The 72,089-nt window shown below is 43.8% G+C and overlaps 3 protein-coding genes across 3 annotated transcripts in view; 2 read left to right on the top strand and 1 right to left on the bottom strand.

The window, feature by feature from the left end:
* The first annotated feature begins 14,074 nt into the window (after window positions 1–14,074).
* Window positions 14,075–24,453, top strand: eif3jb (eukaryotic translation initiation factor 3, subunit Jb). The gene is made up of 8 exons (XM_084338064.1): window positions 14,075–14,161; window positions 14,337–14,428; window positions 16,307–16,355; window positions 16,463–16,548; window positions 16,952–17,048; window positions 17,487–17,675; window positions 17,805–17,878; window positions 23,260–24,453. Exons 1-8 carry the CDS (start codon window positions 14,149–14,151, stop codon window positions 23,380–23,382), a joined length of 723 nt encoding a protein of 240 aa, XP_084194190.1. The 5' UTR covers window positions 14,075–14,148; the 3' UTR covers window positions 23,383–24,453.
* Window positions 24,454–25,500: 1,047 nt separating this feature from the next.
* cilp (cartilage intermediate layer protein, nucleotide pyrophosphohydrolase) lies at window positions 25,501–44,933 on the bottom strand. Its single transcript, XM_084308756.1, has 9 exons — window positions 44,788–44,933; window positions 42,243–42,397; window positions 38,476–38,541; window positions 38,063–38,332; window positions 35,095–35,274; window positions 32,227–32,592; window positions 30,305–30,413; window positions 29,792–29,940; window positions 25,501–28,233 (listed from the first exon to the last, which is right to left on the bottom strand). The coding sequence occupies exons 2-9, from the start codon at window positions 42,298–42,300 to the stop codon at window positions 25,853–25,855; spliced, it is 3,579 nt and encodes a 1,192-aa protein (XP_084164882.1). The 5' UTR covers window positions 42,301–42,397; window positions 44,788–44,933; the 3' UTR covers window positions 25,501–25,852.
* Window positions 44,934–71,836: 26,903 nt separating this feature from the next.
* Window positions 71,837–72,089, top strand: part of LOC311222845 (ceramide synthase 1-like) — a gene marked incomplete at both ends in the record, with an annotated part of 1,056 nt that continues 803 nt past the window's right edge. The window contains one exon of the mRNA XM_084307480.1: window positions 71,837–72,089. This exon is cut by the window's right edge and continues 803 nt beyond it. Within this exon, the coding sequence (XP_084163606.1) occupies window positions 71,837–72,089 (253 nt within the window).

Genomic DNA, 72,089 nt, shown 5'->3' on the forward strand with positions numbered 1-72,089 from the left:
AAATTTGCCGATAGTCGACTGGTACTAGCCCCCCCCTGAATGCAAAAAATATATATAAATTTTATTTTGTATTTAAAAGATTTTTGGGGGGATCATTCCATTTGGGCTGTGGGGGGTGCTTAATGTCTGCAGAAGTCGACTGAAGGCTTCTTGTCCTCTGCAAAAGCATGCAATTGGTCCACTGATGGATACATCTTGATATATGTCTAGTGTGTGAAATCCTCTTTCAGTGCCTCTGTGCCTGTTTTCTTAGGCAGTTAGCCTCGCTGGTATGTGCGCCATTAGCGTTAGCCACGCTTCGAGGTTTTTATTATAATTATATATATTTATTTTTTGCATACGACTAAGAGGTTGGCAGTCGACTACGGCTCCTTTCGATCGATTAGTTGACTATTCGACTAGTCGAGGTCAGCCCTACTCCATAGCGACCAGCACCAGAACAGTACTTAGACCGGGGAGGTATGGGACTCATGCGTGTTAATATACAGGGCGCGCTGCCAGAGGGATACATACTGAGACACTTAGGGCCCCGGCTCCACCGATCCACCACTGTTCATGAGAGGAAACGGAGGGAAGGCACCGCTGTTCTTTAAGTTTTATTTTACCTAACCGTACGTACGTACGTTTGCAGAAACGGCTTTACTAAGGGATGGTGACATATCCATCGGTTCTAAGTTCATCCTCTCCCAACTTTTCTGTCAGTCAAAACTTGACACACTGACACAAAATTATTAAGAAACAGAAGTAGACAGACAGACGCAATGGATTGATTGATTGATTGAAAACTTTATTAACAGATTGCAGAATGGGTCAAATACAGTACGGCTCAATACACACAATTGTTAAGGGGATGCAGACCAGAGAAATACTTTCGTCTTGTTTACATCAGGGTCCCCCATTTTCAATTCATAATGACATTTATGACATACACAACATACAGATATACAGATATATCATGACATTTATGACATACAGATATACAGTACTGTTACATTTGTGACATACACGATATGCAAATATACAGTACTGTTAAACAGAGATCCTAACAGAAAATATATACAAACGAGGGGGAGGAGACTGTACATTGAGAGGGGGTGGGAGGGGGGAGGGGGGCTGCAAGGTGCAAGCATAGGGAGGGGGGGATCAATGTAGCTGTTCCCTGAGATATAATATAGATCATAAGATCACAATATAGAGTGACGATGCAATGAAATACTGCACATCTAACACAACCGAGTTGGAATAGCTTATGTTGTGGAATATTTTAAATGAGCCAAACAGTGAAACTGTAGAAATTCAGATGAGTCAAATTGTATCAAAAATAGAATTTCTGTTTCTGTGGCCACAGAAAGAGTATCCTCAGTTTACAATCAGAGAGCCAAATGTGTACGCAGAAGCGTCTGACCAGAAAGTGAGAAAGAGCTCTGGTCAGACTTACTATTAAGTACAAAGTTGACATGACGTCAAAAGATGACAAATTAATAACGGATATGACAAGAAAGGTAAACAAAGATGAACAAAGAGGAGAAAATGAAAACAAAAGATGGGTTTTTAGGGGTTTTGTCGTGTCTTCACACAAGACTGGAGACGAGGCCAAATGTCATATCTAAGTCAAGCTGTCTTGGGCCTTGGCCGTTGTTTTAAGAACATACGCCAGACTGTCGCCTAGTGACTTGACTAGTTAAACCAGTTAAAGCTTTGTACAGAGAAATGTGTATTTATAACAGAGCTATGAAACATGTCCAATAAGCTGTACAAATGATGTAACAAATTACCATTACACAAGGCTGTACAGAGAATATGTATTTAAACAGTGCTTTGGACATGATCATATTTTCCAAGACACTTATTTTTTATGTTCAAAACAATGCATGATCCTGCTTTGCTGTGCCCCATCGCCCCGCTGCCCCATCTAATCGAATGTCTCTCTCTCAGTGTTTATGCACTGACTGGAGGTGGCAAGAAAACTGAGACCAGAGCAGAGGGGGACACTTCTGTGGCACAGAGCTGCTAGAGTCCACACATACACAATACTCTCTCTCTCTCTCTATCTCTCTCTCTCTCTCTCTCTCTCTCTCTCTCTCTCTCTCTCTCTCTCTCTCTCTCTCTCTCTCTCTCTCTCTCTCTCTCTCTCTCTCTCTCTCTCTCTCTCTCTCTCTCTCTCTCTCTCTCTCTCTCTCATTCCCTCTTCATTCAGCTGGCTGTGCTATTTTCCTCCGTGTTGAACTCCACCAGACGGGTCCCCAGTGACCTGGACTCCAGCACCCTGGTGGCCATGGGGTACATCATATGTGGGCGAAGGCCACAGAGATGCGCACCTTTAACGCCGTGGAGTTCAGGTGAGCTAAAGAAAATAATAATAAAAAAAGAGATATATAGATAACGTTCCAAGTGACACCACAGTGTCGTCAAACAAAGTTAAAGAAAGTCCATCTCATTCCTCTCCCCTGTCCACTCTGTCCCCCTGCTTCCTGTACCGTCTCTTTGATCTGCCCCCTGGTGGCCACAGCAAGCGGTGTTGTGGCTGGGTCGGCTGAGGTTGTCCTGTTCAGAAGACCAGCTAGAGACCCTGGTAGGGCTCTTGGCCCACAGCCTGGCCTTTGGACACGCTAGCTCCTGGGGGACTGATGTTTTCATTGAGATTGGAGCTCTGGCAGGTACGTGGTGCGTTCTCTGCACTCTGATGTTCATGTGATGTTCATGAGACTTTCATGTGATGTTCATGTGATGTTCATGAGACTTTCATGTGATGTTCATGTGATGTTCATGAGACGTTCATGTGATGTTCATGTGATGTTCATGAGACGTTCATGTGATGTTCATGTGATGTTCATGTGATGTTCATGTGACGTTCATGTGATGTTCATGTGATGTTCATGAGACGTTCATGTGACGTTCATGTGACGTTCATGTGATGTTCATGTGACGTTCATGTGATGTTCATGTGATGTTCATGTGACGTTCATGTGATGTTCATGTGACGTTCATGTGATGTTCATGTGACGTTCATGTGACGTTCATGTGATGTTCATGTGATGTTCATGTGACGTTCATGTGATGTTCATGTGACGTTCATGTGATGTTCATGTGATGTTCATGTGATGTTCACACGCTTCGCAGAGTGTGGTGTTCTTCTAGCTGATCATTGAGATTGTAGATTATACTTCAAAAGGGTTGCATTTTTCAAGCCTGGTTTCAAAATTGGGAAAAGTTGCAGCATCGCCTACGCCTAGTGCCCCCCTCCGTTTGAAAGGTTGTCATTGTGTGCCGTTATTGTCTACACAAATATTTGTGTGTTTCTTTTCATCTTTTATTAACATTTTATCGTATTCCAATACCGGGTGGTTTTAATCAAACAGCGGAGGATTATCATTAAATGCCAACTGTGGCCTAATTCTACGGCAGAACACATCATGAGAACACAACAGTTGGTTCAGATCAAGCAGTCTGATGCTTGCTGAGAGCCATGTGTTATTTGCAATAACATTACAGGCTAGGAGTTGCTTAGCAACGTATATACATAGCAGAAATAACTCTCAATCAAAACTTGATGTCAGTCTTTTATTCACAATAAGAAATCAGATAATGTATAGATTAAGTGTGTCTTGCTCAAGGACACTTCGACACGCTGCCCGAGAGGAGCGGGAAACGAATCAGCCGAACGCACAATGGACCTGTCTCAAACCCTGCCCTCTTTTCTTGATCCTCCAATCACAACTGTCGCTTACCTCGGACAAACCAAGTTTGTCCGAGGTAAGCGACAGTTGTGATTGGAGGATCAAGAAAAGGGGCAGGGTTTGAGACAGGTCCATTGGAGGTGGGCTTCCCACTCTCCAGGACATTTATACCAAGCATACCAAGCATTGCAGAGAATAACCAAAGACTCTAGTCACCCAAACAACTGCCTCTTTGCACTGCTGCGGTCAGGCAAGCGCTACCGGAGTCTCATGGCCAGAGAGACTCTCAGAACGAGCTTCTATCCCCCAGGCCATCAGGATGCTCAATGACTCTATGTAACATCATCACACACACATACACACACACACACACACACACACACACACACACACACACACACACACACACACACACACACACACACACACACACACACACACACACACATCATCACACACATCCACATGCACACACTCACTTTAAACAAACACTCACCTTAACACTCACTTTAGACACTTTAACACTACATTATATTTATCTATTTATTGAAGAGAACATATTGTATATTCATCTGTAATTACTGTTTTACTTACTTTTTACTTACTTTCTTACTTTTTATTTTTTTACTGTATGAAGCACACTCTCAGGGGCTCATACAGAACCAAGCATTTCACCGTAAAGTATGTGTATTTTATTGTGATAACAATCTTGAAATTAATAAACAAACTTGAAGAGATTTGCATTACATTGCAAACATTGCCATAAAAAAATTGTGTACCTCATTGTCTGCATTTTTACTTCATTGTATTTAGATTGTACTTTAGTTTGTATATACAGAACCAAGCATTTCACTGTAAAGTACATGTACCTTATATCTTATATGTGACAAATAAAAACAAACTTGAACTTGAACCTCTGGATTACCAGACGACTGCTCTACCCCCTGAGCCACTGCCTGTGACCACAGCCACTAGGTTCCTATAACACACTCCCTATAATTGTGTAGTTCAGCTGAACCTTGTCGCTTACAATCCTAAACTCAAGGGATTTTCTTTTGAAATCTGATAGCACCTGAACAGCTATTTCCTTTGAACCATCTGCTGAATGTGATTTGTTCCACCATTATGCTCGGGTCCTTGTTGTCGTTGGGTTTGGTTGCTGGCTGCGGCTTAACACGTCTCTTGTCTGAAACATGTCCACTGTGTCCAGCTGGTCTTCCAGACATGTCCATGTCAGCTTTGGTGAAGGAACAGATCGAAGGAATCACACCGCTGGCTGTCTCGCTAATCCCCCCTGGAAGATTTGCTGTGAGTCTCTCAGATTATTATTATTATTATTATTATTATTATTATTATTATTATTATTATTATTATTATTATTATTATTATTATACAGGTGCATCTCATTAAATTAGAATATCGGTTGAAGTATTTCAAGCCTTTTATATCTTAAAATGTTGATGATTATGGCTTACAGCGCTAATGAAAACCCCAAATTCAGTATCTGAGAACATTTGAATATTACACAAGGCCAATAAATAAAATATTACAGACATGTCGGCCTACTGAAAAGTATATGCACTCAATACGGCCGGGGGCCCCTTTTGCATGACTCACTGCATCAATGCGGCATGGCATGGAGGCAACCAATAATATCTTTCCTCAATATTAAAATGTATTGAGATGCACCTGTGTGTAGATATATAAATATATATATTTTTATTAATAATAATAATTCTCCACAGCATTCAGATCACGTTCTCCATTGATTTGGAAGGTTTTCAGCGTGCTAGGAAGTAGGGATGTCCGATATTATCGGCCTACCGATATTGGCATAAAAATGTGATATCAGAAAATATCGGTATTCTGCCAATATCGGCAGAATTCTTTTATTTAATTAAGTTTTTTTACATTTATTTAACCTCTATTTACCCAGGCAAGCAAGTAAGAACAAATTATTATTTTATTTATTGTCAAAGTATGCATAATGTTGTGTTAATTACATGACAAGAGATATGTAATGTTAGTTACCTGAAATTATTCAGTTTTTGGGGGGGGGGGAAACCCTGCATATATCGGTATCGGAAATTAAGAGTTGGACAATATCGGTAAATCGGTATCGGTAAAAAAGCCAATATCGAGCATCCCACATTTTTTATTCAATCTTGTAATCTATGCATGAAAAAAAAAAAATTCTGCAAGTCTCTTAGTTACAAGATTGTGTCATTAACTCAATCTGCGGAAACAGCATTTATATACGTGTTTGCTCGACAACCGTTGAACACCAACCACGTATATATACGTTATTTGGTCCGTTTTCCTTTTTTTCTCTCGATTTTAATATTCTATTCAATGTCACGACCTGTACGTTGCTGTTAACACTATGGCGTCCGTTCACGAGTATATACGTGTTTCGATTCCATGCGTTGTGGTCCAGAGCCACGAGTATACTCGTGATGAGTTGTTATTGTTTTATTCCATATTTATAACGCTTATTAGGTCCCCGATCCACTTGCAGGATTTTTCCACATATTTGATTTTCGAAACATGCATACCGGCCAGATCCGCTTAGGGGCGCCATCGCTCCACTGCAGTATCATTGAGGGGATTTTAAAGAAAATTTCTTTTACAGTCTGTGGGCGGATCATATGAGCCTCGGTTCCAAACGAAGACCCTCCATCTTTGATCAGCTTGCCGAACGTATTTTTCAGTGTGGAATAATGGGATTTATGATTAGCCAATGTACATATCGATCTACCAGAATCCGATGACTGGTGAGGAAATGCTGCCGGCGATCACCGGGGGGGGGGGGGGGGGGGACCCTGCATATATCGGTATCGGTTGATATCGGTATCGGAAATTAAGAGTTGGATAATATCGGTATATCGGTATCGGTAAAAAAGCCAATATCGAGCATCCCTACTAGGAAGTCTTTGTTCTAGAATACAAAATCCTTTGTTCACGGTTGTGTGTTCTTCTTGGCAACGCCTCGCCGACTCTCATGTGTCTGTCCACTGACTACATCACCTGGCTGTCCGTCTGTCCCTCCAGGTGGTGTTTGACCAGAGCAAGATCAGCATGTTCTCCTACGAGCAGGCGGTGTCTGTGACGGCCGAGCAGCGCTCCGCCCTGTCGCTCCTCCAGCAGACGGCCCTGGCCATGGTGCTCACGCCCTGGGAGGACAGGCCCGTGGACTTCAGAGGTAAAAGGCCCAGATTCTCACTCATACAGGGGACCAAGCGGTAGTCCGTTAACCCTTTCACTACCACGCCACCAAAGGGTTAACCCTTTCACTGCGACGATACAGAAGGTTAACCCTTTTACTACTACCACACTACAGACGGTTAACCGTCTGTAGTGTGGTAGTAAAAGGGTTAACCTTCTGTAGTGTGGTAGTGAAAGGGTTAATAATTACAAATTAATAAATGTTCACCTTTTGGAACATTTTGAATCGTACAAAAGAAACGTCCATTATAAAATACTCCTAGTCGAGGACGGTTGAAACCCCAAAGTTAAAGGGACAATCCACCCTGATTCAGTCGCTATTCATGCGTTTGCGGACAGTTCAAGCATGATGATCGACACGGACCACGTCTCCCAAATCTACAGTAGAATCGGCGAATCAGTAGAATCTGTGCAGTCAATAAAGCAATGCCTTGACCTTTCAAAATGCATTATGTTTATTCATTTAATTAACAGTTGTTAGACGGCTGCTTTTAAAATGGCATTCTTAGCCTTCACCGTTGAAACATGCTAATGCTGAGAATTATTCTTTCTTATTTTATCATAAATAAAATGTAATACTTTCTAGGCACTGTGAACTAAACGTAACCCTAGAATATGTTTGTTAGAAAAACTGCGGGCCCTGCCTTTTGTAAACGACAGCAGTGAAAAGGTAACTTTTCAGGAAGCTTTCTAGCTTCAAACATTATTCCAGGGATCCAATTTTCCCCTGAGGACAGTTTGTTTATTCAGTTATGAAAATATACCTTAGAAATTATTCACTTCTCTGACTCTCACAAAACTACATAGTGCACCTTTAACCCTTTCACTACCACACTACCAAAGGGTTAATCCTTTCACTGTGACAATACATAAGGTTAACCCTTTCACTGTCACACGACAAAAGGTTAACCCTTTCACTACCACACTACAGACGGTTAACCGTCTGTAGTGTGGTAGTGAAAGGGTTAACCTTCTGTAGTGTGGTAGTGAAAGGGTTAAGCAATGGTCTCTGAGATGTTGAGAGTGTATGAGAGAGGTTGTAGGTTCATAAAGTGTTTGAGATTTTAACAGGACTTAATCGTTGTAGTTCCAACAGTAGTGCTAAAAGTTTTGAACCAGAACACATCTGGGCCCTGCTGTATACAAAGTCAGTCTTCAATTAAGATAAGATAAGATAAGATATTCCTTTATTGATCCCCTTGGGGAAATTCAGGCATCATAGCAGCATGGGGGAAGGGGGGGGGGGGATACAGGTAGTAAAAACAACACAAGCAGTGTAAACAAATAGGTCAATATAATTTACTATCTAACTAACTGAAAAATATATTCACAGGACAGTATTCACAGTGTCATAAGGTGCAGTATGCATAAGGTAGTGTTATAATTTACTATCTACTGAAATGTACATTATTCACAGTATCACAGTATCCACTGAAATATACATTATTCACAGTATCACAGTATCCACATAAGGTGCAGTATGCCTAAGGTAGTGTTATTGTCCTCCTTGGGTTCCTATTAGTCCTAGGTCAATGTCTGGCAGCAGTCGCTGCCCCCTGTTGTGGAGCCTGGAGGCCGCTAGTCGCTGCCCACTGTTGTGGAGCCTGATGGCCGCTGGTATGAGGGACTGTCCGAGGCGGTTAGTTGAGTGTGGGGGGGTATGAGTCTGTGGCTGAACGAGCTTCTCATCTTGACTAGCTCGTCGTAGAGGGGGTGGTAGGGGTTCTCCATGATGGCAGCCAGCTTCCTTCTCATCCCCCTCTCTGCCATCACCTCTAGTCTAGGTAGCTCGACTCCCACCACGGAGCTAGCCTTCCTCACCAGCTTGTTGAGCTTGTTGGTGTCGCTTGAGTTGATGTAGCCTCCCCAGCATGCCACAGCATAGAAGAGGACACTGGCCACTACAGACTGGTAAAATGACTGCAGCAGTCTATTGCACATGTTGAAGGACCTGAGTCTCCTCAGGAAGAACAGCCTGCTCTGTCCCTTCCTAGAGGGCCTCTGTGTTATCCGACCAGTCCAGTTTATCGTTCAGGTGTACCCCAAGGAACTTATATGAGTCCACCACCTCCACCTCCACCCCTCGGATGGTGATGGGAATCGGGGGGGGCCTCTTCTTGCCCCTCCGGAAGTCCACCACCAGCTCCTTGGTCTTACTGGTGTTGAGTTGGAGGTGGTTTCTGTCGCTCCACCCCACAAAGCTCTCCACCAGGGCTCTGTACTCCTCCTCATCATCGTCTGTGATGTAGCTTAGGTTGGAGGAGTCATCTGAGAACTTCTGCAGGTGGCACCCGCTTGAGTTGCGGCAGAAGTCTGAGGTATAGAGGGTGAAGAGGAAGGGTGACAGCACAGTTCCTTGGGGGGCGCCGGTGTTGCTCACCAGTACGTCAGACTGACTGTCCTTTAGTCTGACGTACTGCGGTCTCTCAGTGAGATAGTCCTTGATCCAGGCCACCAAGCCGTGCTCCAGCTGCATCGCAGAGAGCTTCTCCGCTAGCAGTGACGGCTGGATGGTGTTGAAGGCGCTGGAGAAATCAAAGAACATAATCCTCACTGAGCTGCACGGCTTCTCCAGGTGCGTGTACGCTCTGTGGAGCATGTAGATGATGGCATCCTCCACCCCGATGTTTGCCTGGTATGCAAACTGCAGGGGGTCGAGGGAGTCACACACCAGGGGCTTGAGGTGTTGCAGGACCAGTCTCTCAAACGTCTTCATGACGTGTGACCTCAGAGCGACTGGTCTGTAGTCGTTGAGGGTGCTGGGTCGTCCCTTCTTGGGCACCGGGACAATGCAGGAGGTCTTCCAGAGCTGGGGCACCCTCTCCAGCCTCAGGGAGAGGTTGAAAAATTCACTGTCAATGGTGCAACTCAGGGAAATGTAATGACACCACAGTTATCACACAACGTTCTGCAAAACAGAAAGAAGCATTTCATGCAAAGTAGTCTGTATTTCTGTATGACAACTAATAAAGAAACTTGAACTTGAAACTTGAACTTGTCTTGCTTCAGGCTTTTGGTAAAGAACCTGTTCTGAAAGCAGAATCAGAATCAGAAAGGTCTTTATTGCCAAGTAGTTTTCACATACAAGGAATTAGCTTCAGTCGTTTTCAGCGGACATACATTAACAGACGGATAATACAATAAAGAGGTGGAGTAAAATTAAATTAAATATGAACTAAGTTGAGCACAATAGAATAGAATATAATTATGAAATAAAATATAGGCCAGGGCTGTACAACTGTAAATAAAGAGGTTGAGTAAAATTATATGGGATATAGCACAATAGAGTATAGTACAATTATAAGTAGAAATAAAATAGGAATAGGCCAGGGCTGTACAACTGGGCAATGTGGTCAAATATTGACTAACCTGTCTTAAGATCATGCAAATAGTTTTTTCTTCTGTTTTAGATTGGATAGTTGCTGTAATACGTCTGTCTGGTAGAGATGTACACACGCTGGTAACATCCCAATACACATAATAAATTATCCATCTTCTCTGTTTTCTCTCCTTCACCTGCACAGATCTACATAGAATGAGAAGGTGTATAGTTGCTGACTGCTAGACTATCGTGACACCTCTGCGGTTATTGGTTTCACTACAGTATATTTGTGTGTGTGTGTGCGTGCGTGTGTGTGTGTGTGTGTGTATGTACATGTGACCCTAGGGAGGTCATCAGGGCTGGCACTGAGCCCTAGTCCTCTGTGTCACCTGCTGGTACTGCTGACGCTGCTGGACGTCCTGCCCTGCCGCGCTGTGCCCTGATCTGCCCTGGCAGATGACCTCTCTCACCCCTGCTGGACCAGGAGCACCCACTTCCACCACTTCATTCAAATCATCTGGGCTATCTGTGCAATACTGTATATCTTTCTCTTGAACTGAGCAGCACTTCAGGGTTGTATTTGTTTATGGGCTTTGAATTGATTTTGTGTATCAGCAATGAGTTGGAATTTAATGGCGTATCAATAATCATCCTCCTTTTATTTATTTATTTTGCATAATAAGTATTCAGCACTGAAATAACCAAATAAATGTAGTGAGGGTCAAATGGAAAATACATTCTCTATTCCAGCACCTGTATGTAATGCATTTGACATACACCTGTCTAACTTTTGCCTGTCATGAACACAGGCTACATAACAGATAGCACAGGCGACATAACAGATAGCACAGGCGACATAACAGATGTAGCACAGGCTACATAACAGATAGCACAGGCGACATAACAGATGTAGCACAGGCAACATAATAGATGTAGCACAGGCTACATAACAGATAGATAGCACAGGCTACATAACAGATGTAGCACAGGCTACATAACACATCGCATAGGTGACATAACAGATGTAGCCTACTCAGGGATGTTCTGGGATGCCATACCCAGGACTTGTAACAGAGATGAGAAAGTTCAAGCCTCATGAAGTATGTTGCTGCATGTACTCCCAAGTTATTTATTTATTTGCAAAAACGTTTTGTTTTGGACATATCACAATTCTCAGTTTATCTTGTTCTGTACTCAAAAACAACAAGCTTACTGCAGATATATTTCCTTCAGTCTACTGTTGTAGTGAGTTTTGTATTGTTGTGCAAATATTCTGATAAATAATAAAAATGTACTTGAACTTGAATATTGTTTCCCACATCTTTACTCTCGAGGGTTATTATACGCTTATAAATTATTAAGATGGTGTTGATGTTATTACCTTCATTTCACTATATGTCCACGCCTTCATTTCACTATATGTCTAGTATGTGACGAATAAACCGCTTGAATCATTGAGACGAGAAACGGTTATATTATCAACAGCTGTTTTGCATGTAATTGCATCCCCAAGTCATCAATCAATACATGTGATGTCACAGTATGATGTCATAATAGAACATTCTAGAACATTTGTGATGTCACAGTATGATGTCATAATAGAACATTCTAGAACATTTGTGATGTCACAGTATGTCATAATAGAACATTTGTGTATCTATTATTATATTCAACAATTATCTCAGAAGAGCTCATTGTGCATCTTGTAACAGGACTGAACAGGACTGAACAGGTAGACTAAAGTTAAACAACATAGATTGAAGCCTGCATTCCATCACCCCAGTCATCACACACATAATAAACCTCTCCATAAAACAGGGACACGTCCCCAAGGACTTCAAAATTGCGAGAGTAACACCCCTGCACAAAAAGGGCAGCAAATTAGACCCGGGTAACTACCGCCCTGTTTCTATCCTTACATCCATCTCGAAAGTCATGGAAAAAATAGTATACGAACAGATCGAAAAGTACCTCGCGGAAAAAAATCTAATCTACGAATTCCAATCTGGCTTCAGAACATCCCACTCCACTGACACATGCCTTCTCTACTTGAACGACCACATCAAACAAGAGGTGGACGCGGGTAAATACTGCGGCATGGTCATGCTGGACCTACAAAAGGCCTTCGACACTGTCAATCACACCATTCTGATTGACAAGCTAAAAGCAATTGGTTTTGATAGTTTATCAGTGAGCTGGATACAATCCTACCTGGAGGGGAGGGAACAGATGGTGGAAGTAAACGGTACCCTACCCCCCCCCCCTCACAGTGAGCTGTGGTGTTCCACAAGGAAGCATACTAGGACCACTACTATTCCTAATTTATGCAAATGACATGTCGTCAGCTTGTGACTGCAACTTGTTCCTGTTTGCGGACGACTCAGCCCTGCTGGTCTCTGACAAGAACAAGTTACAGGTTGAAAAAGCCCTCAGCTCGGAACTAGGCAAAATCTGCATATGGCTCGCCGACAACAAACTATCATTACACATGGGCAAAACAGAGTCCATTCTCTTCGGTTCAAATAACAAACTCAGCAAGACCGACGGCTTCTCGGTTACAGTGGGTGACAATATTATCACAAGGAAAGATGAAATTACCTACCTGGGTTCCATCCTAGAGGCTAATCTTTCCTGTGACAAAATGGCATCCAATGTAATAAAAAAAGTCAACCAACGAACGCGATTCTTGTACCGGATCTCCTCTCTGGTAAACAAGAATACCCTGAAGACTCTAGCAGGAGCACTCATTCAAGGGTACTACGACTATGCTTGCACCTCATGGTACCAAAGCACCTCAAAGGCACTAAAAAACAAATTACAAACATCTCAAAACAAGCTAGTCAGACTACTACTTGACCTGACTCCTAGAACCCACCTCACCCCTGCCCACTTTGACAACCTAGGATGGCTTAGAGTAGACGACAGAGTACAGCAACTTGCAATGGGCCTGGTCTACAAGATACACTACGCGACCAAGGTACCCATGTACATGTCAAAACTTCCCAAAGGTCAGTGAATACCACGATCACAACACCAGAGGGAGCTCCACAAATCATGTAAAACCCAGATTCGGCTCAAACAAGGGACTAAACACGTTTCGCAATTATGCCACATCAATGTGGAACGCCCTACCTAAAGCTGTAAAGGAATGTGAATCACTACCCACTTTCAAAAACACTCTCAAAAAACACCTACGTGAGACTGCAATTCGAAACTGGCCCCTACAAATGTCCTAACCTAGTTGTACAGTAAATGACTAAGTAAGGCTTTGTCAATATTCCAATGCACAGTGTAAAATGTGTGTGTGTCCCCTACCCAACCCCCCCCCCCCCCCCCACCTCCAATGTACAGCCCTCACCCAACCCACCCAACCAACCTCCTCCAATGTACAGTTTCTACGACAAATGTATATACACTCCTTTTCTGGACACTTTTGTATCACAAACAGTACTGTATTTGCAAATCTGATATGTCATAAATGTATAGATGTAGCAGTACCGTCTATCTGTATGTCATGTATGTCATATATGTTATGATGAATTGAAAATGGGGGACCCTGATGTAAACAAGACGAAAGTCTTTCTCTGGTCTGCATCCCCTTAACAATTGTATGTATTGAGCTGTACTGTACTGTACCCATTCTGCAATCTGTTAATAAACTTTTCAATCAATCAATCAATCAGACCCGGGTCGGGTGCCTTATATGATCTCGGTTTTGGCATTAAAATAGGGCCTGAAGAGTTTATTTTTAAGTTACAGTTAGTTACTCTCTGGGTGTGTCCTGTCATCGCGCTTGTAACCCATCCAGAAAGAGTCAGACCACGCAGGGTTAAGAGGTGGGAATCCTTCATGAACGTGGTTGAAGCTCGAGCTCCGCTGACTCATACAAGCCGCTGTCAGAGCGCTCCGACACACACAGCCAACATGGCGGACTGGGGTGAGCAACAAAGTTGGAGAGAGCTCTATTAGATTAGTTATATTTGAGCTACTTTTATTAGGACCCAACTTTAATGACATTACAGTATTGAAATTGTTATCCGGTGTTATAGATGGTTTCTTGGCTCAACGTTACGGGTTTTCTTTATTATTATTTCTGTGCTTTTGTGTTGTAGACGAAGAGAACTTCGAGCCGGAGGTGACTGCCGTGGAAAAGGCGGCGGTGCAAGATAAATGGGAAGGCGAGGACGAAGAGGACGAGATAAAGGTAACCAACGACGGTCTCTACCGACATGAGATGGCACGAAGAGCGAACACTATTTTTTTGTCAGCAAACGTTGACTTATATGGCTCATTTGGTTAGCTAGGTGCTAGTAGCCCGTTGACTAAACCGCAAGCTAGCTTCCAAGCTGTGTTGCCTCGGATTGCAGACATGCTAACTGGCTACTAGCTAACTCATGTGGCTAGTAGCTAGACGTGCTAACTGGCTAGTAGCTAGCCATGCTAACTGGCTAGTAGCTAGACGTGCTAACTGGCTAGTAGCTAGACGTGCTAACTGGCTAGTAGCTAGACATGCTAACTGGCTACTAGCTAACTCATGTGGGAGATTTGACAGGCCGTAGCTAAATGTCAACATGTGTTGACTGAACAACGCGTTAACGTATTATTTCTGACCACTATGTGTCGATTCTTTCTGCGATTTGTTCCGATTGGTTTTCATTCGCTAGTAAATGTTTTCCCGGTTGATTTGAGCTAAGGTTTAGCCACTCGGTTAGCTCGCTAGCTTTGCTGCAAGTATAGCTAACGTCAAGGCTACTGTTGTGCCGCGAACGATGGCTCTTCTTATTTGATCCAATAATTGTAATGAACGTTAGCTAGCTAATTCATTGAGCCATGTATCATGTCACCACCTTGATTACAATTCGACGAGAGTTAACTGTGGTCAGGATTGCTCTGATGACAACGTGATGCAACGTTACGGTTAGCTTCGCTAACGAATTTTTAACCACAATCAAGATGAAATCGTGATCTTAGGATGACTCGACTGAACTTGGCCTAGAACTTTCCAACTTAGTTTGTCAGGCCAGGGCCTGTCGGAGGAAACTGTTCGATGGCAACACCCATAGACTTAATAAGTCCCTGGTTATTATCAGGCTCTGTCTAGAAACCTCAGGTAATTCACCTATAGATGGAAAGGGCTGGTGAGGCCTCCCGTTCACCGGTTTCTGTGGCATATGGTGTCCCAGCTGAAGCTACTGTTGTATTCCATACAAAACACGTTGGCATAATTTCTTTGCTGAGTGAAATTGTTAGATTGTTATTGTTTAGCTGTATACCTATTGTATTGTTATGACAGTCATCTAATTTAGTAGATGTGGTGGTGGTGTTTTTTTCTTCACCTAGGCTCATCTACTATATACATTTAATTTCTCCCATTACACTTTTATCCATGTCACAGAAGATGAACCCAGTAGTAGCCATATATTGTGGTTATTACATTTCATTATTTCGTTTTGCTGTCTCACAAAGGTTCCACCTTATGTTTCTTGTAATGAGTGAAGGTTGTTCTTGCAGTATTGCTTTATAACTTTACCATGTAGTAGATTGAAATCTAACAATTTCATGTTCAACCCAGATTCGGCTCAAACAAGGGACTAAACACATTTTGCAATTATGCAACAATAATGTGGAACGCCCTACCCAAAACGTGAAGGAATGTGAATCCCTACCCTCCTTCAAAACCTCTCAAAGAGCACTTATGGGTGGCTGCAATTAGAAACTGGCCCCTGTAAATGTCCAAATCCCCCCCCCACACCAATGTACAGTTTCTTCCCCTTTGGATGTATATATTTTCTATGATCTCTTTTTACTACACAGTTCTGTATATTGTCGTGTATGTCATAAATGTCATGATGAATTGAAAATGGGGACCCCGATGTAAACAGACGAAAGTCTTTTTCTGGTCTGCATCCTCTTAGCAGTTGTTTTGTATTGAGCCGTACTGTATTGTACCCATTCTGCAATCTGTTAATAAATTTTTCAATCAATGTTTCTTGTAATGAGTGAAGGTTGTTCTTGTAGTATTGCTTTATAACCTACTTTACCATGTAGTAGATTGTTAATTGATTACGCCCACTCCCCACAGGACAACTGGGACGATGAGGAGGTGAAGAAGGTGGAGGTGAAGAAACCAGGTATGCAGAATTTATATTAAAGGACAAAGTTCCAAGGCTAAATGTGTCTCTTACCCATATCACTAATGTACATAATGGCTCATCTGTGTCATTGTTTTCTTATTCAGCATCTGAAAAGAAAAAGCTGAGTGAGAAAATCAAAGAGAAGGAAAACAAATTAAAGAAAAAACAACAGGAACCAATACAGATTAAGGTGAGTGTTTCCTTCTCATCGTCCCTTAATTAATTAGGGTAGGGCTGGGCGACCAAAATATATCACTATTATTTTTTCTCATTTTGTTTCTTGATAAAAAAATTTATGGTCCCATTTAATTCAAAATAGTCTTATTTTCTTTTACTCTTTAAATACCACTCCAAGAAATCCTTTCTTTTTTTGGATTAACTTAAAAATATACAGTTTGTGTATGTGACTGTATATATATATATATATATATATTCTACGTATTTTATTTTTATTTTTTACAATATCTTCATATTCGGTATCTATCCCCAGCCCTAAATTGTGAATTTGACAATTCCCAGACATGAATACTGGACCTCTCACTCTCTTGCCCTGCTGATATATAAAATGTTTGTTTATTTTTTCGTCACTAAAGGAGGAAGATCTTTCGCCTGAAGACCAAGCAACAGAGAAATTAAGAGTGCAGAAGTTGCAGGAGGAAGCAGACTTGGAGCTGGCACAAGAGGCTTTCGGTAGGCCAGCTTCTCAAGTTCAAAACATTTCTTTAGATTTTTTACAAAAAAGGGGGGTAAGGGACCTCACTCAAGGAATATCGTTATTTTATTTTAATACGCACAATTTATTGCTTCCATTTGAGATTATTATTTTTTTGATAAACTTTTTTTTAATTTAACATCTAACGGACACAATACAATAACAATAATGATAACTCAAATAAGACATAACAAATTAAATTTGATAAATTATAGTAAAATACATTAAAAAAACAACGACATTTAATTTTTTTTTTAGATTTTCTGAGTATCTGATTTAGAATTTCTTGTGTATAAAGACAAAATGTAAGAAGTCAAGATGGCGTTCAACCTCATCAGTGGCTGGATTGTTTGTCTGCCTGTATGCATTTAAGGCTATGCTGCTGTTTTATTTAGTACTTTGCTCCTTCTCTTCAGGTATCTCTGCTGCTGCTTCTGATTCTGCCACCACAAATAATGTCACAGGAATCGATGCCATGTGTCCAGCCTCCAAAAAGGACTTCACAGAGTTTGAAAAAATGCTGAAAGACAAGATAGGCCAGTTTGAGAAGTCTGTTTATTATTCAGATTTCTTGGATTCCTTGTTTCGGGACCTCTGTATTTCATGTAAGTACATAAGGATTTCATACTTGACAATACTGGTGATTCCCAGTTTTTTTTCTTTGACTATATTATGACTGAAAAGCTTGCACTTCCATACTGATTCATATCCGAGTTGTCTTTTCACTTTCACAGTGGAAGTGGAGGATTTGAAGAAAGTCAGCACTTCCCTGTCGGTGCTACTTAGTGAAAAACAGAAACAAGAAAAAGTAAGTGCATATTATTTATGTTCTCCCCCTGATCAGCTTATGGGGTGTAACGGTACACATATCCGTACCCAACCGTTTCAGTACTGGACCATCGGTTCAGTACGCGCGGTGTACCGAACGAATGCAACCACTAACGGAACGCACTTGTAGAATTTTTTTTTTTTTGGCATGCAGAATTTAACTCAAAGCTCCAAATTCACCCCTTCCCAAAATATATGTTTGTAACACAGCAAGGTCATTACTGAAAATAATTTTCTTGTTTGCCAAATAACACACACCCAAACCCACACACCAACTTTCTTCTGTGCAAGTTTAACTCACAGCTGATCCGAGAGAGAAACTAAAACGCGTGCCGCACAACATACTTTTGCTTAGCTTCTCTCCAGTCGAGCTGCTGCAGTGTTTAAATCCAAGATATTGATCCGCAGCCATTGTTGTGTAACATGTCATCGCTTCGCTAGAGTCTTCTTTCTCTGCTTCACGTGAAGTTAAATCTACTCTAGAAGTGAAACTGAAACATAAAAAGTATACACCGGTGGGGGCGGGGGCGGTAGTCATTGGCAATTAATTTACTCAGTGGATGCCTGAACACAGAATGACACCGGTATCACTGACTACCGCAGCAAGCCTAGGTGGAACTAAATATAACTTAATAAAAGATACATTTATTTAATAATAATTATAAATATGTTTTTTCTGTTGTATCGAACCGTGACTCCAAAACCGAGGTACTTATCGAACGGTGGCTTCTGTGTACCATTACACCCCTAGTAGCTTATATCTGTAGAGGGTGCCGTCTACCTCATGTATCCTTGAGTTGTGATGTTCCTAGGCCTGCCGCGATAAGCAATAAATCGATTAATTGCTGCGATAATTAAAATGAATGCAATGATTTTGACGGGCGCGATTAATTGCTATTTGCGCGTTTGTTTTAATGAGGCGGAACCAGTGCCGCTTGTCAGTCACTGTCCGTGTTGGGAGGCGGGCCGCTGACGTTACTAGAGTACAGCACGGGAGCTCCGTGGGGCAACGCCACAGCTTAACTACATTTCTCAATAGTGTTGCTCCTTTTAACCAAGTAGCATTATTTGTAGTGTAACGTTAGCTATTTTTAGACCCAAGTAGTTACTCGCTACTGCCCGGAGAAACTGGACTGCTAAATAAAGATGAAAGATAGAGCTTTGATTCTCATTCCATGCTAACAACATTAGCTAACAAACGAAATACAACGTATAGCATAGCTACAAGTACAACACAGAATAACGTTAATACAATTACATGCATCATTGTTTACAATGAACGGGTGGGGCTAGTCAAAGGACTGGACACGGGGACAAGTTAAACATGAATTAATTTATTATAACACTCCGGTAGTTTCGAGTCGTGCTGCAGTGCTTACGCACCACAGCTATTCTATTATATACTGCTTTGACGCTTCCTCCTCATCGTTGATTGCCTGTAGTAGCTGCATCTAACGTTAGTAGCTAACGTTAAAACGAACCTAAAGTTAGTTGTTCACCAACAATCTCAACATTTGTTATTAGCTCAAAAACAACCGGACGAGACAAGTTGTCGGCTCATATGTTCTGCTTAGGATAATCACAACAATACTTCCGGTCCGGTCGGTGGGCTTCAAAATAAAAGTCTAAAACCGGAAAAGACGGAGCGGTGGGCTTCAAAATAAAAGTTTTGGGAAATAATTTTTCTCAAAAAAAATTCTCTAACCGGTCGCAATAATATCGCTTATCGCGATATTTTCGGGGGCAATTAATCGCCCAGCAAAATGTGTTATCGTGGCAGGCCTAGATGTTCCTATTCTTTTAGTTGAGTCATTCTGCAGTTGTGTAATAAGTGGTATGCAGCTCCCCCCTTCTTTTTATTGAATATGTCTCAAAAAGAATATGCTTCAAATAAAACATTGTCTAATGAACGAATAACAATCTATTCTACAATCTGTGCGTTTTTTATTTAGTTTGTATTGTTATTTTTAGGGATGCACCGAATATTCGGCCACTGGAAATTATCGGCCGAAAATGGTTAAAAAGGCCCTTTTCGGCTTTCGCCACCGTTTTAGCACCGAAAATATATCACAGAATGTCAAAGAACAGGGTTACGTAACGTTCGTAACCTAAAGTGTTGTTGTGATGACGTAATCAAAACGTGCAACGTGTAACGTGAGCAGCTTGGCAGCTCTTCCTGCGTTCTGCAGCCTGTGATAACTAGGGCATAAAAAAAAATATTGTTTGTTTCCTGTTGGTTGTCAGTTAAGGTAGGGAATTTTTTTTATAATTTTTTTATTTTATTCTTTCCCACGGCGACTATGGATAGGGAATTTCTTTATTTAATTAAAATGTTCACAACAACATGGATGCATGTACTCTGCCAGCATGTTTAATATCCATAATACTAAAGGTTTGACTAAGATTTCTATGAAACTTTATTCTAATTTTTTTTTATATATATAAAAACTCAAAATATATTGAGTCGCACCTAAATCGGCAGGATCGGTCGGCAACCGGAAACCAACAATATTTTTTGTTATGCCTAAAGGCCTCTACATGCTACAGCAACTTCAAAGCAACTGCAACACAACATCGGCGCGATTTCAGCGCAGTTGTTTTAGAGGGTCTTGTAGACTGTGTTGCTTGGACGTTGCGTACATGTCCCCAGAATCTAATCTGAACAACCGTTGCGTTGATATTGCGTAGCAGTGATTGGTTGGTTAGCGAATGGGGGTGGGGCTGTCGTAGAATAATATTAGTCCCGCAGAGAATAATATCCTCCATTGTTGAAGCCAGCGTTGACGCTAAATAATTAGCGTCACATAGCTCGCCTTTTTCTGAAAACCCAAGCACATATTGTTCCATAGCATACGCCTTCAGTTGATCATGACAAATCCTCTCTTACCTTGACGATTAAAAAGCCTCCATAATTTAGTAAATAAAGCTGTAGCCAGCTAGCATTGGGTCTATTCAAAATGCTATCCACATTAGCTACACAGCTAACCAAGTAAATACAATGGTATCCGTCCTGAGGTAACGTTAAATACAACGTTTGCTAGTCGAAATGACTGGACACACACAGGGACAAGTTAAACATCAATCAAGTAATTTATTCCAATAGGTAGTTTGAGCTGCATGTGAGCCGAGGTCCTCTCCATTGGAAACTAATGATGTTACGGTAACGTTAGCTCGAAAAGCACAGAAAGTTAAGCTGCTAGCAACAGACACTATAACACTTCCGGTCGGGGGTTTTCAAAATAAAAGAGCGACGTCTAAAATCACCGGAAATACGTTTATTTTGTACATTATCCAAAGTTAACACGAACCTAAACTAACTTTAGATTAGTTTAGGTTCGTGTAACGTTAGATATTGTAAAAAATAAACGTATTTACGGTGCTTTTAGACTCGCTCTTTTATTTTGAAACCCCCCGCCCGGAAGTAAAAATTATGCTTATTTTTCTGCTTTTATCAATGGGTTGGTTGAGAAGGGAAGCGTCATCTATCTAGGGAACCTAGCTACATACGGGGTACAATGTTACATAGGCTGCGCGTTGATTTTGCAGAAGCATAAAGGTAGAGTGTCTGCAACACCGTTGCTTTGTCGATGTTGTGTCGAAGTTGCTTTGAATTTGCTGTAGCATGCAGAGGCCTTAACTCCTCTTGGGAGTCGCGCTGTTTCTATGTAAACTCCGCAAGCAACGCATCCAATAAATGTGTAACATGTTTTATATCCTCGCCATTACTATATGCCCGTCGCGGTTAAAACCTTTTGAACTAACGTTAGCTTTAAGCTAGCTAACAATGCTTCCATTCCTCTTTGACCCGTCTCTCGTAAGCTACGTCATCCCCCGCTAAGAGTCACAGGAAATGTAGTAAATACAACAGTCCTGTGTGTGTCTTTATGCAGTTTTAAAGCACCTTGGCTTTGTTCTGAATGCACTTTGTTGTAGTTATCCTACAAAGAAGAAAATGCACTTGACTTTAACACTTTCGGTGCCATGGGTTAAATTCATTATCAACCATAGGTTGCCGGCTCTATTTGTCTATAGAGAAAGTCCCCTTCTTTGCAGGGCTATAACTTTTTAAATTCTATTGCTACATTGCCATTATTAGGGCCCATTCAAAGTCCTATATGTATTGTTTATTGTGTAGCAACGTTAAACTTTTTCATTCACATATTCATAGTAAAGTATGGTCTAATCGTATAAGTATGTTTTCATCTCTTTCTGCAGCTTTCTCCAGAACGTGATCTATAGCCCCAAATACATTATATTGATGATGCAATACAGTTTTATGGCAATCAGCGCGATATAAAAAATTCCAACTAGACGTACTTCTAGAAGTTACTACACGTCATCTGATGTTGACCGGATGGGCTAGGGGGCGTTTATAATTCTGTGGGCAGCGTTATACCAATCATCTAATGTGTGTCAAATGTTGATAATAGCAGTTAGTATCGAAGACGGTAATTTTACACGCTAAAACTCACCCCAGTCTCCGCGCGCCGTTGGGCGATCATCGTAGAGTAGAAATTTTACCATTATGGGATGTCGATTTACCCGGTCCATCTCCAGCTTGTATAATGGTATATACGTCCAAATCATGTTGTTTATCGAGTTATTGGCAATCGATCGCTATGTAGTGTGTCGAGATCGAGTCCCAGGACCTATAGCGAGTGCCCGGAAGTAATATGGCAGACCAGCACAACCTCTACGGCACTTCCTGTTAAGCGATTGCGCCGATCGGCCACCAGATGGCGCTCCTGAACCGCCAGAGAGCTCAGTGGGTCCTCCTGGTGGATCTCAGGCCAGCGGAGGGGAAATATGAATCCGATCCCAGATTTTTGAAATATTGATATTAAAGACGCTGTAAAGCGTCCTCGGCAACTTGAGCATGGCCGGGAATGACTCTTTTAAGCGTTTTCCGGCAGTCAAAGTGTTAATGCACATTTTGTTGTATGCAAAGAGAAAATGTTTAAATTGTACAATCTTTCAGCAGTCAGTCTGGAATTAATGTATGCATTCAAAAGTGCTGAATAAATGTTTTATGGGCCCATAATAGTGATTATTAATATTATTTAAGTTAAGTTTTGCCATATCAGGTAGCTAAAAAAAAAAAAAAAACACATTATATATATATTTATATTAATCATTTTCGGCATTGGGTTTTTGGCCAACTGTTTCCTATTTTTGGTATCGGTTTCGGCCAAGAATTTCCCATTCGGTGCATCCCTAGTTATTTTTGTGTCTTAAGGGATTTTTCAGGAGAAATTGGAGCCTGAGAACTCCCAATTCAGACTCGATGGAAGCATGGAAGACCTCTTCGATGTGAAAATCCTATGTTTAGAATTAAGTTGTCATATTTTCTTTTTTCCACAGCAAAACAAAGGAAAAAAGAAGAAGGCTGCAGCCAAAGTTTCTCTCCCAAAGATGAGAGGAGACGACATGGATTATTCAGAGTTTGATGGCGGCTATACCCAAGACTATGAGGACTTCATGTGACACTGGCTCCTCCTCCACTGCCCCCCCCCCCCCTCAACAACCATCAGCTGTACCTTCTCATGCCATCCTGGAAAACCTGAACTATGTGTTGCCCCCTACATTCTGCTTCCAACGCCCAGAGGGACTATACCAGGGAGCATCTCACCCGCCGCTTTACCTTCATACACATGGCCTTTTCTCTGTCTCACTCAGCCTCCGACGAGCCTAACAAGTTAAGACGACTCACACCATTCTACCATCCGTTGGGTTAACCTGCTTCGATGAAGAATACATTTTAACTGCCGTTGTCTGTGTTTTTTTGTAGGGCGCATTTTTGATTTAGGAAAATGTCGCTCCCGTCAAAATGACAGATGCAGTATTGCAGTTTTAAGTGTAGCGACGTAGAAACGTATATGGGCTTCTATGCAAATCTCTTCACCTGGAATGGAATGTCTGTAAATATTTACAGGTCTCTCACTTTATCTGTGGATGGGGTTTATAACAGGGAGGTATATAGTATCTATAACTACTGGTTGCCAAATACAGAAAACGATTCGGCACAATTTCATCTGTGTCCTTGGAAAGTCACATTGTTGAATCTTTTGAAAAAGTCACTACACGTACACGAGGAGTGGGAATTTAACAGGGAACAAATTAATTCACTGTAAGATGAAGGTGATTGGCGGGTGTAATAAATTACGCAACTTCAAACCGCGGCCATTTTCTCTCGATACAACTCTGGAATATTATTGGAATTCTGAAGCAAAGAGGTATAAAATAGGTATTTTTTTGGTGCATGACAAAAACATTTAATTGACTAATTTGATTTATAATGCAGATTTAAGTATGGATCAGGGCAAGTTGTTCAACTTGTTAAACTGGTCTCATAACCATTGCTTCTGCAGGCTTGTATCAAGTGTGACGAGGAGCCGGGGCGGGGCTTCCGCCCACAGTGTCTTCCTACGGGCTATCACTCCTTTTCTAGTACCCGACCAGTTTCAAAGTGAAAAGGGCAATTGGGACAATTACAATGTGGAAGATACCAGCATCTGCAGTGTTTTATATGCATCTAATTTAATAAATCACTGGTTGAAAGGATGAATGGTTCCGCTTGTGTTATTTATAATGTTTTGATGACTTCCCGGGAGATTAGTAAATAAGCCTATTGAATGAATTCAGATGAAGAATCGAGTCTTACATTTTAGCTGCAGCTGTAATACAGAGCACTTGGGAGTGACTAATCACCTCAAAGTATTCAACCTCTTGTGTTTAACACTGGACTAGCACTCAACAGTTCACCGGTGGCTTGCGATAATTGGGTTTGAAAGCGTTGTTCATCTGAAAAGTTCAGATGAAAGTTGTTCTCCATCTTATATATTCGACTATTGGTTATGCCTTTCTTGGGAAAGAAATGGATAAAGGTGAGTGCTTTTCTGTTTAGCCCTGCCTTTGGCAATTCATTTGCATTTTGAATACTGCACCTCTAATTATATTTAATCTTAGTTCAACATCTTGTTGAAGCAAGCAAAGCTTCACATGCTTGAATAATGGCTAGCGGAGAAAGAGGTAAGATTGATTCCAATATGCATTATTTTTTAGAAATACAATAAGTAAGGGATAATGTATGTACGAGGTCATTGTCGCAAAATAATTGACCGACACGGAGTTTAAAATACCAGGCGCAGCGCCGAGGTGTTTTAAACGTCAGTGAAGGTCAATTATTTTGCGACAATGATCGAGTATAGCTATATATTATCCCGCTTATTACATGGCTAACTTACTAACAATATACCTAATTCATTTTACATCGACAAGACGAGATCAAATGCAGACGCAGTTCTGTTCTGGCTCCACTGTCATCGTCACACACACTCCGCTGTCAGTGCAGCCAGCATGTGTGTGATTGGCTGCACTGATGCAGTGTGTCAGTGGCCTTGATTGCGAACAGCTGCGCACAGCGGTCATTATTGTTCCACAGAGGTCCGTTATCGAGTAATATAGGACCTCCGACGAGCGCTATTGACCAATCACAAGCAAGCATTTCGGCGAATGTGAAAACGCCATGTAATAATGGCTAGTAAGTAACTGCAAAAAAATTCAGAATATCCATAAGAGAGGCTGATAAATTGAAATACAATAGACTTTCCCCCCATTTAATAAGGTTTGGACACAACTCACTGGTTACAAACTTTTATGGCATGTGTAATAAATATCCTATTTACAATTTCAAGTAAATATCACAGTACAGGTGAAAAATGCATAATATTTGCTGTAACATACAAAAAAGAAATCCACTCAAATTTTCTCCTGGGTATACCTGTCGTAAATACCTTTTTTCCATTTCTGAATGTTGCCGCCCCATAATCATTGCATTGAAAACTAAGTTAATATAAAACGGTAACAGTTTGAACGGGACCATAACAAAGGGCTAACGCCCACTGATCCCCACATGACGTAGGGAGCGCTGACCTGCCATATTGTTTTTCTCTGCCTAGCCCGTGGGCTGTCGGCGCGTGCCAGTAGGGTTCCTGGCGCTGCGTCTACGACTGCTGCGGAGCGCGTTGGACCCTCCTCCCCTTTGCCGGCGGCCGCGATTCTGATTCTGTCTGCCCTCTCCTCTCACCACACTTGTTACCGACTGCTGACCTTGGGGATTCTGCAGAGCCTGGAACACACCCTGGCTCTTCGCCTCCTTGTCGCCACACGTGAACGTCAGTGCGACGCCTTCGTTGCTCTTCATGACGCGGGACGTGCCGTCGGACGAGCCGTCAAAGCAGCGGCCCAGGGCGATCTCCTTGGCCGTGCGCGGGTCCTGGTCCGTCACTGTATAGATTCCGTAGTTGTGACCCAGGGGGTCGAGGGGCGCGAGCATGGTGAACTCGTTGGTGTCGTTGTTGACCGCTAAGGGCAGGTGGTTGACCAGGTACTCTTGGAGCATGGAGTTGACATTGTCTCTCTTGCAGCTGCCCTGGGGGATGAACTTCACGAGGGTGCGGTCTACGCGGTCCTGATCGTACAGCATCCCGCTGCACTTGAACTCCAGGCACACGGCCGACAAGGTGTTCTGGTCCATGTCGCGGATGCTACGGGTGTCGCGCAGGCCGTACAGCTGGCCGACGGTCTTGGGGTGGGTGCCGCCCATGTTGTGGGACCGCACGTTGATCTCGTGAGGGCTGTTCATCCTGACTTTGACGTAGCAGGCCCGGTATTCCAGGGGCTTGGGCCACCAGCTCAGGTAGTCCTCTGTCCAGCTCATGGGGTCGTCTTCGTTGAACGGCACTGTGTTGTAGTCATAGCGGTCCCCCTCCACCCGGGAGAAGCGGAAGTGCGGCGCGCTGAACGGAGCCTCTTCGCAGTCTTTCAGATTCTCAAAGGAGTACACGGGCCCGTTGCCTTCCTCTGCCATGTTTGGGGTTGGCTTCGCTACGTTAATGCTGAACGCTGTCGTCTTTAGTCTGGGGTCTTCGTGGTCAGTTCTTCTGTAGTTCAGTTTCCCCAGATAGGGCTGAGGGACTCCAACGAGGTTGGGGTTGAGTTTGGGAGCAGACGAGACGGCTTCCAGCTCTTCTCCTCCTAGGTTGGCCATGACATAGGCGGAGTAAGCGTCGGCTTTCTGCTCGTCACAAAACGCCGGCAGACAGGCTCCGTTGGTACCAGTGACGACACTATCGAAACGGCCCCAGGCACGTGGGTTTGAGGAGTAGCCAGCGGTGGGCTCCATGTTGATGAGACTCACTACCACACCCTCCACCTGCTCACTGGTCATGAAGCGTTCGCTGCGGAAAGCCCTCACCTTCACGTAACACCTCCGGTTCTCCGGGACGTCCAGGTTGAACAGACGCCGCTCTCTGATCACCATGTTACCGATCAGGAAGGTTCTCTCCTCTCTTTTCCCTCTTTTCTTCTTCTCCATCCGCAGGCTGCCCTCCTCCTCCCACAGCCCGGTCTCGGGGTTCAGGGACCAAAGCTTCATGTTGTCGAGGTGCTCGGCCATCTTCACCTGGGAGGAATCCAGGAACACCTTTACCTCGCCCGCGTTAAGAGGCTCGCCGGCTTCCTCGTCGCTGAAGTCCACCGAGAACATCCCATAGGTCCTCAGTGGAAGGGTGTCGCCCTCGTCTCCCACAAAGTTCAGATCGCTTTGAGCCGCCGCCGCTGTGGACACGTCTCTTGGATCCAGGAACGTTACGCTCGCCTTGACGTTACCCACGAAGACCTCGCCGTTCTGTTTGTAGAAGGAGTTGGGAGGAATCTCGAGTTGAGCCATGGGCTCCTGACCCTCCACCTCTCCCAGCTCCAGGGTGTTGGTCTCCGTGGAGCTGATGGTCACCGGGGCCTTCTTCCTCAGAAGCTTGACCTCGTGGTAGACAGCGCCGCCTCTGGTGTTAAAGGGGAGCACCTTGGTGGTGTTGATGAACTTCTGCATGTTGTCCACGAAGGTCAGCACCAGCCTCACGGTGTCTGGAGGCACCTGGACGGAGAAGGTACCCCTGTAGCCCGTGCGGCTCACCCGGACTCCGTTCATAAAGATGTGACCGAACCTCATGGGCTCCCCGGTGTCTGCGGCGATGGCGACGCCGCGCACGGTGGCTTTGGTTTCCACACATCTCTGGCAGCCACACCCGGTCACCACCATGGTGGGGAGCTCGTAGCCTTGACAGGTCAGTTGCCTCTTCTCCATGTTGGCCACCCCGCAGCAATAAGCCACACTGTCCTTACACCTGATGCCGTTGTCGAGCTGTCCAGCGCAGAAGCCTGGAGGGCACCGGCCCACGTCGTAGTAGTGCGAGTCGGTGCTGTTCTGATAGCAGTCGTGAGGCAGACGGATCAGGTGGGATTCAGGCGTGGGGTTACATGAGGGCTCGCTTCTACCTGCGAGAAAGAGGCAGAAAACACACAATGTTATGGAGAGGTGCCCCAGGAAAAAAGATTAAAATAAATTACAACACTTTTTCTTAGTGGATTAAAGGTGCTATAGATAAATTTTTTATGTAGAGTAATCATTAAAAAAAAATCCACAGAGCTTTTAGAAAGGTGTGAAATAAAAGTATATCATTAAAGAAATATTGTTGTTGCATGTATGTATCCCCTCCCTACTTCCCATTTCCCCATGTGGAATGCACCTGATTGGATACATGACATGCTGGTGCTCTAGTGGAATGCACCTGATTGGATACATGACATGCTGGTGCTCTAGTGGAATGCACCTGATTGGATACATGACATGCTGGTGCTCTAGTGGAATGCACCTGATTGGATACATGACATGCTGGTGCTCTAGTGGAATGCACCTGATTGGATACATGCCATGCTGGTGCTCTAGTGGAAGGCACCTGATTGGATACATGACATGCTGGTGCTCTAGTGGAAGGCACCTGATTGGATACATGACATGCTGGTGCTCTAGTGGAAGGCACCTGATTGGATACATGACATGCTGGTGCTCTAGTGGAATGCACCTGATTGGATACATGACATGCTGGTGCTCTAGTGGAATGCACCTGATTGGCTACATGACATGCTGGTGCTCTAGTGGCTGAATGTTTTCTATAGCACTTTGAAAGCTGCCACAGGTAACTTTGGAAACATTTACAAGGATGAGTTTACTTATATTATTTTCAGAGGGATGTTTCCAAAATTGTGTTTAAAAAAAAATGTATTGATCTTTTTCCCCCTCCTTTTTCCTCCGATTTTTCTCCCATCCCAATGTTAGTCGTTATGCCAATTCCCAATCCCCTTCCTGGTCGCTGCGCACTTACCCCCCACAGTCGGTCTGGGAGAGTGGAGGCTATCACATGCTTCCTCCGACACATGTGTAGCCAATCAACCGCTTCTTTTCACCTGGCAGCGCGGACTCTCACTGAGAGGGTGTAACGTGTGGAAGGATCACACTACCCCCCTTAGATCCTATCCGCGCTGAGCAGGCGCCCCGACCGAACTGTAGGAGTCGCTGTTCACAACGACCCGGATCCACCCCGCCAGCTTCTCCCACCCTCTAATACTGCCAATTGTATTAGTGTGAACGGCCAGCCAAGCTGGTGACAACCCCGGAGCTGCGAATCCAGCGTCTCCGGGGTTGGTGACGAACGCAATCTCCGCTACGCCACCTGACCGCCTCCAAAATTGTGTTTCTATCATATATTATATATAAGAAATACTATGTATAAAAAATGTCTTAGTTGTTTTTGATGATATATAATAATTTATCAAACTACAGTAGTTGTAGAGGCAAAATATAATATTAATAATAACATTTTCCCATCCAGCCAAAACCACCCAATTATTTTACATATATCTCCCAATGTAGACTATTAATTTTGGATAGTTACAGTTCAATAGTGGTTTCCCCCTCCCCTCTTCCCACTTGACCTCTGTCAGTGTAGTGTGGTGCCGTGCTCTGTGAGCTTCTGTGTTTAGACTCAGAGCAGACCTAGGATGGTGAGGGTGGCTGGTTTGGTCTTGATGGATCCAGTCGGGCCGCTGGCTCTGCAGTGGTAATCTCCGGTCTGGTCAGCGTGCAGATCCTTCAGAACCAATGTGCTGTCAGAATGCTCTTCCAGGACACTACCGTTATGAAACCTGTTGGTTAGAGAGCAGAAGTATGCATGCGCCATACACAGTGTATCAGAATCAGAAGAATCAGAAAGGTCTTTATTGCCAAGTAGTTTTCACATACAAGGAATTTGCTTTGGTCGTTTTCGGTGCGACATTAGCGGGACAGACATTAACCTTCTGTATTGTCGCAGTGAAAGGGTTAACCCTTTGGTAGTGTGGTAATGAAAGGGTTAACCTGATGCACTAAACAAAACAAACGTTTCAAGCAACGTGAGCATTCTGCCGACTAATACCGGCCTAATACAATGCCAATAGAAACATTGCCAATGTGCCGGTTCTGATCGTATGACGTTCTCTATAATGGCTAATGTTTTTTAGGTGAACCTACCATTGGTACCGGCTCGGCTGTGGAGATCCGGACACTTTGCAGCAGAAGGCGGCGGTCTGTCCCTCCCGCCGGACCTTGCTCTCAGGGTTGTTTAGGACGCGAAGCTTCTCTGAAAGACCACAGCACACCAAGAAAAACACTTCAGACTCTATAGTCACCCAAACAACTGCCTCTTTGCACCGCTGCGGTCAGGCAAGCGCTATACCGGAGTCTCATGGCCAGTACAGAGAGACTCAGAAGGAGCTTCTATCCCCAGGCCATTAGGATGCTCAATGACTCTAGTATGTAACATCATCATCAACCCATCCTTCTACACCCATTGCACACACATCCACATGCACACACTCACTTTAAACAAACACTCACCTTAACACTCACTTGAGACACTTTAACACTACATTATATGTATCTATTTATTAAAGAGATTTGCACTACATTCATACCTCATTGCATTTGCACCTTGCCTTAAAAACGTGTTTTGTACCTCATTGTCTGCATTTTTACTTCATTGTACTTAGATTGTACTTAGGTTGTACTTTAGTTTGTATATTGTATAGTGTTATTCCTCTTTTACTTACTTTTTTACTGTATGAAGCACATTCTCAGGGGCTCATACAGAACCAAGCATTTCACTGTAATGTACATGTACCTTATACGTGACAAATAAAAGCAAACTTGAAACTTGAACTCAAGCCTCCTCACATGATAGCCCCTCGTGTCCTGTTCGAGAGGGGAACTTCACCTGATGTGCCTTCAGCTTAAAGGAACATGCCAACATTTTGGGAAATTAGCTTACCGTCTTCTCCAGAGAGAGACAAGAAGATAGATACCAGGCAGTCTCCTCTCTGTGTGTTCAGTAGAAAGCTATCTGGCTGCATGCCTAGCTTAGCACAATGAATGGAAGCGGAGATGGCCGGTTTGCCTAGGCAACACCTCTCCCGAAGGCTAACCGGCCATGTCCGCTTCCATTCATTGTGCTAAGCTAGGCTAACGTGCAGCCAGATAGCTCTCTACTGAACACACAGAGAGGAAACTGGTATCTATCTTCTTGTCTCTGTCTGGAGAAGACAGTAAGCTAATTTCCCAAAATGTTGGCGTGTTCCTTTAACTGAATGTCCAATAGGTCCAATAAGTAGTAAGTTAGTTAGTTAGTAGCCTTACTAACACCAACATAAAATGTACAATAGTCATTGTTATTTTCATTAAGATATATATATTTTTTTTTATCCACTTTTTATCCTTATTTTCAATTTTTCTCCCATCCCAATTTCGTGTATCCAATTCTCTCATAGTCTTGAACGTTGCTTGACTATGCCCCCCACTGGTCGGTTGTAGAGAGGATAGAAGCCTGTCACATCTTTTCGCCTGCCAGCGCGGACTCTCATTGGCGAGGTGTAACGCATGGGAGGCTCACACTACCCTCGCCACTTCCTGTCTCTGCTATGCAGGCGTCTCCCAACTGACCTGTAGGAGTCGCTGTCCACAACGGCCAATCCCCACCCATCGACTTCCACCCGCTGACTCTGCCAAATGAGCTGGTACGACGGCCGGCCCAAGCCGATTCGATACTGGAGTCTCTTGCATTGGTGACGAGCGCAATCTCCGCTACGCCACCCACCCACCCCTCATTAAGATATTTCTTTGTAGTTACTGAAGTCGGGGGTGCCAATTTACTCAGTATACATGATTCAAATGAGTTTTTGCTCTGTATTATGTCGTATACTATTGTAATATTATTACATAAAACACAATAATAACATGTTATAATAAAAGTGTTTTAAATCTAACCATTTGTGAGTAAATAGTGACTTGTCGACATATTTGAGGTGCCAATAATTGCAAATACTGGTAGTCCTAACAACTGTACAGAATATTCCACTAAACCCTTGTAAAGACTCAACCCTCACAGGCGGCTCCAGTACCTGCTCTCTCCATCTGAACGCTGAGGACGGAGGTGCGTCCGGAGCTGCGGGTCACGATGACATCACGAGGGGCGTGGCCCTGCAGGCTGACGGTCAGGGTGGTGTTGCCGTCGGGGCAGATGCCGGGGACGCGGAAGTGTCCGTTGTGGTCGGTCAGGGTGAGGAGTTTGCCGGAGTGGAGGATGGTGGCCCCCGACGGGGTGAGGAGGCCCCCCCCGGGTCTGCGGACCGAGCCCAGCAGGATGGCTGCCCCCGGCGCCATGAGGCCCCCGGCGCCGCGGACCGAGCCCAGCACGGTGTGCTCCTGACACATGCAGGCGTCGCACTCCACGTTCACCCTGCCCATCTCACAGTGCATGGAGCAACCTAGAGGCAACACAATCACTGGAGAATTATCCTACATCATTCCTACAGAGAAATTATTATTATCGTTATTATTATTGAGACATTTATTTGCAAGTATTGTTTATTGTCTGGTGCCGCCTAGTGGGCATTCACTGGAACATGCGTCTGAGACTGTGGACAGGTGAGCTGCTTCAGCATCGGTGCGACGCGCTATTTAAGCGACACTCATAGCCATAGGCCTGTAATGTGAAAAGCCCAGTGGGCGATCTAACTGGCTAACGGTACGTTGCATTGTATGCGCTGATTATGTTCGTGATTATAATTTTTTTTTATCCACCTTTTCTCCTTATTTTCTATTTTTTCTCCCATCCCAATTTCGTGTTTACAATTCTCCCCTCCCCTGTCTTGAACGTTGCTCGACTATGCCCCCCACTGGTCAGTTGTAGGGAGGATAGAAGCCTTGCATCACGTGTCCCCTCCGGTACACAAGGAGGCAGCCTGTCACATCTTTTCACCTGCCAGCGCGGACTCTCATTGGCGAGGTGTAACGCATGGGAGGCTCACACTACCCCCGCCATTTCCTGTCTCTGCTGTGCAGGCGTCCCCCAACCGACCTGTAGGAGTCGCTGTCCACAACGTCCAAATTACCACCCATCGACTTCCACCCGCTGGCTCTGCCAATTGAGCCAGTATGACGGCCGGCCCAAGCCGGAGGCAATGCTGACACCCGGATTCGAGACCGGAGTCTCTTGCATTGGTGACGAGCACAATCTCCGCTGCGCCACCCAGCCGCCTTGTGATTATCATTTATATATGCATAGCACATGTGGCTAATGAATGCCGTTTTTTCCCATTTGTATAGGTAAATAATCTAACTAACTGACTAATGACTGATGAGTACTGCTGTCTAAAGACTATAAGTAATCTGACTAATGCTACTAGCTACCTGCTGTCTAATTGACCACCTGGTGGCTGTTTTCTAATGACATTGGAGTGCTTGAGTGTTTTGATACGACATCCTAATAAATAACATTCAAGCAAAAGTCGGAATTGTTTCCTTTAGTCCGGATAATAACACAGTTGAGCCTGCACCCTTCCAAAGGGGAGATCTAGTTGACGCACATTGACAGTGACAGACTAGATATTTGGACAATCACCACAGCAATATGACACCTTGGTCAATCTCTCTATATTCCTGGAATGAGGAATATAAAGGTCACTTTAAGGAAAGAACCGATGTGGTTCTTGTATAGTATAGTTTAGATATAGTAAGTATAGCATAATGACAGAGTTAAAACTCTATATTGTATATAGTGTACAGTACATAGGACCCAGTGCCTTCTCAGGAATTTAGCATGTCTATTTTTATCATGCACATCTTATGTCTTCTTATTACCTGTTTTTTTATGTCTTTTATTATTAGCATTCTTTTTTTTTTATTATTATCTTTCCCCCCCTTTCTTTTTCCGTTTTTTCTCCCATCCCAATGTTAGTCGTTATGCCAAATCCCTCCGACACATGTGTAGCCAGCCCACCGCTTCTTTTCACCTGGCAGCGCGGACTCTCACTGGGAGAGTGTAACGTGTGGAAGGTCACACTACCTCTCCCAGATCCTTCCCTTGCTGTGCAGGCGCCCCGACCGAACTGTAGGAGTCGCTGTTTACAACGACCAGGACCCAACCACGCCGGCTTCCCACCCGCTAACACTGCCAATTGTGTTAGTATGGACGGTCGGCCAAGCCGGAGGCACCACAGCCGGATTCAATCCCACTGGCTCTGTGGTGGTAGACAGACGCTTAGTCCGCTGCGCTAGCCGGCCGCACCCTATTATTAGTATTATTGACCACCCGCATTTCACTGTATGCCCTGGTATGTATGTGACAAATAAACCTCTTGAATCTTGAATCTCTTATTGGGTTCACTATTCCTATCTGGAATACTGCTTTGATATGTTGGATGAGATCAGGACTATACTGTGTGAATAGAAGATGGTAAATGGTAAATCTAAATGGCTGCATTCTATATAGCGCTTTTATCCAAAGCGCTTTACAATTTGTTCCTCACATTTGACCCATTCACTCGCACATTCACACACCGAGGGCGAAGGCAACCATGCAAGGTGCCAACCTGCTCATCGGGAGCAATTAGGGGGTTAAGTGTCTTGCTCAAGGACACATCGACACGTAGCCCGGGTGGAGCGGGAATCTCCGGATTGCCAGACGACTGCTCTACCTCCCGAGCCATTGAGCCACTGGTTAGGTTCAATTCAGTCAATTGGGGTGTTAATTATCTTCAGAAATTCAAAACATTGACAACCTTTTGCCCTGACAAGCTTGGGCTATCCAACTTGTGTTAGTAATTAAACTGTGATTTCAGTCTTTGAGCACTGTAAAAGCGCTATATAAATAATGTTATTATTATTTGTATTATTATTATTTTGAACGGATTTAATTGAAACTGAATCAAGCCCAATCACAATAGAAAGATACTGTAAAGAAGAGACTAAAACCAAGGCCAGCCCACCTGTTCCTGGACACTCAGGTGCATTGCAGGCCTTCCCCTCCACTTTGGGGCCATCGCAGGGCAGAGCCTGGGACTGGCAGCTCCTGGAGCGCGCCTGGACCCCCACCTGACCACACTCGGCTGGGCACGGGCTCCAGTCAGACCAAGGGCCCCAGGCCCCCAGAGCTGCACCCATGTTGTCTAGATGGGAAATAAAAGGTTATAATGGTGCTGATGTCAGCCGTGGCTGTCTGTCTGAGACAGGCGTTTACAATAGGTTTAGTTTAGTTTAGTTTATTTATTTAGCACATTATTTAAAAACAGTGCTAGGAGGGAACGAAGCCCAAAGGGCTTGTACAAAGTTCATCTCCCGTCCCATCAATGTCCATAATCATAATATGAACGAAATACATGTAAACATGGTCAAGAAAAGAAACTCAAAACAAGATCAGAGACATAAGGCAAACACTATAACGAAACAATGGAAGATAGACATGATACAGATATCATGTTCAAAACACAGCAACGAGAGCCAATAACAAGGACAAAAAAGTACAAGAAGGAGAAAGTAGATAAAAAAAAGGAGAAGGCAAAGGAGAAGAGAATAACATGAAAAATATATAATGAAGAAAAAGAACAAAAGAACCAGCCATATAGGTAACACTGTTACACAGGACTAACTTAATAGGTTGATGATTTATGATGAAATTAAATGGCCTTTTAGTTGCTTTCTAAAGATAGATACAGAGGTTGTTGACCTCAATGATTAACTTAAGAGTGTTCCAGAGTTTAGGACCTCTAAAACTAATGTTGTATTGATGGCTAGATGTCTGACAGGTACATAGGTAAATGGTGCATTTATATAGCAGCTTTTATCCAAAGCACTTCACAAATTGTTCATCACATTTTACCCGTTCACTCACCGACGGCGACCATGCAAGGTGCCAACCTGCTCATCGGGAGCAGTTAGGGGTTAAGTGTCTTGCTCAAGGACACTTTGACACGCTGCCCGGGAAGAGCGGGAATCAAACCGGGAACCTCCGGATTGCCAGACGACTGCTCTACCTCCCGAGCCACTGTCGCTCCATTAGGCTAGGGGTGTAACGATATATGGCGACACGATACAACTGTGGCTATAGTATTGTTTTACTAAAAGATACAATAGTATCTTTTATTTTTAAAAGGGACCCATTCAAGTTCGATTTGACTACAGCGGTAATAACAACCAACCCTGTGGCCGGTTAGCAGAAGAGGAGGATAATAACCACAGAACAACAAGCAATTTTAAGAAAAAATATATGTTGTGGTAGTAGGTGTAGTAACGATATATTTCTTTGTCTTTAACTTACCGTTAATGTAACCGGAAGCCCCGTTTGAAGCATTGGTTAGCTAGTAGCTACAAGAAGCAGCTGAGCTCTCATGAGTAGTATACAGAAGACATCAACATTTCATGAAGAGATGGTTGTACTCAGAAATACAGCATTCACTATTTAGTTGTTCATCTGTCACAAAACGTTTTCAGCCATCCGGCCTTCATCGGTGTACAGTACAGAAGTACAGAAGTCAAATCAACAAACTGCCCTCCGGATGCTAACGTTAATGCGTGTTAGCAATGAAGGTTGCTGCTATTAGCTGTTAGCTGCTGTAAGCAAGCAACCAAACAACAAACTGCACATTCAGACAGGGCTTTTATTGTGGTGATCTCTTCCAACATCATGACATGAGGTTTCAACTTCATCATCGATCAGGTGAGTGGATGAAGTTTTCTTTTCTTTTACCCGACCCACTGACGTTATAGTATTGGGTCAGAGGTGTTCAGTGTAGGAGATCGTTTAAAAAAAATGTGCCCAGAGGTCTGTTTAGCTTGCTTGTGACTCAATAATATATCATGTGTCATGTGCCTCTGCCTCTCTGTACTGTGGAGATTGTGGGTGAATGTAGGCCTACAGTGTGTAGGTCTATTGTGTACATGTTGGCTTCTAGACTAATGTGTGTGGGTAGCTAACGTTAGGTGTTGGTGTGTTTTGTTTACACACAGTTGTTATCCTTTGCTAGTTTCTGGCCAAATTTTTTTACATTTTAATTAGGGCTGCACAATTAATCGAACATTTTTAATAGATTCATAGACATATGCGATCTCATTTCTAAATTATGATGATTAAAAAGAAAGAATTTACTTTTTTTTTTAAATGATTAATGAAAAAATAAGAATCGTGTGAGAGAATCGTGATCTCAATTCTTAGAGAGAAAAATCGTGATTCACATTTTAGCAAGAATCGTGCAGCCCTAATTTAAATATTGTGATTTGAACGGAATCCTGAGCCCGGTATTGCAATTTAACTGAATTGAATCTAAGTGTATCATTACACCCTTACAATAGGCTATGATAGAATAACAAGTCAGCATCTTTTTAGATCCTTTCCCTGATTCCCAATTCATATTGGTTATGATGTAACTGGCTGCATTTATATAGTGCTTTTATCCAAAGCGCTTTACAATTTTGTTCCTCACATTTTACCCATTCACACACCGATGGCAGAGGCAACCATGCAAGGTGCCAACCTGGTCATCGGGAGCAATTAGGGGTTAAGTGTCTTGCTCAAGGACACTTCGACACACTGCCCGGGAGGAGCGGGAATCGAACCGGGAACCTCCGGATTCCCAGACGACTGCTCTACCCCCTGAGCCACCGTCGCCCCTAAAATCCAAGAGAGGAGAGTCTCCAGGGTCATTCTGGATGAAATGTGCATCTCTAGTTGAGGTTATGGTGGAGCGTGAGGTCTCCATTAAGGTTAGGGTTAAGGTTAAGGTAAGAGTTAGGTTCATAAACAATCACCCTCGGGGTGAAATAGCGAGTCTTTAATCCGGAATGTCCCTGGCAATTCTCCCATAGAAAGACGAGCCTTTGAGAAAGACTTAAGAGTATGACACACAGAAACACTTTAGGTGGGGGCCCCGAATTTAGGAGTGGAGGGCTTATGAGACCAACCTTTTGGACAGAGGAAGCGAACCGCATAGTTGGAGCAGTTGCGGCCTGGGGCCTGCTCAGCGTTGACGCACCAGAACCCCAGGGCGGCGTCACCGTGGACCTGCTCCCCAGTTTCCCGGGCCGGAATCCAGTCGGAGGTTCTGGCTTCGAGGGCCATAGGGACGTCACAGACCCTGGTACGGTAATAGAAGCGTATGGCGTCCAGCTGCTCGTAATCTCCACGACCTCCGGGGTGATCCACGTTGAACCATGAGGTCCACTCATAGTTGTCTATAGTAGCCACAGAGGACAGGAATAACAACGTTGCTGTTGACAGGAGTGTTTGACTGTGTTTGCGACATCCATCACATATTTAAAATATGTACAGTGACATGATAAATGGTGTCCTGTTAAAACAGCGAGAGCTCCATTACCTTCAGAGTGGTAAACGTCAGGGCTGCTCTGGCTCGACACCCTGGAGCTGTCTCTTCTCCATGTTGCTGTAACGACAGACGCACCTCATCGATCACTCATCTCATATGATTATTTGACAGAGCACAACAGACCTGTATCTTAGATTATTTAAATGTGTTATTTAAAAAAACAGCACATCGTGCTCCTGCCTTTACCACCTTACTGGCCAGGCGACTCATTCTCTTTAAGTGGAAACATACTCAATCTCCATCTCACAATAGGTGGGTTAAGGAGTTGCTATTGCCTCAAGGAGTTGCTTTTGCCTCTTTTTCTTTTTTTTCCCTGTTCTGTCTATCTTTTTATTTCAGTTATCATTTCAATTATTATCGTTGTTCTGTCACGTCTGTATTTAAGTATCTATTTTATTTATGTGTATTTTGTACTGTTGAGTATGTATGTTTGTTGTTGCTCTCCTTTGATGGGATGGGGCGGGGGCAAGGGGAAAAAATGGGGGAAAGAAAAATGGAAGTTCTCTCTCAACTGCACTTTGATACTTTTGTACCTGCACAACTCTTCCAATAAAGAAAGTTATAATTTTGTTTTTAAATTGTTATTTATTTATTATTATTATTATTATTATTATTATTATTATTATTATTATTATTATTATTATTATTATTATTATTATTATTATTATTATTATTATTATTATTATTATTATTATTATTATTATTATTATTATTATTATTCTTGCTTATTTTTGGATTCTGAATGTTGCTACGTTCCAAACAATAACGATATTAATAAATAATATTTTCCCTGAAAGTCAAATAAACCCATTGTGATTTGTACTGTAACGATGATTGTGTGTAATTGTGCCTTCTTGCAGGCATGTGTGTGTGTGTCTGTCTGTGTGTGTGTGTGTGCAATGAAAACGCTGCTTTCTTCTTGTACTGTATCTGTAGGATCTGTGAGGTGTTAGGCTTGTTCAAGATGGATTTCGGTTTGCCTCGACTAGTAGACGAGAGTAGCCGAGTGAAGCCGGGGGAGGAGTTAAGAGGGCGGACACTGCCGATTTCACCTCTCGCCTAGTCTCGCATGCCAGATACGCTCTCACGTCACCACACACACATTACACACCTGTCCAGCTCATTATAATGCGATGGCAAAATTAGATCAGATTCAAATGTACAGCACACCATATACTGCTATAGTGGAATATACTATTCATATACCATAATGTATACCATCTTGTTGCGCGCTCCTGGCCGCACGCACACACCACACTGCTGAATAATTCTGTTTTGCATCAATATATATGTATACTGTGTATATTGAGGCAAAACAGAATTATATATACAGTATTGAGGCAAAACAGACGACGCATGTGTGTATGTATGTGTGTGTGTGTGTGTCTGACAGCTTGAAGTTTATCATGATGATATGATGATAACGCATAACATAATAAAGTTTTCAATCAATCAATCAATCAAACGTCTCATAACTCCCTGGCTGTCACGTGGCTGGTGACTGACAACTTTTCTGAGCCAATAGGCGCTTTGCGCGACCGTAGCAAGTCGCTTCCCAGCCGGGAGCAGCCGGCTGAGAGGTACTGTGGAGCCTCGCTCTGAAGGCTGTGCGCGGCTCGCTCCCGCGGGAGTTCCGCGCCTCGCCTCGTCAGATTTTCAGAGCAAGTCGGACAACATTCTAACCGTCATGCAACGCGCTTGGCGAGGCAGTAGTAAAACCTGCGCAGATCTGCGTCCGCCTATCCCATCTCGAACAAGCCTGTTGTGTTACACTGTGAGACACAGGAAGTTGTATGTTACACTGTGAGACACAGGAAGTTGTATGTTACACTGTGAGACACAGGAAGTTGTATATGTCACACTGTGAGACACAGGAAGTTGTATGTTACACTGTGAGACACAGGAAGTTGTATATGTTACACTGTGAGACACAGGAAGTTGTATATGTTACACTGTGAGACACAGGAAGTTGTATATGTTACACTGTGAGACACAGGAAGTTGTAGGTGTTACACTGTGAGACACAGGAAGTTGTAGATGTTACACTGTGAGACACAGGAAGTTGTAGATGTTACACTGAGACACAGGATGTTGTAGGTGTTACACTGTGAGACACAGGAAGGTGTAGGTGTTACACTGTGAGACACAGGAAGTTGTAGGTGTTACACTGTGAGACACAGGAAGTTGTATATGTTACACTGAGACACAGGAAGTTGTAGGTGTTACACTGTGAGACACAGGAAGTTGTAGGTGTTACACTGTGAGACACAGGAAGTTGTAGATGTTACACTGTGAGACACAGGAAATTGTATTCCAGCAATGTGTGACCTCATTTTTTTACTTCTAATTTACATGCTATACTATGTTATTTTATTTCATACTTATCTTGTCTTGCACAGTCTCTGGAGCGTAACAGTAAGAAGCATTTTGTATAAAAGTATTCTGTACTTCTGTATGACAACTATTAAAGAAACTTGAAACTTGAAACAATGACTTTCTCTTCCCCTGCCTCATGCACAGGGAGGCTACGATGACATCGTCAGTGGATTCTTTCTACTGGCCAGGGGAAATATTGTGGGCCAACACAGTGAATTAGGAGCGATGTGAGGTTGCAGGTCAGGTTTCATTCTGTTACCGCCCCTATAGTTAATAATAATAATAATAACTTTATTTGTATAGCACTTTTCATACAGAAATTGCAGTTCAAAGTGCTTCACAGCAGTAAAAAATACAGGCATAAGCGAGCATAAAAAGATAGAGAGGTAGCAAGGTAAGTATCACAGTTTTTCACATTAGGATCCCAATAGGCCTCTCTGTTTACGGTTTCATTCAGTAATACAAATAATAAAATGGAATAGACAGAGTAAAAAAGTGCGGTTTGATTCAGTTTAAAAATAGGCAAAAAATAATAAAATAGAACGGACAGTAAAAAGTGTGATAAAATAGTTCAATAAAAATATAACAACAGAGCAGTGCATCGCTCTTAATACTTTGAGTTTCTTTACAAAGTTCTAACATACAACAGAGCATCCCTCTTAACACGTTGAGTTTTTTTACAAAGTTCTAGTTACTTATTCTGAGTTTCCAGCCGACTACTACAGGGCACCTTGATTTCTAAAAGTTCATTTTTCATTTGTAAGTAATTGTCCGTCAACGTTAATGCCGACAGTGTTCCAATGTGAACAGTGGTTCCAGTGATATTTTGGGTTGTTTCCCAGAACGAAGAGGTTCTCACACCACACCCTCTCTGGTGATCCCACAGTGGGTCAGCGTGCTGGAAGTGAGGTCTGCCTTTTGAAACCTTCATTTTACCTGCCAATTTTACTTGTTTTCTCTGGGAAATACAACAAGGAGACCTCTGTTGACCCATTGGATTGAACTAGTTGACAATGAACACAGTGATAACATGTCTTGTCTTTATTATTAAAAAAGTTATTAATTTCCCCCCCTTCCAAATCCAGTATTATTGTATACTGTGCGTTCTATGACAACCTTTTGGTCAGTGTGAGTGTGTGTGTGTGTGTGTGTGTATATATGTGTGTGTGCGTGTATATGTGTGTGTGTATATGTGTGCGTGTGTGTGTATATGTGTGCGTGTGTATGTATATGTGTGTATATGTGTGTGTGTGTGTGTGTGCGCGCGTGTGCGCATATGTGTGTGTGTGTGTGTGTGTTGGGGAGAGAGAGAGACTGTGGCGTTCGCTTGTTTGTCAGTGAAAACGAGTGAAAAACGTGAATGGAAATAGAGACCTACATACCTTGACCTGTGACAGCCGTGATGACTCCCAGGAGCAGGAGTGGAGCCCACGCTGACATCCTAGCACTCTGCCGCTGCGGCCTCAGAACCCTGACCTTTGACCTCCGCTAATGGCCGTGTTACACCCAGGAAGTCAACGTAGGTTCAACAGCAGAGCTTCAGTAGCGGGAAGGTGAAGACAAACAACAAAAGAAATTAACAAACATAGTCTGCTGGTAGTGACATGCTGTACTCACAGAGTATACAGTGTACTCACAGAGTATACATTAAACATATAGTCTGCTGGTAGTATAATCACATGCTGTACTCACAGAGTATATAGTGTACTCACAGAGTATACATTAAACATATAGTCTGCTGGTAGTATAATCACATGCTGTACTCACAGAGTATATAGTGTACTCACAGAGTATACATTAAACATATAGTCTGCTGGTAGTATAATCACATGCTGTACTCACAGAGTATATAGTGTACTCACAGAGTATACATTAAACATATAGTCTGCTGGTAGTATAATCACATGCTGTACTCACAGAGTATACAGTGTACTCACAGAGTATACATTAAACATATAGTCTGCTGGTAGTATAATGACATGCTGTACTCACAGAGTATATAGTGTACTCACAGAGTATACATTAAACATATAGTCTGCTGGTAGTGACATGCTGTACTCACAGAGTATACATTAAACATATAGTCTGCTGGTAGTATAATCACATGCTGTACTCACAGAGTATACAGTGTACTCACAGAGTATACATTAAACATATAGTCTGCTGGTTGTATAATGACATGCTGTACTCAGAGTATACATTAAACATATAGTCTGCTGGTAGTATAATGACATGCTGTACTCACAGAGTATACATTAAACATATAGTCTGCTGGTAGTATAATCACATGCTGTACTCAGAGTATACATTAAACATATAGTCTGCTGGTAGTATAATCACATGCTGTATTCACAGAGTACACAGATTATACATTACTCTTTTATTTTGCCACAATATACCTTAAAATTATTTTGGTAATTAAATTGTTTTTACAACATTGTAAAAATAATGAATTCACTCAGCATTGCACTGCAACCATTCAAGACGTATTGATATCCAGGTCTTTATAGTCGATGTATGGCTAAACATTCAGAGTCTAAATGATTAAAACAAAAGGTTTTCCTAAACAAGGTTTTCCTAATCAGATAATATTTTCCGTCCTGGCTCACCCTGAGGTCTCCGTAGAACAGAGAGCAGGGTTTGCACTGCAGGGTTGTCATTGAAGTGCTTAAAGTGCTTGATTTTTTACCAAAAAGAAAGTCAAGACCTGGAATTCCTTGAAAACAGCCAATTTTTTTAACAAGGTGCTTAAAAAGTCATTGGAATTCAAATCAACCATTCGCATTGAAAGTGTTGTTCATCCATGATTAAATTGTTCTGAATCAAGAAATATAATTTTTTAATCTAAAGTGTAACTAATTGTCGGAAATTGGTTTTAAGCCATACATATTGGATATTGGAACAGCATTTAAAAGTGAATTGTATACTTTTAAATGCGCTTTTAAAATGAAAAATAGTGCTTGGGAAAGTACTTGAAAGTCCTTGACTTGTATTTTGCAATGTCTGTGGGAGGAGCAGAGACCCCTTACAGAATGAAAGAACATTATGGCAGCTGTGCACAGAACCCCACTCACATTACACATCTGTGTTAGCCATCACCCCCGGTCACGGGAACACTAAAACATTTCTGCATCTACTGCTACACTGGCCAAACACACTGTCTCTCTCTCTCTCTCTCTCTCTCTCTCTCTCTCTCTCTCTCTCTCTCTCTCTCTCTCTCTCTCTCTCTCTCTCTCTCTCTCTCTCTCTGATATTTAACGAATATCCAGAATGAATGCCAATCACTTTATCATCCAATGTCCTATCATCTCTTCCAGCTACACGTCATTCATAGATAAACAGACACATTTATCATCAGAACAAATAAATGATATGCACGTGAATGGAATTACATGATTATTGATACATTTAAAATAGATCAAAGCTTGCTGAATGCTGACGAGAGAGAGATATAACATTTTGTGGGACTTCAGTAATTATATTACAAAACAAACATAATGGTATTTAATCAAATGACTCACACACATGGTTAACGAGAAGAAAATGCATTGGAACTGTGAGATTATACTCACAGTGAGTATTTCTATACTGTGAGCATATATAAATAATACATGAAACAACTTGAAGTAAAGGTCAATCATGACTGCACCAGTATGCTAATCTGGCTATTCTAATTGGAATACATTACCTTATGTATCCTCATAATCTATACACTTTGGTCAATTTTTTTTCAAAAAGTAGCTGAAAGTAATTTGTGTATCTAATGTTACAGAGTTGTGGAGTAAAAACCAAAAGGATTACATTATTGGTCACAATCCAAAGCAAGCAGGTAATCAATACAGGCTCACATTTAAAAAGTAACCCTCCTGACTACTGGTATTGATCAAAGTGTGTCAATACAGTAAATCAACTTGCGACTTCTCTTACCTTTGTGTCGTGTGTGACGTGGAGTCTTCTTCTGAGGTCCTGAGGGCCGCTTCTCATACATGAACTGATGGAGATCCTCCTGTTCCCCTCTCTCTCTCTCTCTCTGGCTCCTTGTACACCCCTTTTCAAATAGCCCTCCTTCTGTCCTGTAGCCTACTGGAGTGGAGAACATTCTCCCACAGACTCCTTTATACAGCTCTGCTTCCAGAAGCCCTCCCTCCTCTCTTGGCCGTGAGCCACAGGAAGCCAGAAGAGGTTTTGAGGATATGGTCGTCCTCAGCCGTCCCTCCTCAGCCCTCGCTCCTCTCTTGGCCGTGAGCCACAGGAAGCCAGAAGAGGTTTGAGGATATGGCCATCCTCAGCTGTCCCTCTATACTTATGATTAGACTGTAATCACGATAATGTGTCTACTTCTTCAGTGGCAGACCTTGGACACCCGGTGTTCGCCGCTGGACAGTGTTGTTTGTGTTTGTTGACTGAGGACGGTTACCAGGTTTAATTAGAAGCTTCTCCTGTTAATTTAACGCCACCTCATTGTGTATAAAATCAGTGTGGCTTCTGCTTCGTTTGAAGTCAGGGTTCTGTTGCTTTTTATTTGGCGATGGTGGAGGAGCATATTCTCATTTCCTGTCAATAGTTAGGATTGAAGGACCGTAGATTGAAGTTTGTTTGACGTCATTTTCTCCTCTCCTCTCCTCCTCTCCTCTCCTCTCCTCTCCTCTCCTCTCCTCTCCTCTCCTCTCCTCTCCTCTCCTCTCCTCTCCTCTCCTCTCCTCTCCTCTCCTCTGCCCTCAACCCTGTTGGACACGACGTCATGAGCATCAATCAAGTTGATTGATTGATTGATTGAACATTTTATTAACAGATTGCTAAATGGGTACAATACAGTACAGCTCAATATATACAATTGTTAAGGAGATGTAGACCAGAGAAAGACTTTCGTCTTGTTTACATCAGGGTCCCCCATTTTCAATTCATAACAAATAAGTTAATGTTGCTATGGCGAATAGTAGCCTTGATTCTGGCTGGATATTAAAGAGGAGGACACCACCATCAGCCACCCAGCAAACTATTAGGAAGGAGCATACTGTACAAGCAGTGTTGGGACTAACGCATTACAAAGTAACGCGTTACAGTTACGCCATTAGTTTTGGCAGTAACTAGTACTCTGACGCATTACTTTTAAAATTCAGTAACTCAATTACCGTTACTAAATGGTTCGTGACTGCGTTATCTTTATGTAGATTGGTAGCGAGCTGCAGTGCAGTCCTGACTCCTGTGTCACATGTTGTGGGCGTGTTTGTGTTTACTCTAGTCTAGACTGTCATGGCGGTGCCCACTAAGTTGAGATTTTACACATGGATATTCTCACTATCTCTTTTGTCGAGCACAAAGAAAATAACGTTTTAGTTAAATGTAAATTGTGTCTTCTTGGCTCAAAGATCCTATCTACTGCCCAAAACAGCAATTCAAATCTGTCGAAGCACCTGGAGAAACAACATGCTTCAACGAAGCTAGTAGCTGAGTCTAGCGTTAATAGACCTTTGGACTCATCCGACTCCAAGCAACAGCGGCTGGATTTTAACCGAGGGACTGCTAGCCAGGGAAAACTTGATCAAGCAATTGCACGGTATGTTTGTGTCAGGTTTGTGTTTGTATAGACCTTGCTTAGCAGAGTTCAGTAATGTGAATGCAAATTAATGGAAACTGTCAACTTTCCCCAGGCCATCAGAACACTGATCTCTCCACACACAAGCACACATGAACACACACACACACGCACACACACACACACACACACACACACACACACACACACACACACACACACACACACACACACACACACACCGCGCGCACACACACACACACACACACGCGCGCACACACACACACACACACACACACACACACACACACACACACACACACACACACACACACACACACACACACACACACACACACACACACACACACCTACACTTACACACACACACCCACTTACACACACACACACACACGCACGCACACACGCAGACTACAGGTCACTTTAGGAAAAAGCAACGGTCACTTTAAAAAACATAAATGTATGTTTTTGTATAGTATAGTTAGTATAGTATAGTTACATATAGCATAACTGCATAGCATATTTTATAGTAGTGTATATAGGACTCATTACCTTTCATTCGTAAGCTTAGCATTGTATAGTATTTTATCTTAGTACCTATTATCATGTCTATCTATTATCTATTAGCACGTACGGGAGGCTGTAATTCGAAACTGGCCCCCATAAATGTACAAACCCCCCCTCCCACCCCCTCCTAATGTACAGTTTCCTCCCCCTCGTATGTATATATTATCTGTTAGGATCTCTGTTTACTGTAACATTACTGTATATTTGCATATCCTGTATGTCACAAATGTAATAGTACTGTATACCTGTATGTCATGTATTGTCATAAATGTCAGGATATACATCTGTATGGCCCCCGTAAATGTCCAAACACACACGCATGCATTGTCTTTGTAGAATCGCCGATGCGATTCGTCTCTGCGCTTAACCCATCCCGTCCCCCCCTCCAAGGGCAGCCGGGAGCAGACAGGCGACGGCGACGGCCGCGCCCGGGGACCAATCCAAGTGCTCCTGCCCATCTTCGTCAAGGACGCCACAGCGTTAGCGATCTGTTGTTGTGCATGTTTTTCCATTGGGTTTTATCTTATCGGGGGGAAACCCTTGCGAGCACGGGGAGAACATGCAAACAAGACGAAAGTCTTTCTCTGGTCTGCATCCCCTTAACAATTGTGTGTATTGAGCCGTACTGTATTGTACCCATTCTGCAATCTGTTAATAAAGTTTTCAATCAATCAATCAATATTCTATTTTATTCTATTATTATTTGTATTTTTTGCACAATCAAGGCGGGCATGGCCACCTTCATTTCACTACATGTCTTGTGTATGTATGTGACGAATAAATCTCTTGAATCTTGAATCTCGATCAACAGATTTTGACTGTAAGAATCTGTAAGGGCATTACAGTAATGGGAGAAATTGAAATAATGTTGTTTTTGTTTTTTAAGTAACTAAAAAGTTACTTTTCACAGCAACGCATTGCTTTTTGGTGTAAGTAATCAGTAAAGTAACTGAGTTACTTTTGAAATGAAGTGGTAACTAGTTACTATTTTTCAGTAACTAGCACAACACTGTGTACAAGCTCAATGGACCCCTTTGATCCTCCGTCCAATTGCTTCCCCAGTTGTGATGGGAGGATCAAGAAGAGATAAGTCAACAACAACAACAACAACAACACTAATGATGGCAATTTACACCGTATGTGCTGCTGTGTGTCTACATTCTGTTATGCAATGTCAATAAACAGGCACATTTGTCTGAGCTTCCCTTCATCAACAGTTTAGATTAGAGGCCGTCTGGGAAGGCTCTTTTAATCAGCACCACATGAGGACAGTTAGAGCACGACTCACACACTGGTCTAACAAACCTTCACAGATATTTCATCCTTCCTCACATTTTGATCCGTTTATAAACAGTGCCATCGTGATTCAGGCTACTTTGATAACGTGTAACGTCTGTAATAATATGGTCAGATACGTTCGCTGCACCGAAAAGATAGACGTCTCGAGTCCAAACGGATGAGGTCATACTGTGCTCTTTACTAGACGGTCCTTTTATGTGGTTCTAAATGTAGGAGTCCAAGAAGTTCTGACCCTTAACCAGGAGTCTGAGAGGTACAGTATATACAACAGCAGGGCTTCCGTTAGCCGGTAATTACCATTTTCTTTACCGGGAAGATCTGTTGAAGTCCGACATATTTGAATCTCTCCGGTCATAATGTCCTGTGAAAATAATTCCCTCTCATTTTGCTTTGGTTACCAAGTAACGTACGCCCACTAAATTCTTGTTTTGCCACTGAAACAGAAATCTAACTTAGCTCAAACAAACAGAAGTCTCTCTAAAATCCTGTGAGGTGTGTTTACCTTGCGATGCAGCTGGATTCGCCAGATATGTGTGTGTGTGTGTGTGTGTGTGTGTGTGTGTGTGTGTGTGTGTGTGTGTGTGTGTGTGTGTGTGTGGTGTCTGAGCCAGGAAAACAAACAAGGATTCTATGGACTAAAATAATGTCACCACGAAACGTTAGTTGTTTTGGACTACAGCTATTTGTTATGTAAAAGAAAAAAAATAATGGTTTGTGTTTGTGCATTTCCAAATTGTGCCAACAACATGTCACACAGAGTGTTCATACTTCATAGACTATTTCGAACAACGTTATATTAAAAGAACACGCCAACATTTTGGGAAATTATCTTATCGTCTTCTCCAGAGAGAGACAAGAAAATAGATACCAGTTTCCTCTCTGTGCGTTCAGTAGAAATCTATCTGGCTGCACGTTAGCCTAGCTTAGCACAATGAATGGAAGCGGACAGTGCCGGTTAGCCTAGGCATTGTCCAACTAACACCTCTCCCAAAGACATTCACCCGCTGGTGTGAATGTGTGAGTGAATGGGTGAATGTGAGGAACAAAATTGTAAAGCGCTTTGAATAAAAGCTCTATATAAATGCACCATTTACCATTTTCCCGCTTGGGGACCAGGTTGCCGGGTTGCCAGGTAGGGTATCTCCTGGGCCTCTAGCTTAGCACAACCAGAGTGTTTTACAGTAACACTGGTCTGATTTGGATCAAATGAAAGGGAATAATTCATCTTGTCACTGTTTTCCTACGATGTGTTTAGAAATAGAAATTGAAATTGATGTCTTTCTCTGGTCTGCATCCCCTTAACAATTGTGTGTATTGAGCTGTACTGTATTGTACCCATTCTGCAATCTGTTAATAAAGTTTTCAACCAATCAATCAATCAATCAAACAGATGGGCCCTAGGGGGTGTGTTTAAGACCTTAACAAGCCGTATCACCCACACCGTACATTTTACTGACATGTAATTTGCTGCACATTACTGACTGGTTCCCAAACCTGCCTCAAATAACATCAATGCACATACAGTACATGTAGAGTTTCTGCCATAGGCTTTTAAAATGTTGACCCATCTACACAAACTTGGTGCATATCCTGAGGTCTGAGATACACCTATACAACAATACATGTACTATATACTCTGTACGAGCATGGGGTGACATACTGGTATGTATTTCTGATTGGTCCAAAGGGTGACAGTGTGTGTGTGTTTGAGTGTGTGTGAGAAAGTGAGAGAGAGAGAGAGAGAGAGAGAGAGAGAGAGAGAGAGAGAGAGAGAGAGAGAGAGAGAGAGAGAGAGAGAGAGAGAGAGAGAGAGAGAGAGAGAGAGAGAGAGAGAGAGAGAGAGAGAGAGAGAGAGAGAGAGGCTGTGGAAAACATTCTAAAAATAACCAGTTGGTCAGCCATGAGAGATCCTGGACAGTTGTGGTGTTTTCCACATGTCAGTCTCATTAACACCTCATGGTGTTAATTAAAGTAGAACACACAGCAGGGTGCCAGCAGATAGGCTCCAGTCCTCTCGCCTTCTGGCACGGGGGCACAGCGGGGCCGGGATCACACAGCGGGGCCGGGATCAGGATCACACAGTGGGGCCGGGATCACACAGGATCACACAGCGGGATCAGGATCACACAGGATCACACAGGATCACACAGCGTCTGGATTACGAGGCAGACATTATGAATTCCCTGTCCTAGAGGTTGACGTTGTGTCTCCTATTCTTTCATTCACACTCTACAGAATGATTTAAAGGGGAACTATTTTGCTGTTTCTTTCACTATTTGGGCAATTTTACACTATTCCTGGAGTCTATGGAACACATCTGTAAGGTTTAAAAAAAAAATGCATTGTTTTGTATTTTTAATCAAGCACTTTGGTGCACCACTTTCTCCCCTTACAAAATCCAAGCTGTTTTGGCTGGGCTCCACCCATACTCGCAATGCGCTTTGAGTGACAGTCACCCACCTGCACTGGCAGATACCTTTGGGGAGAGAGAGAGAGAGATAGAGAGGGAGAGACAGATAGAGAGAGGGAGGAGAGATAGAGAGGGAGAGAGAGAGAGACAGACAGAGACGAGAGCACAGAGCGTGACGCGCGTATGTGTGCTCGAGTCGCGAGTGTGTGTAAGCAGGGGGAGAGACAGAGGAGAGATCGCTCCGAGAATCGCAGCGTATGAGCCTCTCTCTCTCCCTCTCTCTATCTGTCTCTCCCCCTCTCCCTCTCTCTCTCTCTCTCTCTCTCTCTCTCTCTCTCTCTCTCTCTCTCTCTCTCTCTCTCTCTCTCTCTCTCTCTCTCTATCTATCTGTCTCTCCCCCCTCTCCCTCTCTCTCTCTCTCTCTCTCTCTCTCTCTCTCTCTCTCTCTCTCTCTCTCTCTCTCTCTCTCTCTCTCTCTCTCTCTCCCTCTCTCTCTCCTTTTCTCTCTTTTGGGAAGTGCAAGTGTCTGACAGGGAAACCGCTTACGCGTTATTTCCACTCGCTCCGTTTTGGTCAATGTTACACTAACTTCCTCGAATGGTTGATTGTGGGCGGTGGCTGCAACCACAGAGGGGGCTGAGATATGCAAATCAGCATCTCTACGTAGACAAGCGAGGCAATTCTGAATGGCTAGTTCACTGGGGGAGGATATTGTATCAACTGAACTGGAGGAATGGGACTGAATGAGAATTTCACATCTAGTCAGTGTTGGTACAACCCCACATTGCTAAATGCTGACCACTGGAAAAGGCCATTTATAAGATAGTTCCCCTTTAACCTGTTCCACTCGACAGGGTCGGTACCGACCCCTTTTGACCTTATTAAATTATTATTATATTTTTATGAAGATGGAAAATAATTTGTGATTTTAAAATCAACCGTTTTCAAGTATTATTATCACTACTATGTCACAAATACATGTAGAATGTAAAACGTTAGGTTGGCAATAGTTTAGCAATAGGTTAAAAGTGTATTTATATCATTTTAAGTTTTTTATGTGCAATCGTTTTTTTGACCCGGAACCGGATATGGAAATGTTGAACCATGGGAATTGGAATTTTGAAGAGGACATCGCTAGCTATCTGCCAGCGTTGGAATTTCTCCAATCTACACTTCCTGTGGTCCACTATGGTGGTTCAAAGTTCAGCGTTCTGAATTAATCATATCAATAATTGTTATGATTCGCGATAATAAGCTACAAAAGGTAAAGTTTTTGACAAATATTGAAACGCAGTCAGTTTCTCCACACTATTGTTAACATGTAGGAAGAATTAGATCTGAAATTAGTTTCAATATGGTTACACTGTGGGGGAAATAAAATATTACAGTCGATTACAGTAAATATCAGTATCTGTTATTATGCAAGCCTGGTGATACTATATCCAAATTGAACTCGGCCATTTGAAAGATACTATATGTATATATATATAAATGTGCGAATTGGCTATAATAAGGTAATGTATAAGCATATATTCTATATTCTATAATAATATTTCAAATTGCATTGGTCCGGATGGGAGAATTCAGTACTGTATATACAGAACCTTCAATTTGATCATCTTCCCTTTATTAATTTCCTTAGATCTTTTGTACACATGATCTCAAGAGGGTACTGAATGAGCTCAGTGGCAGTTTTTTAAGTTTGGTCATTATTATCATGGTTTTATTCACTGTCAAAGATGAAAAGAAAAATCATAATTCATATTTTCCTTTGTTTCATCACAATTTAAGCAAGCCTAGTAATAGACACAATATTTCTGACACTGAGAATACATTCATTGAGGTCCATAGATGTTCCTAGATACCAAGAATATGCAAATAGCCCTTGTAGAAGTGGAGCAATATTCCATTTACCTAGGTATACATTTTATGCAGATTTTCACCTGGGGTGGAACAGGTTGGAGTTGTATAAATATCTTTCAGGTACGTTATTTATCTGGAGATTTCCACTGCTCGGATGGTTGGGGTTGGACAAGCGGGCATAGAGTTGTGGACTGCTGCGGCCGATTTGGTCAAGAACTCCATGTAGTGGCGGAGTAGGGATGGGGTGTTGGTCCTGGGGAGTCCGGCGGTCTAGGGGGGGGTGTTTGTCTGTCTGTCTAGTGTTGTTTGTGATGTGTTTATTATTTTGTCTTGTTATTTTTATTTTTACCGTTGACTTTTTACTTGTTATTTTTTATTTAGTATTATTAGTCTGGGATTTATATATGACACATTTCTTATGTCTTATAGTTCTATCATTATTATTCTTGATGTGTTGTTGTTGATATTGTTGATGCTGTGTTTTTGTTCTGTGAAAGTTTAAAATAAAAACAAATTTGATAAAAAAAATTTATATCTTTCAGGTCAAGAACATGTATAAAGAAATAACATTTAGACTTTGTGAAGTTGAGGGGTAATAGCTATGACAAATCTTTTCTCATGTTATTGTAAGTATTGCTTGTTAAATATGCGTAATTGACAGACCATCTATTTCTATTGTTTATTGTTTTGAGTAAGGGGGCAGGCAAAATATGATTTTCTTCTCTCTGCTCTTTTTCGCTCATGGAATGTGCAAATTGGGAGGTGCTTTTATTAGGAAATTATGCTGTTGTGCTTTTGTCGAGTTGTGCATTGCCATGAACGGAACAAATAATTCACCTATGTTGAAGATACAGTATTTTGAGATTTATTCTAGCTATCAGTTCTTATTAAAGACCGTACCGAACTGGGGAAAGGGGCTTTTATGTACCAGTATATACTGTATGCAGTTCCCTCTACTTGTAATCTATTGCAGAATAGAATAGAATAGAATAGAAGTCTTTTATTAATCCCAAGGGAAATTCAGCACCACAGATTGCTCACAATAAACATTTAGGTAGTAGAAAATCTAGAATAAGAATATACAGAATGATTTCAATCCTGTGGAGCTAGTTTCATGGGTGCATTTAAATCCATTCTGAATGAAGTGGAGACAAGTACATCTGGCTGTTTTGATTGAGCCGATTGTCGCTGTATTAAGGCTGCTCGATTATGCCAAAGAAAACATAATCACATAAGATTATTATGTTGGTCAATATTGAGATCACAATTATTTAACATAATTACTCATTGACTTTGGAAACATCATGCAGTTATTGAACCAACATTTTTTATTTATTTATTTTCTTAAAACAAAAACATGACCTGGCTTAAAAAACATCACCCGACTAAAAGTCGAGTATCTTGTTTTCATAAGCCAAAATCATAATTGAAAATTGCCCAGCCCTACCCATTATTTCTGGACTCGATGATGATTCAACATCTTGTGATCTGTATGTGTTTTTGTCTGTAAATCATTCTATGTGCTGCTGTCTTGACCAGGGCACTCTTGATTGTCTTTTATCACAATGAGGTTAAGTGCTCTCTGCACGTCTTCTCGTGTCTTTCAAGTCTCAGACCAGAGAGAGGGACAGATCAGAGCTCCTGAGGCTGCACTAGTAACCACACAGTGCAATATACAATGACAAGTTATGAAGCAAGAGAAGCGTAGCAGTACAGTACATATACAGCTGTGATATGAAGTAAGTGTAGCAGTAGATATACAGCTGTGATATGAAGTAAGTGTAGCAGTAGATATACAGCTGTGATATGAAGTAAGTGTAGCAGTAGATATACAGCTGTGATATGAAGTAAGTGAAGCAGTTCATATACAGCTGTGATATGAAGTAAGTGTAGCAGTACATATACAGCTGTGATATGAAGCAAGAGAAGCAGTAGATATACAGCTGTGATATGAAGCAAGAGAAGCAGTAGATAATATACAGCTGTGATATGAAGTAAGTGAAGCAGTACATATACAGCTGTGATATGAAGCAAGAGAAGCATTACATATACAGCTGTGATATGAAGCAAGAGAAGCAGTAGATATACAGCTGTGATATGAAGTAAGTGAAGCAGTACATATACAGCTGTGATATGAAGCAAGAGAAGCAGTAGATATACAGCTGTGATATGAAGTAAGTGAAGCAGTACATATACAGCTGTGATATGAAGTAAGTGTAGCAGTACATATACAGCTGTGATATGAAGCAAGAGAAGCATTACATATACAGCTGTGATATGAAGCAAGAGAAGCATTACATATACAGCAAAGAACCATCAACCCCCCCCCCCAGGCTTCATCTGGTGAACGTACAGTAATACAATTCCTCCTCATTTTATTATTCTAAATAATATTTTAAAACGTACAAATTTAACTATGTATAAAAAAAAATTCTATCCACAGCTTTCTAAAGAATAAAGTAAAGTAGGCCTACTCATATTAGTACTTGGTATCGCTGAGTACTCAAGAGAATAGTAGCCTACTTGTACTTGGTCAGAAATAAAGTTGTATTGGTCGATTATAATAATGTTTATCTCTATAGTACTTTTCTGTAACATGGATCTACAAGGTGCAGATTAAAGATTCAAAACAGATCATATAAAATTAAAAACACATCATGAGTTCAAAACTAGTCATGATGAGTCAAAACAGATGATGAAAAGGAAACTCCAGTGCTGCACAAAGATGTACCGTATCTACAATGTAACCACATCATAGTGTAGACCTGTGTACCATGTTCAGTGTTGCTAACCACAATATACAGGGTTGTAACCACAGCACACAGGAGCTCAGTGGGCCAACTCTAAGACGTGGACAAGCCTGCTCCATAAACATGAGCTTACCTAATATCATATCAACAATTATTGTGTTTCCTCTGTGGTGGCAGCGGTTTGGTGTGGTTTGGTGTGTGAGGTCATTAGTGTAGTAGTGACATCAGGAATTACTCTGGGAATGGGGCCCAGCCCACAGCCAGAGTTGATATTTATGGACTGGTCGTGTACATCTATGATTTATTGTAGTCGTGACTCAAGACATCTGCTGTGATGAAGCCTATACTCGCCTGTACGTGTGCCTAGTTGGCAGGGGTTCTTTTTGTACTTGTACTTCGTATTGTACTTCGTTACAATACTTAAGTACTGTTTTTGTACTTTACTCAAGTATTATTAGGTTTGTATACTTGTACTTTTACTCAATTACATTTCAGAGAAAAAAAATACATACTTTTTACTCCTTACATTCAAAATGCAGACCTAGAAAGTACAAAGTACAAGTCTTGCAGGTCCAACTATTTTAATTAGTGTATTTGTTTCTCTGGCCGAACTAACGTTAACGTTATTAATCCTGCGGCCAAACTTTATTTAAAAACAGCCAATCAAATCCCCATCAATGGAAAATGAACCCGCCCATACCCATGCTGATTGGTCCTTGTGTGAGCGTATGCTTGGTTTCATTCCAGCCTTGCCTAAACACCAGCTGATGATTTCACTAATTGGCTCACCTCTTCAACTAACTCACCTGGTGCAATGTGTAGTTAAAATGAAAACTTGGCCCACGATGGAATGAGTTTGAGACCCCTGGTCTATCCCTTGCAATAAAAAAAAGTTTTTACTTTAACTTTTTAGTACTTTAGTACATTTCAAAGTAGAAACTTTTTAACTTTTACTCAAGTGTGTATTTATCTTGAGACGGTACCCATACTTTCACTTAAGTATAATTGTTGGGTACTTTTTACACCCCTGGACCTATGTGAATATTATTATCCAAAGCCAATTCAGTCTGTATGTAAATCTATAGGTCTCTCTAATAGGAATGCCTCATTAAGCCACTTGTTTCCCCTCAGCCCAGTTTTGTGAATCTGGCACGGATGTTGTTGCTTAATGGGAATTGCCTCACCAGGGTCTACCTCATAGGTCACTACATGCATTAAACCAGGCGTATCGCTAGGTCTATTCAGGTCCACTAGCTGTAATACGTCCTCTCTTTGAGCTGTGGTGAGAGGACCGAAGGAGGCTTGGAGACTAGCCAGGTGTCTGGAGTTCTTAAGCCTATAGCCATGACTGGCTCAACCGACCCAACCCCACCATGGTTTTTCTCATTCTCTGATCTATAATCAGTTCTCTGAGTTAGGTCATCTTCATCATAATTTTCTCCTCTAGGTTTCATTGCCTCACACTGGACTGAGGTTGTGGTCTAGCTGTCGCCTCACATGGGTCATGGGTTCGATTCCCGCTCAGGGACCAGGTTGTCACGTTGCCAGGTACCCAGGTGGGGTATCTCCCGGGCCTTTCTGTGTGGAGTTTGCATGTTCTCCCCGTGCTCACAAGGGTTACCCCTTTAAATATCTATTTTCTTTATGTAAAAACATGCATAACAGATCGTTAACGTTGTCGCGTCCCTGGAGAAGACGGACAGGAGCCCTTGGATCGGTCCCTGGGCACGGTCCACGCCTCAGCCCATGTCTGCTCCCGGGGGGGGGGGGGGGGGGGGGGAGGACGACGGGATGCCGGGATGGGTCAAGCGCAGAGACATTTCATCGGCGACTCAACGCATGTGTGTGTGTGTGTTCCTGTGTGTCGCCCATCTCGCATGTGTGTGTTAATCTGCATGACAAATTTAGACTTCTTCTTCTTCTTCTTCTACAGAGGATTCTAGCCCAGAAGTCCTGTCACAGACATATGGTACCAACAGCATCCTGACCTGCTGACCCCTCCTGACCTTGAGGAGAACTCTACACCTTCTCCCTATACCTCCTTCATCTCTTCTCTCCTCAACCTTCTCCAATGCCCCACCATTGTAAACACTAAACAGTGTCTTTAACGAGGTCTGCAGAACCTGCCAGAGAATCACGGGCTTGGCTGACTCCTGATTCACATTCTGGGCAAAACACTGTCCTCATGTACTCTTGTGACCTTTCCGCTGATTCTGAACACAAGGCTGTTCCAGAGTCCAGTGATATAGCTTGACTACTGGGTTCCTCTACCCCAGTGATGTACCTGAATGCGTTCAATGAACGATTGTTCATGAACTTGTTCATATTTTGGGGCGAACGTGAACTGAACATACTGTATTTCCGCTAGATGAACGTAATTGTGAACGCGTTCATTCTCGGCGCTCTATCACAGTATAACTTCGTTCAAAAGTGTGCCAGATTTCTAAGAGCCTTCCAAGCGAGAACCCAGCTAAAACACACTGTAAACAGGCCTTAATATGATGCAGAAAACCACCTAATCTGGCAACAGCGAGCTGCCTGTCACACGTACGTGCATGTCACCCCCTGGCTGTCGCACTAACAAATACGTCATCACAACAATGTGGAAAATATACTGTAGAGATGAAAGCTGCAGCTGCTACTAGTGTGGACTGAATGTGCGGCAGCAAAGCGTTATGGAAATGTCAGTATTCTGATTGCTCACAGAGTTTGAGCTTAGAGGCAGAACAGAGCTTAGAGGAGTGGTAGAGTGTCATTTTTTTCAGACAGGAACAACAGGAACATCAGATTTCTCCCCTTTCCCCTCTCATCCAATGCTGCCGTCAGGCACATCATGACTGGCTCATACACCCCTGAGTCACACAAACCTGATTACCCGCCAGATCCTTGTGTGTAAAAAGTACCCAGAAATTATACTTAATTGAAAGTATCGGTAATCTTACTCAAGTAAAAGTCAGAGTATCTGGCTAAAAACACACTTGAGTAAAAGTACAAAAGTTTCCACTTTTAAATGTACTTAAGTACTAAAAAGTTGAAGTAAAAACTTTCCGGGGCAATGTCATGTTCCGTTTTGTCCTCTTCATCACTCGTACTATCGTTTGTGACCATCTTCTGTAGCTTGTCACTCTGACTGTCTATTCTTCTGATAGCAGGTGTTTAATCAAAGATCCCAGCTTTCTAGTCTTGCACAAGAACCAATCAGCCTGGGTATGGGCGGGTTCATTTTCCATTGATGTGGATTTGATTGGCTGTTTTTAAATAAAGCGCGGCCGCAGGATTAATAACGTTAACGTTAGTTCGGCCAGAGAAACATATACTAATTAAAATAGTTGGACCTGCAAGATTTGTACTTTGTACTTTGTAGGTCTGCATTTTAAATGTAAGGAGTAAAAAGTATGTATTTTTTTTCTCTGAAATGTAATTGAGTAAAAGTACAAGTATACAAACCAAATAATACTCAAGTAAAATACAAATCCCCCAAAACAGTAGGCTACTTAAGTATTGTAACAAAGTACAATTAGTCAAGTATTTTACACCCCTGGCCGTCAGGCACATCATGAGGCTCATACACCAGGAGTCACACAAACCTGATTACCCGCCAGATCCTTGCCCAACTCAAACTTGCACACCTGTTGTTAGGACCGGACCGGACGGGACCAGACCAACCGACCGTCGCAGCGACGTCTGGGACCGCCCGGGGCACCGCAGCGGCTGTCCATGCGATATTACGTTCTTTTATTAAGGTATTTATTAAGATATTACGGTTATTTTTATACTGCGGCTGGTCCAGTGACGCACAACATGCTGGTTTTCCGATCAAACAAAGGTTGATGATCAGTGTTCCAAGAGTAGCTTTCCGTCTCCTGGGAAAGTGACGTCTCACTTCCTTTTGTGCCGCACGTCTCTTCCCTCAGTCTGAGAGACCAGCTGACCCCTTCCGATCCCGCCTCCAGCACATTCATTCCCACACATTTATCAATATGATTTCTCCCACTGAAAACCTGTTTAGACAAAAGGCGACTAAAAGAAAAGAAGAAAATGGAGAAGAAAACCTTCATCATTCCTCTCATTCCTAACAGTGCGTCTTCATTTCGTGAGCGTGTTGTCTTGAAATTGTCCTGATTTTTCACCTTTCAGCTGATTTTTCATATAAACAAGACACATACACACACACACACGCGCGTGCGCACACGCACACACACACACACTCACTCTTTGATGCACTTCGGAAATGAATCCGGTGCCCCTGCCCAGTGTTCCAGGTAGCAGTAGATTTTGATTTGATTTGAATGAAGTTTATTTCAAATATGCAACAACAACAACAAACAAACATCAAGTACAGGTATATCCTTAAGCCGTTCAAATAATAAATGCATACATTTTTTTTATTTTTTTTTAAACACAAAAGTCAAGTTATTTTTTTGTGATCATTACTGAAAAGGAGTGGGAAGAAGTATACACTTTAATTTAATCCCACCGCTTTTTACTCATCATCAGATCATACTTTAGTAACTTTACTAATTCATACTTTACTAACTTCTCTCTTTATTGTCAGACTTATAATGAAAGAATTTACTTAGTTAACAATTTTCTTTTTTTTAAATAATTCCTTATTATTATTTGCCAAAACTGTAGGTTACCCTGTATAGTTTCTCTAGCCATTTTATATACATATATACAACTACATACCTACCTACATACATATATGCATGTAGATCTTTCCCCTATGAACCTTGTTGCATTCCTGGCTCCGCTGCTCTACTGATGGGTTTGTAATAAGAGAGGGGAAACAGACAGGTTGTTTATCCAACGTGACGGACAGAGAGCAGCAGGAACAACAGCGGCTTCTTCTGTAAAGACGTTAAGGTCTTATCTGAAAAGCATATGGCTTGTAATTGCTCTGTGTATAACATCATGTGGGTCTGGGAAGCAGACTATATATCTACCGGATCCTAGTAGGATTGTTAAATATTGTTCTGTCTCATTAGGGGCTCTGCTTGGCATCACTCTGCACTCTCTCGCGTACGTGCACGCGCACTGAATAAATTCCACAAATGTACCTTTAATACCAGTATTAGTCTGACCACACCCCTCATCAGCTTACCTTCATAAGCAGGTGTGTGGTCACCTGCTCTCCTCCTTCTCGCTTTCACCACAAGGAAGTGCCTGGTAGTACCCCACTTGACGTGTTGTTAGTTGAAAAGAGTTGTGACGAGTTTACATTGTGCTTAATTTTTTCTTCTCTCACATCTGTTGTAAAGAAAACGTTGGGTCATAATGTATTCCGCGGAGAGTAGACCACCTAGACCTACTCTTCACCAGCGGTTCTCCATTCCCGCCTCCGTCGTGCGCCTTGGTGCTGGGCTGTTGCCACTTTCGTGGTTGCCGACCCAGCCCAGGAGACAGCCGATGGATAATTTGCCTCTCCGAAGAGCCGAGGAGTCGGTGCCGTCGCTCCGGCAATGGCCTGATCTCGACTCTGGTTCTTCTGGTTCCGGGGAATCGCCCGTTGGTGAACGGGGGGTTGTCTTGGAGCCAGAGGATTTGCGACGCAAACTTTTCGCGTCTGCCCGTTCACGTCGCAAGATGGTAGCGTGCAGACGCGAACGGCCTGGGTTTGGGGAACTGCTGGAGACCAGCGAGGATGCGTCCGGCTCTGGATTTCCGATGGAAACTGAGGACTTCATGGAAGAGGCGGACGGATTCTTGTATGATGGTCCCGTGGAGGAGAGTATCCCTCCTCAGGAGACCCCGGAGGGGGGGGGACATGGCTCCATGGGGCTCCCTGTTCGAGGATGTCGAGGAACCACCTTGGCCTCATCAGCAGGATGCGCTACTGTCGGCCACATCAGACTGTGGCTCCTTAACCAGTCGCAGCCTGCTGCATGTGAGGGATGCGGGGTCGGTGGAGGAAGGTCCGCAGGGGGAACTGCGGGCTTTGTTTCCCGAGCTCATGGCGGTAGCCGCCACCGCAAACGGCGTGCCGCTGCCGCTGCCATTGCCTGCACCTGTCCCTGATGATCTCATAGGTCATCCCTGGCAGCGTCCCCCAGTGAGAGGGGTGGACGCTGTCTACCCATTTTTCCCCTCGATGGGGGCCTATGTTCGTCGGGGTCAGGCGGTGTCCAACATCATAGGACTAACTCCCGCCTACGTACCAGTTACGCGGGTGTCGGGGTTAGTCAAAGGTATGGGGGAGGGCGTGCCTCGGCTTGACAGTCCGATGGCCGCTCTCCTCTGTCCGGATATGGTGTGGGAACCCCTATGCAAGCCGGTCCTCCAGGGGAAATCGGCTAGGCGATTGGCTTATTGGGGTGACCAGTCATTCATCGCTGGTACACAATCGCTGGCTGCGGCGTCTAACATCGCCCACCTGGCTAGATTTGTATCGGGGATCATGACGGGCGGCACGGATCTGAACAAGGTAAAATGCGATCAGATCACCCAGGCTGCGGGAGCTGTCCTGCACCTTTCCCAGGTGCTGGCCATAGCCATGGGGAAAGTGCGTGCCCTGGCCACCCTGGGCCAGCGTCATCTTTGGCTGGAGCAGGCCCGTGTGCCAGAGAAGAAGAGAGCTCCTCTTCTGACGGCCGCCCTCTCCGACGCTGGTCTGTTCGGGAAGGCCCTGCGGTTGATGACCTCAACATGCAGAGAGATGGCAGAGGAGAGATCCATCCTCCAACCCCATTTTACGCCTCCCGTCTTTGCCGGTGGAGTCAGAAGGCTTCCGCGACGTCGAGCTGTCTCCGTCGCCGCTACCACTGCCTCCGCCACCGCTGCTGGCCCTTCCAAGAGGGCCAGGGGAAGAGACGGCGCTTCTGCCACCGCCGGCCCATCCACGACCGGAGGAGACGGTAGGGAACGTCGTGTCCAGCAGACAGTAACCTACCGTCCCTCCGGGGCTCCTCGGGGTGGCAAGACTCGAGCGGCGCGAGGTGGCAGACGCCGCTGAGTGACTTTTCCCCTCTGTATCCCCTCTCTTTTACACCCTCCCCGGCCCCTCTATGTTTTTGTGCCTTAGAACACATTATAAATAAAAAAGTTCCCCGATATAAGGGGGACTGTGTTTTGGCCGAACAAACTGTGTGTTTCTTCAACAATTCATATGGTGGGGTTGTGTATATATGAATCTGCACTTTTACGTTGTGAGATGAGTCGTGTTGTGTTACGAGGTTAAGCAAGGTCTGCAACATACACTCAGTAATAGGTTCTATTAGCTTGATGCTCCACATGCAGGTAGAAACTGGTGTTATTCCATTGCTTGAACTAAGTATGTGTCTCACAATGCTGTGTTGTTTAGTTGCAGTAATACTCGTACACGCACATTCCACGGCCTAGCCGTTACTCTCGGTCAGCGTTTTTTGCTATGTACGACATAGTCAACGGGTGTAGGATTCACACACATGCGACTTGTGTTTTGTTGTAAAATCCTGTTCACATTTTTGTGGGTAGCGGGCATTGTATTAGCTTATGCTATGCATTGCATTCTACCGGAGGTTTTCAAAATGGCTACGGTTGTTTTTTCTGTGTGTAGGGAACGAAGTGTGTTTTCGTGAGGGGGTGTCGAATAAACCCCTCCTTTCCCACTTGATTGGTTTAGGGGATTTTTGATCTCTTCTGCTGAGCCAGTCAGGGCCGAGCCGGTGGGACGTCTTGGCAGGGGGGGGGGGGAGGGTTATTCTGCCAACTCCTATTACAAGACAGGAGCCGGCAGGATTCCCCACCCGTTGTAGCGGTGTTGCTATGGCGACGCCTTCCATGAGTTAAGGTGTCTTAAAGGTGTCGAGTTAGAGCGTAGGGCTCACAGTTCTGCTGCGCCCGATTTATGTGTAAACTTGAGTCGGTTGGTCACGTGACTCACAGTTGGCATATCTTTTTCATGACTATAAACTCATGTGGGAAGGTGTTTCTGGGAGGGTCTGGTCTTACACTAAAAAGAGTGACTGGATTAAAATCATGTGAAAACGGGTTTTTTACTCCCAGCTGTGCAGTTGGGTCATACGGGTGATGCTTTTTCTTTATTATTATAAAGAATTGGATGTGTCTATATGGATTGGAAATGAGGGTCCCTGATGGAAACAAGACTAACGTCTTTCTCAGGTCTGCCTCCCCTTAACCAATTGTGTGTATTGCGCCGTACTGGGTTGTACCCTTTCTGCAATCTGTTGGGTAAAGTTTTCATTCATTCATTCATGGAGTTGATTGCATCTCGCCCCTCTTGTCGTTCCCCTGGGCGTCTTGGGGATTCAATAAGATGGTCTAAACAGCCTATTGTTGATGTGGGTATGTCAAAACGCACACATAGTGCTAGCTCAGGATGTTCTGTTGGACATTGGCTGACTGGCGCGCCTTGATTGCTTGGGGTTAAAACAGCGTTTTTATGAAGCAATTGGGATGGGTTTTTTTTCCTCTTCCGACACCCTGTGTGGTTGTCGATGGGTTCCCGTTCATATCAGGGGATGATAACGGAATGGATCTGAACATATGGGGAAGGGTCTCACGCCCTGGGGGTGGGCCGCCGGGCGCGGTTCGTACCGAAACGTCTGGGTGGCGCCTTCTTTTTATGTTTTAGGATCAACACGCATATCTGCCCCTTCTCCTGGGGTTGGCAGGTCGGCGTGGTTAGGGCACGGGACTGGTTCTGGTCGCGCTGGTCCAGATCAGTTACACCCGTTGTCCGCCGGGGATGCAGATCTGCTGTTCTGGTACCCTGAGGGACTTGGGCTTTTTTCAGGGGGAAAATATGCTAGGTCGGTCCGGGTGTCACAGGGTTGAACGTTATGGAACCCTTTTTGGGTACATTGTATTCTACACTGTCGTAATGGCTTACGGCCGTGCCAACCTGTACGCGCCCGATCTCGTCGGATCTCGGCCGCCATGCAGGTTGGTCTTGGTTGGTACTTGGTTGGGTGACCTCCTGGGACTACCGAGTGCGGGGTGCTGGGGCTGGTCTTCCATTTTTACGCTCTTCTCTTACGCATGGCGAAGAGGGGCCTGTTGGGGTGGTTTTAGCCTCCTCGGGGGACCCTGTGCTCCCCGTATCACCGGGCCCGGTCCGGGGTAATGTTTCGTTGACCCGTAGGCCCGGGATAACCCTGTTGGAAACTGGAACACGGGCTGCGGCAGTGCCGCAGGTGTGTTTTTTTTTCTTTTTTTCTGAGGGGTTATGGGACCAACCATTGCATAGGGTAACGCCTGGGTGGTTGGTTCTCTGGTGTGTTGCTGCAGTGTCAACTCCCGGGTTCACCGGTTGAGGGTGCCCCTGCACGTTCATGACGTCTGCCGATCGTGTCAGCCTTCTCTGTGGAGGCTTGGTTATGCGACAACGCCAGCATACGCCCCTTCCGCCGGGGCGGCTGTGTTCAGCTGTCCTTTCTGGCGCCTGTCTCGTCCGCAGTCTCCAGGCTAGGGTTAACAGCCTGTTGCCTGGTCTTTTTTCCCGGTGCACTGCCTGCTTCCATTGGTTAACTCTTGTGTGTTACGGCCATGCTGTCTGCCTGTTGCAGGGCCAGTGTGCCAGACGGTGTACTATTGGGGAGGACAGGGCCCGCTCGGCTGAGGGGCCTTTGTCCGAATACGCTGGCGATGTGGGGGGCAGGGTCACTAAGTGCCCGCCTGGTGGGGTCTTGATGCTGGCATCATGGACTTCTCCGGGCCCCCATTCCAGGGAGTCCAGTCCTTTTGGTGGGTCTGGGTCTTCCTTCGCGCTCCGCTGCTACGGCCTTGCCACGGGGTTGGGTTTGCCCTTGATCCCGTGATTCTGGGGGCAGTAACGAGGTTGTTTCCCTCCGTTCGTTCCCGGGTGGCATGCGGGTTGTGCGTGTGTGTAGTCGTGGGGTCAAGCCATGGTCTGCTCACCCTGTGCGTTGAGTTGCTTGAGTGCCTCTTCGCACGGTCGGGTTTGTCGCCCTCCCGGTAAACCTCTAATAGGGGGGGTGCCCTCCATTAGGGGGGGTCGGGGGGGCTCGGCCCTCCCTGTTCTGTTGGTTGTGGGGGGCCTTCAGCGGGGTGTATTTGTTGGCCAGTGGCTCCGCTTGGCCTCCCTTTGTGCAGAGTGATGCCAAGCAGAGCCCCTAATGAGACAGAACGTTAGGTTATGACTATAACCAAGTTCTGTTAATTAGGGGTGACGCTTGGCATCCGACGGCCGCTGCAGCCCTTGACCTCACCTTGTGGTGAAAGCTTGGGAAGGAGAGCAGGTGACCACACACCTGCTTATGAAGGTAAGCTGATGAGGGGTGTGGTCAGACTAATACTGGTATTAAAGGTACATTTGTGGAATTTATTCAGTGCGCGTGCACGTACGCGAGAGAGTGCAGAGTGATGCCAAGCGTCACCCCTAATTAACAGAACTTGGTTATAGTCATAACCTAACGTTCTTCACTCTTACGGGCCTCTCCTCTGTGGAGTGGGGCTTTCATTTAGGGCTCTTTTAGGCCTCTCCTCTGTGGAGTGTGGCTTTTATTTAGGGCTCTTTTAGGCCTCTCCTCGGTGGAGTGGGGCTTTAATTTAGGGCTCTTTTAGGCCTCTCCTCTGTGGAGTGGGGCTTTCATTTAGGGCTCTTTTAGGCCTCTCCTCTGTGGAGTGTGGCTTTTATTTATGGCTCTTTTAGGCCTCTCCTCGGTGGAGTGGGGCTTTAATTTAGGGCTCTTTTAGGCCTCTCCTCGGTGGAGTGGGGCTTTAATTTAGGGCTCTTTTAGGCCTCTCCTCGGTGGAGTGGGGCTTTAATTTAGGGCTCTTTTAGGCCTCTCCCCGATGGAGTGTGGCTTTAATTTAGGGCTCTTTTAGGCCTCTCCTCGATGGAGTGGGGCTTTCATTTAGGGCTCTTTTAGGCCTCTCCTCGTGGAGTGGGGCTTTAATTTAGGGCTCTTTTAGGCCTCTCCTCGTGGAGTGGGGCTTTAATTTAGGGCTCTTTTAGGCCTCTCCTCGGTGGAGTGGGGCTTTAATTTAGGGCTCTTTTAGGCCTCTCCTCGGTGGAGTGGGGCTTTAATTTAGGGCTCTTTTAGGCCTCTCCCCGATGGAGTGTGGCTTTAATTTAGGGCTCTTTTAGGCCTCTCCTCGGTGGAGTGGGGCTTTAATTTAGGGCTCTTTTAGGCCTCTCCTCGGTGGAGTGGGGCTTTAATTTAGGGCTCTTTTAGGCCTCTCCTCGGTGGAGTGGGGCTTTAATTTAGGGCTATTTTAGGCCTCTCCTCGGTGGAGTGGGACTCTTTCTTTTCCATTTCCATTTGCATCAGTGGTCGTCTGCATGTAGAATTATTTTCAGTACTTGTCTGTATGAAAAACAGGTATTTCCAAAAGAACCTCTCGTGGTAAAAATAACAGACTTTTAGAAGTACGGCACTAACCACTACTGAAGAAGAATCACTCAACAACATACATTAACTAGAGTGGTAAAGACTTCCTCCTCACCTGCTGGGCAGACAGCTAGAGCAGACAGACAACAATCTTCTATAAAGGTGTACCTTTTAAAGGCAATTAAGACAATTATGACATTCTGAAGGTCCTCAAAGGAACTTTATGTCTTCCTAAACACAGAAGGGGAACATTGTGGGGGTGAGGATGTGACGCTGGGAGAGTCGGAGAATGGACAACAGACACAAATACACACAATCATTAGGTTGGGTGACAGACAAAGGTACAGACACAAAGACACACACAATCATTAGGTTGGATAACAGGCAGGGGTACAGACATAAAGACACACACACAATCATTAGGTTGGGTAACAGACAAAGGTACAGACACAAAGACACACACAATCATCAGGTTGGATAACAGGCGGGGGTACAGACACTAAGACACACACACAATCATTAGGTTGGGTAACAGGAGGGGGTACAGACACAAATACACACACACACACAATCACTTGGATGGGTAACAGGCGGGGGGTACAGGAAATGTTTTGCCTCACAGCTTGACTCCAGACAGCGATACCTCATGTTGGGTTATGTTCGTGGAATGACATCAACACAAGACCTCTTTTTTTGGTAAGTGAAACCGATTTTGAAACATTTTCATTACTTTTCTGTTTTAGCCTGCATTTAATAGGGTCCATTATTCCATTTTCCCCGTCTGCATTATGTCATGTAGAAGGTGTGGAGTATTTGTCATGGAGCTGGTATTTGCTCGACATCTGGCAACGTCATGCATCGATGATGAATAATGGTAAACAGGCGTTGCTGTCGCTGTCCTGATTTATTATTATTTCTTTTAATGTATTTTTGGTGAGTGGGGGATTCATTCCATCAACTGGTTACACTGCGTTTGTTCTTTTCTCCTGAATTTGCAGAGGCACAAAGAATTATTGCCACTTTGCGTGGTTACAATGACCTGCCATTGGTAGGAGAGACTACTGAAAATAATAAACCCCTTATTTACATTTATTTAAAATCTTTAGTAAGGTAGTGATAGGTTTATGGGTACATTGGTCGGCTGGTTTACAGAAAGCTTTAAAATGCTGCTCTGTGCACCTGTGATGAGCCTTTATGATGCCCACAAATTCACACAAGAACAAGGGACAGGAAGGACCTTTTGTTGATGTCACATGTTGAGGGCAGATTGTGTTTATAAATATGATAAATATGTACACTCCAGTACATACTATAACATTGTTATATGGGCTGAGAACAGGGGAAAAAAACCAGAACGAAATAGGACCTGTGACTGATTAGCAGTGTGCTTCCCAGACCTTTTATTGTGAAGAGACGAACTGGCAGCATCGAGAATTACGTCCACACAGAGATGAAATATTATGGCGCCCAGAAGCTCACGGAGGAGATGAAAAGCACTAAAAGTGTAAAACCTTTGGCATTTTTCAGAAGTAGGTTGGGATTGGACAAGGTGCCTTTCGAGGGCCGCCCCTGTGAGGAAGGAGCGCGGGAAAGACCAAGGACGAGACTGTGTTCAGCATGTCCTCAGTATGTTCTCCACACAGGAGACACAGGAAAGACCAACGACGAGACTGGGTTCAGTATGTCCTCAGCATGTCCTCAGTATGTCCTCCACACAGGAGACACGGGAAAGACCAAGGACGAGACTGTGTTCAGCATGTCCTCAGTATGTCCTCCACACAGGAGACACAGGAAAGACCAACGATGAGACTGTGTTCAGCATGTCCTCAGTATGTCCTCCACACAGGAAAGACCAAGGACGAGACTGTGTTCAGCATGTCCTCAGTATGTCCTCCACACAGGAGACACAGGAAAGACCAACGATGAGACTGTGTTCAGCATGTCCTCAGTATGTCCTCCACACAGGAAAGGTCAACGACGAGACTGTGTTCAGCATGTCCTCAGTATGTCCTCCACACAGGAAAGGTCAACGACGAGACTGTGTTCAGCATGTCCTCAGCATGTCTCCAGGAGACAGGGCTGCATGGAGACAACCATGTGATCCAGATCAGTCACCTTTACTCACTTACTCACTTCGCTGCCATATTTAGTCATGTAGGATGTCATGAGGTCCGGATGCGGAAGTTTCCCGTTCACTTCGATGTTAAAACGTAGCTATAAAAAAAAACGCCACTTCAAGAACTAGTCAAAACAACAGGCAGAGCACACTATTGGAATTACAAGCTTGTGATTACCTGAAATACATGGTAGTGAATTAGTCATCAGCTCATTGAAATGCATTCATAGCGATCTACAAAAACTACGATGAATAAGGCGAATAGCAACACAGTCGTCTCGATTAGAGGCTAGTTAGAACCAATCTGTGAGTGCTGGTCCAGTACTGCGCGCTTCTCAGTGCCAATTACCATCACGCACCTGAGAGGAGTTTCCAATCAGCTCGGCGGGAGCACTCTTATACTCGGTTTGCTGATCATTTCTGTGTCAGGTCGTTTTGTCACCACGTACTCTACTGCTGTTCCCTCTCGTGTTCCTCCAGTGCGCCCTTAGAGGTTGTTGCTGTGTTCTCTCTCTGCCTCCGTGGACCCGTGCCTCGTTTTCCCACTTTGACCTTGCTTCTGGTGAGTCTTTTGAAAGACTATTTTTCTATGAATTGATATCCACGTTTTTGCCCTGGACTCACTGCCTTCGTCTGTTTTTTGTGTTTCCTCAAACACTGAAGAATTGTTGATTGTTTTGTTACTGGACTCTGCCTGGTATTTTCTACGTTTTGGAACTAATGACATTCTCCGTTTCTATTTTCGCCGCGAGTGGGATAGCATAAAGCTGCAGAGCCGCAGAGTCAACTCTGCTAAGGGCAGTGCTGCAGAGCCGCAGAGTCAACTTGGCTAAAGGACATTCCCCTCAAATGGATTAACATTGTGGTTGCACATTTCTGTTTTGTGAAAATAAATACGCCCTTCGGTTTTGGCTAACTCTGAACTACCTGTCTGTGTCGTGCTGTTGGGGTTGTTTACAAACCTTAACATTACGACCCGACCATGTCGACCCCAGCCGACAGACAGTGTTAGAGCAGCCTTGGCAGGTCAGATCCAGCTGACCAACGCCCACACCCAACAGCTAGAGGCGGCTGCGGCTGCTGTGCAGGGCCTCCGGGCCCAGGTCCAGCCACTCCAGACTTCTCTGGACATACTAACCACAGCAGACTGCGCAGGGTAATCAGCAGGCAGATATTCTACACCAGCTGCAGACTCTCACTAACACCCTGCTTTTAAACCCACCATTGGCAGGAGTCCCAGCCGGACCATTTCCCGCCGCCGCAGCTGACCCTACACCTCCCAACCCCGCTCCCCGGGAGCCCCATCTCTCCTGTCTGCGACTGTTTGACAGTAACTTCGAGGACTGTGCCACGTTCATCATGGAGTGTGAGTTAGTTTTCATTCATCAACCCAGCAGATTCACGACGGAGGCAGCCCAGGTGGCTTACATGACTAACCTGCTCACAGGCCGAGCAGCACAGTGGGTTACTGCTTCCTGGTCCATGAGGGCTAACTTCTGTTTTTCCTACCCAGATTTTGTGGCAGAGCTCTGAAGGGTTTTCCACCACCCAGCTTGTGGCCAGGATCCTGGAGCCCGGTTGGGCACCTTCCAGCAGGGCAGTGGCAGCGTCACCGACTACGTGTAGCACCTGTGTCACTAACAGTAACAGCTGTTCGCCACGGGCACAGTTCTAGGTTCGAATGAGGAGAGGAGTAATATGCACAATTAAAAGAATAGTAGACCAGAGACAGAGTTATAACAATAACCGGTGTTTTAATTAAAAGCGCGCCAGCTAGACGGTAATAATACATACAGATGTAAAGTACAAGTAATGGTTTGAAGTATCCCTTTTAGGTTCTTTCAGTAACCTCTCCTTTCGGGAGGGTTAGTTCGATATCAAGTCCTAGGTTGGTTGGATAATCACATTGGGGTTGGTTCAGACATCTCTGAGGTTATCTCTAGCTAAAAGCTAGGTTCCAGGTTGGATATTGGATGTATCCTTTTATCATCAGTAAACTCTATATCAGTTTATCATTTCAATAGGTAAACGTTTAAACATATTAATTTAAACCTTTAAGTGTGCAGGGAATGCAAATACCTTATTAGGTGAATTTACCCTTTAAACCATCTTTCTTTACAGGACAACCATCAGTGATTCAGCTATAATCAATATGTCATCAATGGGATTCAAGTATCTTACTGGGTGAATTTACCCTTTAATTCTCCCTTCTTTTTTTTCTTTTTTTTCAGCATTTTTACAGCTTTTCTTGGTCACGCAGGACCGACAGAGGAGAGGGCGAACGGGAGGAGAGGTGGGGAGGACATGCGACAAATAACGTCGGGTGCTGGGATCGAACCCGGGGCACTATGGTATGCGCCACGAGGGCGCCCCGTAATTCTCCCTTCTTATAGGAGCATATCAGTACCCATATATCAAATTAAATCAAATCAAATACAAAATACAATATCAAAATAACAAAAGGTGAACGGGGTCGAAGCCCTTGGAAGTCCTTGTATTCTCGTTCAATCAGTTCAATCCTACCGGACTGTTGGTGTAACAGGAGTTGAGCAACAGGGGTATTCACATCATTAGCCTTGAGCTATATCAGAGGTTCCGGGGTTGGCTCGCCATCTGGTATCGGTCCGGCACACCGCCTCGTCCTGCGTGGGCACACGCGGTGATGGGTGGTCTGGAACTGCTCCCAGGGTGGAACGGGGTGCTGGTTGAGAATAGCAGGTTTCAGTCTATGTTGTTTAGTCCATTCAGTCTGTTCAGTGCTGTTTCAAGATGCGCTGTTTCAAGGAAACTGAGGAACCGCCCACTTATATAGAGAGAGACCCAAATGTTCTAGAATGTTCGGTTATGACATCATACAGTGACATCACGAAGGTTCCATAACTTTCTATCATGACATCATACGGTGGTTCTAGAATGTTCCAGAAAGGTCTATTATGACATCACCACAAACGTTCTAGATCCTCATCATCGCATGCTGCCTCGTGGAACACAGTCCCTGTCTCCCTGAAACCCGGTCAGTTGTGTATTATTTCCCCGTGTTCTTTCCGTGCTACAATGGACAACAGTCCTACTAGGGGTGACGGCATGCAGGGCGCCGGGGGGCCGCTGGACGTGGAGCCCATGCCCGGCTACGTGGAGCTTATCACCAGGGCGTCTGCTGTGATGCTCGGTGCCTTGAGAGAGTGCAGCGACTGCGGGCTGGAGCTCTCCAGACGGACTCTGCTGGAGAACGCGTACATTACCTGGACCGAGATTGGCTTGTTCTTCTTTTGCGCCTTTTTGTGGACGCAGATACGACACGGATTGACAGAATGTCTGTTCAAGCCTCTAGCACAGTGGTGCAGGCTGCTGCCCAAAGATGCTGCCAAGATGC

The sequence above is a fragment of the Notolepis coatsorum genome, assembly GCF_963971535.1.
Source record: "Notolepis coatsorum genome assembly, chromosome: 2".
NCBI lineage: Eukaryota > Metazoa > Chordata > Actinopteri > Aulopiformes > Paralepididae > Notolepis > Notolepis coatsorum.

Coding starts and splice junctions, on each gene's coding strand:
- eif3jb (XM_084338064.1), top strand. Junction 16,356..16,462: donor GGTGGAGGTGAAGAAACCAG/GTATGCAGAATT, acceptor TTTCTTATTCAG/CATCTGAAAAGAAAAAGCTG. Junction 17,049..17,486: donor GCTGGCACAAGAGGCTTTCG/GTAGGCCAGCTT, acceptor CCTTCTCTTCAG/GTATCTCTGCTGCTGCTTCT.
- cilp (XM_084308756.1), bottom strand. CDS start 42,300: ATGTCAGCGTGGGCTCCACTCCTGCTCCTGGGAGTCATCACGGCTGTC. Junction 35,275..38,062: donor TCGCTTCCTCTGTCCAAAAG/GTTGGTCTCATA, acceptor TTTCCCATCTAG/ACAACATGGGTGCAGCTCTG. Junction 28,234..29,791: donor AGCCACCCTCACCATCCTAG/GTCTGCTCTGAG, acceptor TCTTTCTCGCAG/GTAGAAGCGAGCCCTCATGT.